The following is a 63,818-nucleotide window of genomic DNA, read 5'->3' as shown; positions in this document are numbered from 1 at the left end:
CATATTTTCCAAAAATCTTTAGAAGCTAAATGTTAATTGGATAAAACCGAAACTGGTCCGGTGTGACAGATTAGTCATGGTTTGATTTTATATATGTAATGGTTCGGCTGTGGTTTTTATTTTTTTGAAATTGTTAAAAATAATTCGATTACTAAATTCTTATAGAACTAGATTAATCTGAACTGTTGACGCATCAAATAACAACATTATTCCAAAAACCAATCCAATTCCCCGGATATGTGTGAGACACTCTCCAAACATGCATATATATATATATATATACAGGTATACATATATAATTCCCACAACAATTAATAATATGTGCAACCCACCCACCCACCCCTCCCTCATCCCCTAGCTCAAATGCTGACCCCCAATACAACAAAAGCTTCACATCTTTACATTAATTTAAACACACCCACAACTTATCTGTAACATTCTTCAAGATCCTCAACAAGATATGGCAGAATAAGATATACAATATGTAATAGGGCAGAATAAGATATACATATGTAATAGAATCTCTATGCATGCTTGCTTCTTATTTTAATTATGCAACAAATGTTGATGGGATCATTGGGACGACGACGACGACAACAACAACAAACATGGAGATTAAAAGAGTTGATAGGTTAAAGTTTGAATTGTGTTTTATGGCAGATATTGTTTAATAATTTCTACGATTTTGTATTAATAGCAATATATTCGTCGAGAAAAATACAGGTTTTTTTATTTATAAGTACGAGTTATTTGATATTTTTTGAAACTCGATATGGCATTTTGCCTCCTCAAAAGGGGCGTTTTTTAGTTATGTAGTGACTTTTAACTATAAAAGAGTAATCTTTTCGTGGTTATTAAAATAAATTAAAAAAAAAAAAAGCCGAAAAGCAAACAAGGAAAGCGCCAATATGGGGATTGAATATACACAAGAAGTTCAGTCAGTCAAAGAAATGCATTCCATTGTCTCTGTTGTTTATTGAGTCTGCGCAGAAAGAGTTTTTGTGTTTATATTTGCTTTTTAGACTGGACTTCTTAGCACCCTAACTCTTAGCCATCTAGGTCACTCCTTCTTTAGTGGGTGTGTTCTTCCAAGTTTTCTCATGGATTATTAAATCAAATAAATTACTTTCATTCATAAATATGAGATCTTTAAATAAAAATTTATTGAATTGCATTTGACAATCATAAGTTCAAAATCAAATATACGTAATGATGAGTGTCGAGATTTGAGATAAATAAAGACAACAGTCAATAAAGAGTTACCAAATTCATAAATGTTAATTTTAGAGGATCTTAAATGTTTACGTGCGCATAAAATTAAATTCATGTGCCCTTGTGATGAAGATGAGATTGATGCTTCCGAGACCATTGGGATCGCAACAAAAAAAGGAAGGAGGGTTATTAATTAAGGGTTATTTTTATTTTTTTTATTTTAGGGTTGAGATTTGAGACTATTTAAACCATTTTTTTGTATTATTATGATTTGATTGATCATTATTAAATTTTCTCATATAATTGAGAAAGGGTTTCTCAAATTATTGTGCCTTGTGATAATAATAATAATAATAGAGAGGATAGAAATGAAAGTAACATGTGAAGATGAGAGATGGGGTGATTATGGGGAATGTGTTGTATTTTATGGAGAATCACATGCACGCACGAGACCACCAAGACAATGATGGAGGTGGGGACACAGTACTACTCCACCTTTTAATTTATTATTTATTTATTTATTTTTGTAATATAATTTTTAAATTCATAATATTTTTTATTCTACTTTTTCACATAAAAAAATTATTTTTTTAATATTTTTATATTATTTAAATTGACACACTTGTGTTCGTTAATAATAATGATGCATGTGGAGCACCCTCTCATCATCATCATCATGATCACATCAACCCATCTTACCCCTTGTACTATCACATGCCCATCATCCATCATCATGAATTGATTTCAAATAATTTGGTCATTTTGCATGGATATGGCATTGACCAATTAGGTTAAATTTATCTATTTTTAGTTATATAAATATTGCTATATTGATAATATATGCATGAGACATTGTGAGAATGATTTGATCATCTAATGAGAATAAGGCTTATGGAGACTCTAATTAATGTAATGAAACAAATATTTAGGGAATAGTTGAATAAAAATTGAGATAAAACTCTCTAAAAAAAAAAGAGGGCCAAATTTATATTTTTGTCTTTCAACTTTATATGAAAAGTTTATCATTCCTAAACTTTAAATTTGATCTATTAAATACTTAATCTTTATAATTTGCATCTATTAATTACCTAAATATCTAGTTAGCATTAAATGTGTAATAAATGCATCATTAAACATGTGAAAAATGACCAAATATCTGATCGAAAAACTAATATATATATATATATATACACACGGATTGTGGGTTGTCGATTAGAGTAAAAAAGACATGAAATGGTGGGTTGGTTACGACTCGTAAGTCTTCGGTCGGAGCAAAAAGGAAGAGTCACAATCGATTGAGATGATAACGGTTGACGAGAGTTAGTTTTTTCGTTCGGGTCGATAGGAGACGGGAGACAAATCAAAGACAACGACCGAATGGGAAGGTGAAGGCGAAAATCAATTTGATAAGTTCTTCTTCTATTCTTTCTTTTTTTTGTTTTACTTCTTTCAAATTCATCTCGCATGTAAGTCATGCATTATTTTAAACCATATTAAGTAATCAATATATGTAAATTATAAATGTTAAGCATTCAATAGATCATATTTAAAGTCGAGGAAGATGATAGACTTTTCATGTAAACTTGAGACGTGTTCCCTTATATCTTATATAATTATATTTTGTAATGAATAAGGTTTAAGCAATGAATATATTTAACACACTATTATAAAAAAATTTGAAAGAGTGATAATTATTGTGTTCATTTCTTTTTCTAATATGTAAAAAATATATGAACTAAATTGATTCAAAAATACAGATATATGAATATAATTGAAATAGTAAAAAAATTGAATTATAATAAAAAAATTAAAATATAAAAAAATAAATAATAATAATAATAATAGAAAGACAAAAAATATGAATGTGTTGGGCTCCCAACCTTACTATTTGTTTGATTCTCCCCCATCTCTCATCTTCTCCTACATTAATGAGTTAATTAAATTAGCACAGATATCAGAGAAAGACCAATCCTTTTCCACACGCGTGCGCGCACACATGTGCACATTCAATCCTCCATCATCAATTCATCATCTTCTTCTTCTTCTTCTTCTTCTCGTCCTCCTTCTATTCCCACGATTTCCAAGATTGAGCTGAGCCTCCATAGTTAACACACAACACCCACCCAATAGACGTACAATCCTCAGTACTGCTGCTGCTGCTACTACTACTACTACTACTTTACTGCAAAATGGACAGCTTCTCCTGGCTTCTCTTCGCCGCAACTTCTTCGTTCTTCTTCTTCTTCTTCGCCGCCATGATTCTCTGCAAGAGCCGAACATCATCGTCATCAAGAACCAATATTACTACTTGCAGAGCTTCTGAGCTTCCTCCGGGCTCTCTCGGCTGGCCTGTTCTCGGCGAAACCATCGAGTTCGTCTCCTCAGCTTACTCCGACCGCCCCGAGATCTTCATGGACAAGCGTCGTCTCAGGTATGCAACACATACGTACAGTGAATGATCACACACACACACACACACATATTTCGCCTGTGTAAATTAACAATCACAGAGAGAGATCGATATATATATACACACACACACACACATATATGATGATGATGGTGATGATTTTTTATGCAGGTATGGAAAGGTGTTCAAGTCCCATTTGTTCGGGAGCCGGACGATAGTTTCGACGGATGCGGAGGTGAGCAGGTTCGTTCTGCAGAGCGACGGGAAAGCTTTCGTGCCGTCGTACCCGAAATCGTTGACGGAGCTGATGGGGAAGAAGTCGATTTTGCTCATCAATGGCGGCTTGCAGAGGAGAGTTCATGGCCTCATTGGGGCCTTCTTCAAGTCCCCTGATCTCAAAGCTCAGATCACCACTGACATGCAGAGCTACGTCCGTCAATCCATGGCAACTTGGAGGGAGGATCAGCCCGTCTACATCCAAGATCAAGCCAAAACTGTTAGTCTCTCTTCCCTCCTCCATAAAGAAAAGCTAAGGTCTCGTGTTGGAATTTTTCTATCCTAAATCTCTCTTCATGCATACTCAGAAGTCTGATAATAATTTGTTATTTGTTCTTTATCAAATTATACCAAAACTATGTTAATTAATCTCATGAATAGCACATATATTTATATATGGGTAAAGAGAAAGTTAGATATGATTCCATCAAACTTAAAGCTAATAAGTGAAGCAAAGAGTTATATTTACTTCTTATATATTCTTTTACTCAAAAATAAAGTCATTGAATGGACCATCTTACCTTAGAAAATGGAAGAACAATCATTAGCTTTAGCTATATATATATATATAGGTTATTAAAATGACATTCTTATAAAATAGTAGTAATTCATGCATACATATTAATTGATGTGGTAACAATAATGCAGAGCATTAGTAATATATATTTGAATGAAAATTATTGTGTGAGAAAGTGGGGGCGCATAATAATTAACATTTTTACATGGGTGAACATCAACTATGTGTTACCTTTGCAAAAATGTTCCCCTAATTCTAGGAAGATGTTAGCATTAGTGATAATTATGTCTGATAAAAGCTTTGAAGAAAATGTTACTAAGAAGGCCCCCACCTGTCTCTTCAGATTGCTTTCCAAGTACTGGTGAAGGCCTTGATAAGCGTGGATCCAGGTGATCAACTGGAGTTTCTAAAGACACAGTTCCAGGAATTCATCTCTGGCCTCATGTCTTTGCCCATTAAAGTTCCTGGCACTAGACTCCACAGATCTTTACAGGCAAGTTGAGTTTTTTCTTCTTTTTCTTTTAAAAAAATATCAAATATTAAAAATAAAAAATCTTGTATATTAGAAATAAACAAGTAGATAGAGACCTTTACTTGGATGATTGTCTTTGCGCGACTCTCGATGTTTGTGCCCTCGATTATGTTAAGAGAAGTAAATCGTAAGTTGAACTTTTGAATCTTGTGCAGAACGAGAATCGAACTCACAACCTACTGAATTGACACTAACATAGATCGAACTTGTATTTATAGTGTGAATAACTTGTTTAATGACGATTTTTACTGACTCATAAAATTTGGAGTGAAGAGACCATTTTGAATGATCCTCTCTCGGCCCTTACAAAATTTGGGAGCCTTTTGTACTCGGACGAGTCACAAAGCAGAGAGAAGAGAGAACTTTGTTGACTGAGAACGAGTCGTTTAATAATGAATCTCTCCTGACTTTCAAATTAAAGAGAAAAAGGCAGATTAGTTAAAAATTAATTAAACTAAACTTTTTGGTTGCAGGCAAAGAAGAAAATGGTGGAGTTCATACAAGAGATTATCCAAGCAAAGAGGGGAAGTGGAGTCCCAGAAGTGGCAAGAGATGTGGCAGATGTTTTGCTGAGTGACACAAGTGAGCAGCTAACAGATGATTTAGTATCAGATAACATGATAGATTTAATGATTCCTGGGGAGGACTCAGTCCCAGTTCTCATGACTCTTGCTGTCAAATACCTTTCAGATTGCCCCACTGCTCTCCACCAACTAACAGTATGCCCATTCTTTCAAATCTTTTTTCCCTTTTATTTACTGTCAATGAGAACTCCATAAACTCACAGAATGCGTCTAATATTCTCAGGAGGAGAACCTTAAACTCAAGAGGTTGAAAGACCAGTCTGGAGAGGCATTGTGTTGGAGTGATTACTTCTCTCTCTCATTCACCCAGGCAGTAAGTTGTTGGCTTCACAAGAAGTACCATAATGTTCTTGCAAGGAAACACGATTAGAATTCTAACTTTGTGAATTTGATCATTGAATTACAGGTGATCACAGAGACCCTAAGGCTGGGGAACATAATTGTGGGGGTGATGAGAAAGGCCATGAAAGATGTGGAGATAAAGGGGTATTTGATCCCAAAAGGGTGGTGTGTTTTCACTTACTTTAGATCAGTTCATCTGGATGAAAATCTCTTTGATTGGCCTCACCAGTTCAATCCATGGAGGTGGCAAGTAAGATGAGATCAGTAATTAGTTAATTAATTTCTATTCGTGGGTTTTGAGCATTAACTTGATTCAATGCATGAATTCTGTGCTCACAGGACGCAGAAATTAGTAGCTGTAGCTTCACTCCATTTGGTGGGGGACAACGGCTGTGCCCTGGCTTTGACTTGGCCAGGCTGGAAGCTTCAATCTTCATCCACCATTTTGTTACTCAATTCAGGTTTTTCACTTCATTCCACATGAAATTTAACAGTTCAGGTCATAGAAATAATTTTTTTAGCAAAGAAAATGTTATGTATAAATACGGCACTCCTCTAACCCTTATGAAGAGTCTCGAGTATTGAACGTGTCTTTTCATTATACACATATATAATACTTAATCCGATTTTAAATGACTTCATTTTTCTAAATGATTTTTAAGTTAATGAAGTTAATCATGAGCTAAAAGTGGTTAGCCTACTGATGCGCAGGTGGGCTGCTGAGGCTGATTCAATTGTCAACTTTCCCACTGTAAGAATGAAGAAAAGAATGCCAGTTTGGGTCAAAAGGAGAAGAGAGTCTTGACAAGCTTTTGCCACAAGGCGACAGTTGAAGGGGACATTGCCCACAAAACTACAGATCATAGAAGACAAATCTGCAAGAAAAGGAAGAAAGAGATAGAGAGATAGAGAGAGAGAGAGAGAGAGAGAGAGAGAGAGATTAACTTACAGAGAAAAGCTTGGTTCCATCATCACAGCCTTCCACATTGCCCCACTTTATTAGGTATTATTAATTGCACATATACACACACACAATATATATATATATATATTCTGCAGGACCCACAATTTTTTTTCCTCCAATTTTCATTAGTTCTTTTAACTCCCACCAAGTGTTTGTAGAAATGCCACAAAAGGGCCAGTAGGGCTGGGGCTTATTCTGTTAGGTAAGGTGTATAGATTATTGATGATGGGAATGAGTCCCTCGCATTATTAGTTATGAGCAGCCTTTTGATCTGCCACTTGCTAATCTAATTGCTTGTGTGGCATATTCAATTAAGCTTGCCTATTACATTCCTTCAAAATTTCTAGTGATTTAGGTGGATTAGTAGTTTCTTTTAAAAGTGTTTTTGCCACTAGGCGAGTATTTCAGCCCGTGTTACACTTAAAGTGTGTTTGATTACACACATTTTTCTTATGAAAAACAATCAAAACTCTTAACTTTTCTATAAAAAATATGTATGGTACAAATATTTAAAATTTATTTTTATGAAATTCATTTTCTAAGGGGATGGGGTGGTTTTTGTTTTTTAGACAATATTATCTAGAATTAAATTATAAGTAATGTAATCAAACATACCTTTAGATAATAAATTAGAAGTTTCGAGTTTTAAGTGCCGTAATTTGCTTGAAATTTAAGTGATCACTCATCATGTTTAAACAACATTTTAAGCATAAAGAGACTAATATAGTGGTCATTAACATAACAACACTATACATAACACGAGTAACAATAACAAAGAATATTAGAAAGTATTTTATCCACGTCAATGTGTTTTTTTTGACTCAACTGTCCATGTCAAACAACACTACATATATCGCGAGCAACGACAACAAAGATATTCAAAAGTGTTTTATCCATGTCAATGTGTTTTTTTGACTCTACTGGTCCATACCAAACAAGTTCAAATTTGTTTAACTTGTTGTGTCATAGTAAAAGTTATTAAAAGACTAAAACGAGGCTATAAAAGTCCAAAATAATTTTTTGAGAGAAAATATGTAAATTTTTTGTACGCAGGAATAAGGGTGTGCAAAAAATCAGATAAATCAATATAACCAAATCGAATCGACCGATTCGATCGGTTCAGTTTGGTTAGTCATAATAACCGGTTCGATTTCAGTTATTTATTTGGCAAAAAATCGATTATTCGGTTCGGTTCAATTTTTTTGATAAAAATAGTCAAAAACCGAACCGAACCGTGAAACCCCCCTATACGGGCGCAGCACCCCCATGTCTTTCTGTACTTGCCATTTCATTTTCTCTTTGTCACTCTCTCTCTCTCCCTTGCCATTTCATTTCATTTTCATCCCAGATCCGGCCGTTGGCCGGTTCGTTCCTTCTCTCTCCCTCTACCATCCCTCGTCGTCGCTGATGGAGAAGACGAAGACGAAGGCTCTTGCTCTTCAAGGTTTCGTACTTCGTAGATCAGAGAGAAGAGAAAACCCAGAGGCAGAAGGACCGAATTGATCCTTGGTCCTTCCGTTTGCTGCCTCGTTTGTCTCCGACTCTCCTGCACGGCGGCACCATCACCCCCTCCGATGCTGTTGTCAACGCCGATGCGATGCTTCCTCTCTACCTTTGACACAGCAACGCCGACTTCAACGCCCACGACGAGTGCATCTCTCTCTCATCCGATTTCCACCACTGTGCTTGCCCTTCGGTAAGTTTTTGACAACTTCTATTTTTCTAGAAACTTGTTTGCGTTTGTTAACTATGTAATTAATTTTTAGATTTACAAAAAATCAATCGTCCGATCAAAGTCATTTTTTGATATATGAATCACCATGGTTGGGGGAATCCAATGATCGAAATCATCGGCAGGCCAGGTGGCCGGCGACAACAGATGTTCGGTCTCTTTGGTATTCCAGGTTGGTTCGGATTTCGATTTCGGTTCGATTACCATGACTTAGGTTTCGATTAGTTTGGTTTCGGTTAGTGGGGTTACTCGGTTCGATTTGGTTATTATATGCTGGTCGGTTCAGTTCGGTTAGTAATTTTTGGGTGATTCAGTTCAGTTATAACCAATTGCACACCCCTACGCAGGGGTCCCATGCAACGCACAAACTATATAAATTCAATATTCAAAAATCCTTTCAAACATTCCAAAAAAATGATATATAATTATCCATAAAGAATTCCAATTCTAAAAGGATTACAAAATACGAGAATAAACATCACCTATAAAAATTTAAATCTTAAAAAGATTTTAAAAAGTTAAGATAGATGATATCTGTAAAAATTTTAATTGTAAATTATTTCAAATCACTCCATGTTCCTCTATAAATAGACAAACACTTATTTCAAAAAATGTACGTCTCTAATACTAATTTCAATACGATTTTCATCATTTTCAGTGTCTGATTTAAATATCGAAATATTTGCGCGAGAATCTTTCCGTAACTTCTGACTATTTTCTTCCTTACAAATTCAATCAGTTTGATAACGATATTTTTTATCAAATAAATTTATTATTATATATCAGAATCAATAACCATAGCAATAATAATATATGCAAATAAACTCAAAAGTGAATTTACTTTTTGGTGTTATTATTTGTTATAATTTTTAAAATATCTTTTAAATATTGAAACCCATTGACTGGGATTCAACGGTGTCGTCGTGCCTGCACTCTAATCATTCGCCAACTTGTATTGTATTATAGATAATGATATTTTACCTAATCTTATATCAAAGTGGTCGGATTCCTTTCATTCTTAATTAAACTTTTGTATTGCCGCCAGTTGTAATCACAATTAATAATTGATTAACGCTGCTAATTGTGATTAATCAATTAACTCCCAATTGGGTCTTCTGATCTCACCTGGGGAAGCAAAATATGCTATAATAGTGGAGAATAATAATTCGGTTTACTCGAATTAATTGAATTAAATTGATTAAATTTCTTAGTTTAGTTAAGTTCTTTTCTTGCATCGATTCGGTTAATTTTTTTTAAAATTTGATTTTTGATTTTAGGTTCGATTTTTGAATTGAAAGAATCAAACTAACTGAACCGATCAAACTTTAAAATAATATTTTTTTAATGTTTATAAAACGACAACATTTTCTTCAATTTTATTTTATTTTCTATCAGTTATTTCAGTTTTCTTCAGTTGTTTTGTGTTTCTTCAATTTAAACTATTTGATTCAATTTATATAGTTTGGCTTTGATTTTTTCAATTATCGATTTTTTGAATTATTAGATTGGTTCGATTTAATTGGTTAGTGAATTTCGGTCGATTTGATAACCGAACTGAGCGTTTGCACTCTTATTTGGCCCAATTTGGCTCCCAAGTCATTTGTGCTATGCGAGAGCAAAAGTTTGGTTTATCCAAACTAACTGTTTGTCGGTTCTGTTTGATTTTTTTTTTTTTTGTACCGATTCAGTTCGATTAATTTTTCTCAAAAGTTCGATTTCTGATTTTTTGCTTAGAAGAATCGAATTGACTAAATTTTAAAACGATGTCATTTTAATGTTTATAAAATGACGTTATTTTTTTTGATTTTGTATATTTTTTTTGATTTTGTATATTTTCTTTGAGTTACTTCAATTTTCTTTGTTTGTTTTTACGTTTATTCGGTTTAATTGGTTCAATTCGATTTATATGGTTTAGATTTGATTTTTTCGATTATCGATTAATTTGATTTTTCGAGTTAATCGATTGGTTCAGGTCGGTTTTGCTCCTTGATTCAATTTAACCGATTAGTAGATTTTGGTTACCAAACTCACTCTTTGCACACTCTTAATTTGTACTTAGCCTCTGATTGGTATTATTGTGTAAAATCACTCATTTTTAAAAATGTTTAAACACTAAAAGGAAGTATTTTCACAAATAATTGTAAATGTTAAGCAACATATATGCAAAAGACCACTTTTTTCAAATAATTAATATTTTATGAAAATTATTAATAAAATGGTTTTGTAAAATAATTTGCACACAATTTCCGACAAACATCATAAATAAGAAAATGATTTTTGAAATGAAAATTTTCATTAATTATTTTATTAATATCTTATCATTTTTGGATAATTTCTAATATTTTTAGCAATTAAGATAGTTAACAAATAATTAATGAATAATTTAAAAAGTTACTTTGCATAACCCATTTTTATTAGCATTAAGCTCAAAATAATTTCTTATTTGATACAAAAATCCATAAAAAATTTAAAGTTGATATATACAAATATTTATGAAATGCTTTTTTTATTTCTAATAATATATTTTCAATAATTATCTCATAAATTTCCCATCATACTTAAAATAATTTATTTAATTTTATAAGTAAATTCGTTAATCAACAAAATTTATGATAATTACATGAACCCCTTCACTTATATGAATCTTTCTAATTTAATTTCTTTATTTTTTTTTTATATTTCCTCTCTCGTTCTCTCACCTTAGCCTCAATTTAAATCTTTTAAAAAATAAATAAATAATGGCGGTCCATGTTATGGTTTGATTTGAACTTTAGATAATCATGGGGTTTTAATTTGAAATTGATATGCTCACAAAAATCAATAAAGAGACCATGGGTCGGATTCGTAAATAAGAATTCAAAAAAGCCAATCAAAATCGCCAAAATAAAAGATGTGAAGGCCAAAAAACTCCCTCTGAGTCAAACCAAGAGACTCTGAGTCCATTGGTTGTGGCCTAATTGAGAGACTCTCAGCTCTCGTCTAGCCACCCTATGGTGACCCAACTGATAGCCTCTCGACTCTCTTGAAGAGGAGGGCTGAGAGCCCCTATCTTATTTTATAAAAGGGGGGAGAGGGGTTGAGGCCGCCTTAATGGTGGCCACCATCAAGACTCCCGGTTTTGAATCGAGAGACTCTCGGTTCTAGGGGTGGCCAAGGTGGCACCATCGAGAGGTACTCAGTTCTACCGAGATACTCTTGGTTTAAGTTTTCTTCAAAATTTCGAGCGGAATACGCCGAGAATTGCCATCCGGAAAGTCCCAGATGGCTGCCACGTGTCCCTTAGAAAATTCGAGATGACTGCCACGCGTCCCTCCTCTATAAATAGGCGGTTTGTTTCTTCATCAAGGGGATTCATTTTGGGGGACAATGACTATTTTACTCTCAAGCATTCCAAATAATAGTTGATTCTTAAGGGCTAGTTAATTCTTTAGGCCCAGTCAATTCTGAGGGGTTAGTCGGTTCTTTAGTCCCAGTCGATTCTTGGAGGCACCCGATTCTCAAGACCCATTCAGTTATTTGAACCCACTCGGTTATTTAAACAGTACTATTCATCAAGGAGTTACTATTCACCAGCATGAACATGAACATCTATACACATATCGATAACGTCATGCATATTATTTTTGACATGCATTGGACATATTTCTTATAATGTTGTCTGACTTGGCTGTCAGACAGCTCGCATGAGGAACTCCCCCGCGTGCATCACAAGAAAAATCAATTTTAGTGACGAATTTTTAGTGACTAAATTTTAAAAACAAAAAATCCGTCACTATATTTTTAGTGATAAGGTAAAAATTCATAGCAAAAACGAGTGTCATTGAATTTTAGTGACATGGTTGGACAATCCCGTTGCAGATCTATGACAGGCAAGTTGTTCCGTCATAAATCTGCGATGGGCACACTATGTTTGTGACGGGCACACTACCTGTCATAAATCTGAGACGGGCAATCTGCAATGGATATTCTCGTCGCATATATTTTTAAATAATAAAAATAATAATAAATAAAATATTGAAATTAATTTTAAAATAAAATAATATAAAATATTAAAATTAATGTTAATATTTTAAATAAATAATATTATTTATTAAATTATTTTTTTGAAATTAAAATATGTTTTTAATTTTAAAAGTTATAAAATTAAAATTAAAAATTAAAAATATTTATTAAAATAAAAATTAAAAATTAATATTTATTAAAATATTTTTAGAATTAAAATTAATATTAAATTAAAAATAAAATAGAAAAAAAATTAAAATAACAATAAATTTTTTAAAATAAAATCTTAAAAAGTAACATTAGAAATAAAATATTAATATTATCAATGTTTACATTAAAAATAACACAAAATTAACATTAAAAAGAAAATTAATATTAATAAGTAATGAAAATTTCATTTAAAAATTTTTAAATGAAAATTTAATATTATCAATATTTACAACATTCAATTACAATTAATCGTTATTATTATTCTTATTTACATCTTCCTTATCGTTACCCTCGTCCTGATCGGTTATCGAGTCAGATCCATCCAAAACAATCAACGATCCAGTATCTATAGTAAATTGCTTTGTCAATCGTTGTACTACTATATTCATTTCTGACTGTCACGTTGTTATTTGTTCTTGCAGATGATAAAGATGCCTCCGCACTCAATTTGTCATATTTTTTTTATAAAATTAAAATATTAGTGTAAATTAAGGAAATATTTTAAAATAAAATTTTTAATTTAATATATAAAATACACTTACAGCGATGCCCCTAAATCTGTCATCAACCCACACTTCTTGTCTTTGAACATACTTTCTCGTGTGGGTTCTTTTGAAGAATTCAAACTTATTGTGCTTGTGATTCAATTCAGTTGTCTACATAAGAAATTAATACATAATATAGTCAAATTGATGAAACTAAACTTATTATATAATTTAAGTAAACTAGAAAAATACAACTTAGTATAAGTAATTATCAATCTTCTTCGAGTTAATAAGAATGGAATGGACTTACCAGTGTGGAGTGACCAATCGGTCTCGGATGTACGATTTTTTAATTTTCTGTGGCAATTTTTTTATTGCTTTCGTTTGCCCACTTTGCATTAAGTGCCTTACATAGGTCGGGGTCCATTCACATTGCCTGGTCTTCCTCACTTTTAATTCGATGCATATGGCTCCTAAAACTTTGTATACCCAACTTATTCCATGTAAACCACATGCAATCATTATTCTCGGGTTGCCAGAAATATGTCTTCTATATTAAGTAAAAAATCATATATATTTAAAAATTTAAATACAAACTTGTACTGAAAAAGAATTATAATTTGACTTACGCTAAATTCTTCAAACCACATCTTCCGTATTATTTCTGGCACCCCATTCCAATGAATCCATAGTTCAGTGTATCGTACCCTCTAAATCTTTGCTAGTTTACCTGGTGGGCCACTCTTAGGGATAAAGTTATCCAACACAAAAGAGATATATATATATATATATTAATTTGAATGTATAATAATTGCAAGTAATAAATTCAAAATAATAGATACGATACTCACTGATTATACTGTTCATCGCAAGATAAGCGTTTTCGACCATCTCCTCCGCTAGTGTCAATCGATTCCGTTGGACTGGGCTCATAGTGTTGTGTAGAAACAAACGATGAATTGGGTCTCTACAGTGTCAGCATGAATGTGTATGGGGAAGGCCTGTCTGGCATATGAAAAGTTCCCCTAAGATAGTGGCCAATCTGTGGTATAGCATCTGGTGGGCAGGAAGCGGGTGGAACACTGTAATAATCCCATGGTATCGTGCTTCTAGGATATGGAAACTGAGCCATGAGAGCAAAAGGTTGTGATGGTGGTGACTGGAGATTGAATAGCGTGGAAAGGACAACATGTGTGGAGTCGAATGTTTCGATATCTATTTTGACAATTATATATATGAAAAATAAAAATATATAAACATCAAGGTTATCACATTAAAAATACATGTACACAAGTTATTGATATCATACTTTAAAAATACAAAAATTATTAATTAACATGGATAAAAAAAAAAACTATCAGTCATCTTCTTCTATATATTCATCAATGTCTTTTTGGTCTTATCTCTATCATCGGACAATATATCTTCTTCGTCTTCTTCTTAAACAAATTCTTTATCCACATCATATTCTTTTTCCTCAACAATATTGGAGACATCAACTTCTTTTATCAACCCATTATCGTCTTGTAAAGTACCTCCGAGGTTAACATTTACATTGATTACAAGTAGTTGTAATATTAAATTAAATTTTATAAATTAAATATTCAGAATATTTTCTATGTTATTTAATTCTACATGTTTGAATTGAATTTTTCTTAAATACTTATTTAAATTTTTATTTACTTTAATACTTAAACACTTATTAAAATTTTTATTTTTTACATTTTTTATTTTATTTTGATTGAGTTATTAAGAACATTATGGTTAAAATAGTATATCTAATTTATTTTATATGTTAGTTGTAAATGTCTCATGTCGATTTTTTTTTTTTTTTAGTGTTTGATTTTAAATAAAAATCTTGAAATCTATTAATGTGCTTATTTCATTTTATAACAACAAAATATAATTTTTTATGAATAGTATTTTTATTTTTAATATTTCATTCCTTATATATTTGAATTTAAATATTTATCTAATTTATTTCTTATGTTACTTTTAAATATTTGAATTGAAATTTTATTTCTTATTTTTAGTGTTTTATTTTAAATAAAAATATTAAAATATATTAGTGTGCGTATTTCATATTATAAAAATAAAATATATTTTTTCTTGAATAGTATTTTTATTTTTAATATTTCATTTCTATATATTTGAATTTAAATATTTATCTAATTTTTTTCTTATGTTACTTTTAAATATTTGAATTGAAATTTTATCTCTTATTTTTAGTGTTTTATTTTAAATAAAAATATTAAAATATATTAGTGTGCTTATTTCATTTTATAACAATAAAATATATTTTTTCATGAATAGTATGTTTATTTTTAATATTTCATTTCTACATATTTGAATTTAAATATTTATCTAATTTTTTTCTTATGTTACAAATATTTGAATTGAAATTTTATTTCTAATTTCAGTGTTTTATTTTAAATAAAAATCTTAAAATTTATACTATTTTAATTTTTATTTTAATTTTTAAAATAATTATCTAATTTGTTTCGTATGTTAGTTTTAAATATTTTAATTGAAATTTTATTTATTATTTTTAATGTTTTATGTTAAATAGAAATTTTTTAGTTTTTTAATGTGTATATTTTATTTTATAACAACAAAATATATATTTCTTTAAATATTATGTTAATTTTTAGTATTTTATTTCTTACGTTTCTTTATTTAAAATTACAGTATTATATTTTTAATAAAAAATCTGTTTTAAATTTAAAATAAAAAATAAACATTATTTATTAATACAATCATAACAAAATAACAAAATAATTAATTTCTAAACAATTAATAAAGTTCACATTTTAATTTCTAAACAGTAACAAATAATATAAACAATTAAACTAACTAATATAAAATAACCATTAAACTAAACTAACATAAAATAATTATAACTAAACTAACGTAAAATAACCATTAAACTAAATTATCATAAAATAATTATTAAACTAAACTAACACAAAATAACTACAACTAAACTAATACAAAATAACTAATTTTAAAAATTTTAAACTATAACTAAACAATACAAAATAACTAAAAGTAAAACTAAATAACACAAAATAATTACCTCAGTGACTAAAAGAGTGGCGGTAATGGCACTAGAGATAATAACAACACTGTTGGGAGGCAACAACTACAGAAAACGAAGGAATCAGGGGAGGAAGAGAGAAATGACATGAAAATAGGGAGAATAGGGGAGAAATGACATGAGAATGAGGGGGAAAGGGGGGGGGAAAGGTAGTTTAAATAAAAAAATAGTGACAGGCTGGGAGAATTAGGAGTCAAATAAAATAAGTTTTAAGGACATGATTGGAAATGATATCAGGTGTTAGAAATTATTTTAGGATACGTGTAACCACCTATTTAGAGCTACAACGGGATATTCTGGAAAAAAGAAGCATGTCTGGTAAGCATGGACCGTATAGAAATGTAAGTTAAGAATGATTGCCAAGGATTAGGAATGATATATTTAGGATATTTCAATTGGGAGTCGTTAGCAATAGTAGTGATTCGATTTATCACGGGCAAAATTTTGAGGACGGAATTTATTAAGGGGGGAGAATGTAATACCTGGAAAATCCTTAAGGGTATAAATGGTATTTTACGAAGGGTACAAGTGGAATTTTTGAAAGAATAATGCTACAGGGTACACTAACACAATTTTAAGGGACCGAATCGACCAAATGGAGTACCCCAGACCCTAGATAGTTAAGGAAAATGAAATAGTATCGACGAGTGATTCGAGGCATGATTTTAGGTATCAAAAGAAATTGGATCGAAAACAGTTTTTAGTACAGTTGTCGATCGGACTGAGAAAATTGAATCATCGTAGGGAACATCTGAAAGTCAATGGAGCATCTTAAGGACCTAGATTTTATATATGAAACAACCCTCTAGCAAGTTCGGGTTGAAACGAACGGAATTAGGGTCAAAACGATCAATCGGGCCAAAGTGTAATTTTCTAATTTTGCCCGAGATAGGTCAAAAGAATAATTTTTTGAGAATTTTGAGGATAAAATGAAGAGTACAAAGCTTGTCAACCTTGGTGGTATAGTTGGATAGATCAGGGGTGCTTTGGAAAAGGCCAAAATGACATTTGAAGAAATAGGGGGCCAAAGTATAATAAGTGAAACTTGGCAATATGAACGCACCAAGAAATCGGCCTCCGCATTGCCGCCACACGTGGAGCTATTTTCGGTGATGGGATGGTCTGGGTAGGGCTTAGAGGAGGTCGTATACGGCATGGGGTTTCTTGTAGGCCAAGCCTTGGCCGGTGATTGGCCGAATGGTGACCGAAATTTTGCTATAAAATGGACGAGGGTTCGGCTGAAACTTAGCACACAAATTGGCCACATTTTGGTGTGATTTTGAGAGAGTGGTTAAGGGGCTTTTGATCCTTGCATCAAGGGGAGAAAATCTGAAGAATTTGGTGCCCATTGGAGCACGTTTGAAGTTGGTTCGAAGCTCGTCGAAAAACTAGAGGTGATTCGCCTCCACCGACCTGCAACTGCCCATTTAGGGCATTTTCCAGTGGTCTTTCAGCCGGTAACCGATGCCAATGTGATCGACTTGCTGAGGGCTTCAAGGGGGTACCCTTAGTTCGGTTATTGGGGAAGTCAGCAACCGAAAATGAGGAAAAAGGTGGCGCGTGAGCTACACGGGCCACACTTCATGCGCAAACACACGCATGGCGCGTGACACAGGGGCAATTATGGTATTTTGTTCTAGTATTTTCCTAAATTTATTTTAGGAATTGTTGTGTTGAACAATTTGGGGAAAAGTTTGAGAAGATAATTATTTTTGAATTATCGATGTGAAAATTGGGAGAAAAATAGAGAAAATTATGGAAAATTTGAGAAAAAGTAGATTTTGATGCTTTTTAATTAAATATGATGTTTAGGGAGTATCACGTTTTGAGGTTGAGTATAAGTTCGAGTATTTGTGATTTAGCATACAAATCGAGGTAATGCTTTAGGATCGAGGCATTTCGAATACGTTCGAGGTGAGTAGTTTACCCAAAACTTGGTGTTTGTTCTATCTAAATGTGTTGTGATTTCATGCAAAATGGTTTTGTTGCATGCAAACGGTAACCGGTGATGGTTGGTTTTATAAGGGATCGGAGGTTCGTCCCTAAATGTTTTGTATTTGTGCATTGCATTTTATAAAATGTTATTTATATGATGCATTGAGTTGTGAAATGTGGCATAGTCATGCGTTTTGTGTTGTTCGTATGGAATGTTAGCGTAAAATGTTTGGATAGTGTAGTCATAATTTTCTGAGGGTATTGAAGGAATAATAGGGGTATCTTGTGTTGTTATGCATGCCGGGATAGCCGCATTGGTTTCCGTGCAGAGCCGTTTGGTTCTTGGATGAGATTTGAGTTGGGATTGGGTAGTGGTTCTTGGATGCTTTTGAGTGGGAATGTAATTCCTGACGTAAATGTGGTGAGCCGAGTTCCTGCGTTGATGTGACCCTCTTGGGCCGAGAGTGGTAACGATTGTTCCCGAGATATTGGGGAGATGCGTTAACGTTGCCCCTCTTAAGCTAGAACCGCGTTGTGTCGGTATGGTGGTATGGCTTTTAAAGAGATTGCTCTTTCCCCGTAATAGAGTTAAGCGCTGTGGGATTCTCTTAGGTTAGGGCTTGCCGGGTTGTGTTGATTTATTTCATGTTTTGCATATATTTATGAAAATGTGTTTTTGAACTCTCATTTAGATGATTCATAATCTAATATGGACTTTGTACCTGAAATATTCAAACGTTCCAGGTAAAGGTAGTGATGCGAAAGGAAAATGGATTGTCAAGAAGTGACAACGATTTGTGGATAAGATATAGTATGTCGTGTTCATTTATGCTGTTTATTTTGATGATGTCATGTAAACGTTGGTTTGACTTTATATTATTAATAAAGTGGTTTCGGTTATGATCTATTGAGGTTTCGATCTAACTTCCGCATTTGAGGTGATTTACCTGTTTTAGTTTATTAATAATTCTAAGTTGATATACTGAGAAGGTGTAACAGAATTTTCGGGGAACGATTTTTGTGTTGAGTTTCCGTTAAAAAAATATATATATATATCTCCGGAATCTTACGTTACCTAACGCCCTGGGAAAGCGGGGTGTTATAGCGTGAAAATTTGCCTTCCTTCACAAGACTCGCAAAATCCAATGGGAAGCGCATCAATCTTTCCCCAATCTTCAACGACAAAGAAGTCTTCAGTCAATTCTGTCTAATCCCTGGCAGCTAGTGGGGACCCAACCACCTCCACCAAATTCCAAGACTTGGTTAATCAACATGAATGCCACGATTAGCCTGGCTCTTCAAAGCAGTCTCCTTATACCGTCCGAGGGGCAAATTATGAAGCATTGTGGCAATAACATATTGAAGGAATGCAGGCCTTATGAGACATGGCGGGTATTGGTCCCTTAAGGTATGACCACTCAAGAGGGGGAGTAAATTGAGTGATTAAATTTTTTCTCAATTTTAATAAATATTTTTTACTAATAATTTTATTGAAAAATATATATTTGATAAATATAATAAATTATATTTGAGATTAATAATAAATGTAAGCCACAAGATATAACAAAAATAAATACAATGAGGCACAACACAATTTATAGTGGTTCGGTGTCTTCACACACACCTAGTCCACTTTTCAAGGTCTAACCACCCTTGGGGTTCCACTAAAATAATTTCACCAAGATTTCCACACTAGCTCATCTTAAAAACTAGATACACAGTTAGATTACAACGGGTTCTAGACAACCACTACACCAAGTTTTTTTTTCTAGTTTACCTTGAAAACTACATTCATCTAGATTTTAATGGTTCTAGGAAACCTATACAATTCACAATAGTAATTTAAATATTACAAATAATTTGTCCACACTTGAACACAAATAAGCAATTAAGAACAAATTATATAAGGTAATAATATTTAAATAAATAAATAAATTTGTAACCTCAAATAGAGAAGTTCAAATTTGTTATAGAAGACTTGAAGAACTTTTCTGCTCTTGCCTTGTGGCTCTTCGGTGGATGTGCAATAATATTTCGAGAGTCTCGAATTATTTGGATGCTTTGCTTGAGAGTGTTTGAAAACTTTCGGGTGCTTTGAATATGCAATGAAAGTACTTAGATTCTCAAAAAATAAGTTTAAGGGATATTTATAAGCATTTTAGCAACTAAAGAAATGATTAATATGAAGTTTGAAATTCAAAAAATGTTTAAACTTTCTCAAACAATAAGAAAATATGTCTCACCTTTAATTCAAAATAAATTTACTTTTTGCATGAGAAATCAATATTTTAAAATTCAAATATAAGCTTTTGAGACATAAATGATTAAAACAAAAAAACCTGTCTAAAAGCAATCTCCTTTAATTCAAAATAAATTTACTTTTGGTATGAGTAAAAGAAAACATGTCTAAAAATAATTATTCTTTAATTCAAAATTTGAAAATTCAAATTTAAGCTTTTGAGACATAAATGATTAAAATAAGAAAACATGTCTAAAAATAATTTTCTTTTAATTCAAAATAAATTTACTTTTTGCATGAGTAAGAAAAAACATTTATATCATAAAAATATTTTTGTCCCCTATACGGCATAACCTGCAATGTTAAGTAAACTTATGCCAGAAACTGCGCCACTAAAGAGAACTCATCATAAGGATGAAGAGATCAATCCTTGTTGAGAAGCCACACCCAACTCCCATTCTTGTTCCTTTCCTAGCAAAAGAAATCAGCCTAAACTCCCCACCATGAGAAGCTAATGCCTCTCCGCTACAAAATCAAGAGCGGGAGCAAAATTATCAAAGAGATAAAGGGAGCCCGAGAAGGAGAAGACGCTAAAAAACTATAGCAACTATGCCTATGAAAAAAGGACAAAGACTCGACGCCAAGAAATAAATGAGCTAATAATAACACCACAATGTGTATGTGGGATAACATAAAGAGGTTAATAGATAAGTACTTGAATAGAATAAATTGGTTTCGGCCACTAAGGAATAGCTAAGAAGGAAATCCCCATTCACTGAAAACATATTGAAGATACCACTGTCACAAAAATTTAAGATATCACAAATTACCCCTTATGCTGGCAAATATGACCCTAATGATCATATCCAAGATTATAAATAATTGATGATACTTCATGGATGGGGCGACAAAGTTATGTGTCGAGCATTTTCATTGACTTTGACAGCGCATGCTTGAACCTGGTTCAATGGGTTACCTGAAACATCCATTTCATCATTCGAGCAGTTAAAAACAAAATTCATTAAAGCCTTCGTAATTAATAGTTAAAAAAATAAGGATGTGACATATCTCCTCAGTATCCAACATAAAGCTAAAGAAACCTTATGGCAATATGTGGATAGATTTCGGAATGTCACTCTTAAAATCGTAGACTTACAGATTGAAGTGGCAATTCCGCTATGATGTAAGGGGCGCAATTGACATCCTTCCAAAAGTCGTTATCGTTGGACCCTCCAAAGTCTTTGGTAGATTTATTCACCAAGGCAAGCAAATATATACTTCACATTGAGATAATGAGAATAATTGAAGGAGGTGAAATCTAATAATGGAAAAGGACAGATCGGGAAATCAAAGAAGACTTCAACATGTGACAAGAAAGCTGGTCATCTTATGGGAAAGAATCAAAACGAATATTGCAAATACCATGGGAGCTGACGAACCGAATTGTGATGTTTATCCTGGAAGAAGCAAATGACAAATAGCTTAATATTTAGCATCTGAAAAACAAAAATATAAAAATGAATGTACATTGTCAGCCAAGGACTAGGGAGCGGACATAATGCCTACCCATCATCCACTCAAGACTAGTGAGCGAGCGTGTCCCCTCTTATAAGGAAAAATGAAGTGTAAATAATGAAAATTTTAAACAATTTACTGCAAAATTTTATATACTCTACAAAATGCTAACATGTCACAAAGAGAAACGAATAAAGTCATAGAACCAGAATCACACGAAGCGTTAAAATGGCATGGGTTCCCACCTCATAACACGACTTCCCTCATCGTGAATAAAAAGCACATTGTCCTGCTTACAGCTTAACAACACGATGTACTAGATTGGCCTATTGTCCCACCTAACGGCCTAACAATGTGGTTCGCACAATCGCCCCGTTTGAACAATTGGCTTGTTGTCCTACTTGATGGCCTGATAATGTGGTTCGAACAATCACTCCATCAACATGATTGTTTCCCCCTAATGCGAAAGTAGGGTTACACTAAACCGCATAAACAAAATATGGCAATTGTGGACATAGGGTTATGCCGAACTGTGAGAACAAAATATAGACATTTTATATGATCATGAATGTAGGGTTACATCGAATTGTGAGATCAAAATATGGATATTTTCTATGATCGCGGATGTAAGGTTACAACGGGGAATTGGGGAGCCATGACATTATGACAAAGAAAACCCGTCGTCCTGTTCACATCTCGACAACAAAGTTAATGTAATTAACTCGTTATCCCTCTTATTTATAGAGGTGTGAAAGAATAGAAAAACACAAAAGAATGTATATGATCACGGGAAATTAAAAAATACGATACCAGTTGAGCTGGAGAAATTATGAAAGAAAGACGAGATGTGTACATCTAATTTAAGGGACACAATACTCTTCCGTCCAAGGCACCCGAACAAAATAGTAGGGAGCAATTGATATGCCCGCAAAAATCAATAAAGAGACTATGGGTCTATTCCATAAATAAGAATAAAAAAAATGTTGAACAAAATCACTCGAAAAAAAGAAGTTAAGGACAAAAAGGTTCCCTCTCACATCAAATCTAGAGGGTTCATTAGTTGTAGCCAACATTAGGTGACCTAACCGAGAGACTCTCGGTTGTGAACCAAAAGCCTCTCGACTCTCTTGAAGTGGATAGCTGAGAGCCCCCATCTCATTTTAATAAGAAGGCCCTTTCCCTCATTTTAATTAAATGGGGCCTTTCAACCCCTTTCTTTGTTTAAGCTTAGGGAGCCGAAAGGTGTTGTTGTGCCCGCAAACTAAATCCTATATTGCTTGCTCTTAGTTTTAGAAGACCAACCAATTGAAGACCCCCTCAAGATCGCACATCGTTTGTCACTTGAAAACCCTTCCAAGCATCTCGTATTGGAGATTCCAAATACTATTCTAAACCAGTGCCTTGTCGAATTCCAACTTCGACCCAATCTAGATTTGTCGAATCCTCACTAATAATATCCTGGACTCTTAACAGTGACAGATGTTTCTGCTCAAACCGACTTTGAGATAAGTAAATTTTATTATTATAATTTGGCAAAAAATGAAAATCGAGTTGGGGTTTATCAAAGAATGTAGAGATAAAGCATATTGTCGTTATTGACAAAAAAGTTTTCTATTATTATAAGAGAAGAAAGAGATAAAAATTAAATACAAGACATGTCTAACATTTAATTTTTTGTTAATTTTTATTATTTAATGATAGAGATATCGATCATATAAATTTTAAATCTTAAGGAATGTTATTGTAATTTTTAAAATTAAAAATTTAGTCTTATAATTATTTTAAAGTTTAGGAGTGATTAATTTTAATTTATTAAAAATATCTATTTTTTTTATTTACAGAAAAAAAAAATCTATTTTCGGAGCACATATTCGGTCAGGTCCGAGTCTGATCTTTCTAGACCTTTTGCTTGATAATTTATCGGAAGACCGGCCCGGTCTACTATGGATATTACGGCAGCGACTTCAAACGACGCCGCTTGAAGAGATTCCTCCGTGTTTATCTGATGTATATCTCTGTTGCCTCTCGCCATTGGTGTCTCCAGAGAGAGAGATAGAGAGAGAGAGATAGATCAGAGAGTCGTCGACGAACAAAGCTCAAGGCTCTTAGATCTCGATCTCTCTAAGGTTTGAAATAATCCTTAATCTATATATTCTCTCTTTGTTTTTATTCTTCCCCCTTTTCCCTTTACGCTGTTTATTTGGAAAGTTAGGGTTTCTGTTCTGTAAATTTATCGGTTCCTGGCATCTTATATCTGTAGTCTAGGGTTAAGTCTTGCGTATACTCTTTCTGTTGCCTGCATATTTTAGGATAAAATAACTGCTTCTGAATATGTTAAATAACACTCGTGGGTTCATCGAAGAAAGGAGGGTCGAAATCTGCTAGATGAAACCGTTGACCCTTTTTGGCTGCGAGTTAAAGCAAGTAGTTTTAAATTTCATCTGCAGTTTATGTACCAGCAGACGACAACTCAATTGAATCTGATGTTTTTGTTTGTCGGAGTGGTGTGAGAGGCTTTCTTTGTTAGTGTCTAATGGCTAAAATTATCATTGTGTGTAAAGATAAACCGTTCAAGTATTTTTGTAAGGGTTACTTATTGTACGTTTGGAATTGTCTTCTTGTACTTGACTTTGTTCTTTATTGGAGCCCTAAAATAATTTGAAGTTTGTATTGCCTTGCTACCATATATTAGAAATCTAGTTTTTTGTGGGTTACTGGTTTATTAGTTAAACAGTTGATGCTGATTTAGTTTTGAAAGTTTTGAGGAATTTTTTAATTATATGTCTGAATATCTTTGTATATAAAATTTGTGCAGCTTGACCGTTTCCATTTTAAGGATAAGTTACTAGCTTGTCATGGAAATTGGCGGGTTGTTCTACATTTTACATATTATTTGAATGGATACATCCATCATTGCAGGTGTTCACGGTTGATGGAATTGGTGGTTTTATTTGTAGCATTTTACAAGATAACTTTCTTGACTTTGTGTTACATTAATTTTGATAGGTATAGACTCATGCAAATGTCTGTTTCATAGTATATTTGTCAAGAGATTTTTGGATGTTTCTACTGCAGCCACTTTTATTGTTGTCTAATATGTGTGTTACTGTCCTTTTACACTTTATTTTTTGATTTAATGTTAAATCCAATATCCATAATATATTATATTCTTGTTGTGTGTGTGTGTGTGTCTCTCGGTAGGATAACTGAAGATGGCTGGTAGGAATCGCACTCATCGTGATGCATTTGATAACCGGCGTGGGTATCCCCCAGAACCTCTTGTTCGGGGTCCTGTTCCTCGACCTTTGCCACCGGGTCCTACTATGTTGGAGGAGGAACTTGAAATGCAGCATGTGGAAATCCGGAGGCTTTTTGCTGATAATCGGAGGCTGGTAGAGGACCGAATGGCTCTACAACGTGAACTTGGAGCTACTAAGGAGGAACTTCATCGCATCAATCTTGCCATTGGTGATATTCGTGCAGAACAAGAAATGCATTCAAGGGAACTTATTGAGAGAGGTTTGAAGCTGGAAGCTGATCTTCGGGCTACTGAACCTCTGAAAAATGAGTCTGTACAACTACGTGCTGAAGTGAAAAAGCTGAATACTGTTAGGCAGGATCTGGTAGCACAAGTTCAGAAGCTGACAAAAGACCTTGTGAAATTTCAAGCTGATAACCAGCAGATTCCACTTATGAGGGCCGAGATTGATGGACTTCAGCAGGAGCTTATTCATGCTAGGTTTGTGGTTGTCTTATGCTTAACATTTCCTTGATGAATCCCATATATGCTGTCAGGTCCTTAGCATAATCACAGCTATTATGTTATTAGTGATCGAGTCCTTTAGTGCTGAGGCAAAGAAATTTTCTTTCAGAACTGCTATTGATTATGAAAAGAAGGCAAATATTGAGCTGATGGAACAGAGACAAGCAATGGAGAAAAATTTGGTTTCTATGGCTCGTGAAGTTGAAAAGCTGCGTGCCGAACGTGCAAATGCTGATGGTAGACCATGGGCAGCAGGTATTCAAGCCTCCTTTATTTCTCCATTTTCAGTTTGTGACCTTTGCTTTGAAGTTCTGCATGGTGTCTTGAATCATAACATGGCAGTGTTACTTGCCTCTTGCTTACATTTCATGATTCACGTATCATGCCAATTGATATATCATTTCTTTGCTCAAATATCATGCCAACTGACATATCATTTCTGACCTGTTTTTACCCAGTGATAGGGTGGGTGGTAAGCATTTTTTCCTCCTCATTGGCCCCCTTTCTTATTCTTCTCTCTCTTGTATGGCTACATACAGCCTATTGAAGTCTAGGAGGCTGTTTGTATCAACCAAGTGTGTCACCCCCTTGTTGCCTAGCAAGAAGGCACCACAATCTATGGACGTATTCAGTTGAACTCATTAAGTGTGACCCAAAACCCTACCTATCTGGACACATTCCAGAACCTTAAGATGGGTTGGCCCAACCTAGCTTGGGTTTATATTTTATTATTTTTTATTTTGCTTGACTGGTTCTCCTTGAACCCTTGGCCATTAAAATCTTCCTTCTATTTTCAATCTGGGCTTGTGCCTCTCTGTGTATTTTTGGCCCACCAAGCACCAATTGCCCCTAATGGTTAAGCAAATTTGGTCTGTTTTAAATTACTTGGCCTACTAAATTTTGTGATTTTGTTAACCCCCTGTTAGAAATTAAATTTTGGGTCCTTGGTAAGCTCAATTTAACTCTTTAAATTCACTTATGTTTAGCTGGACCTAACCTGGGCTTATTCTTTTAAACCCTTTCGAGACCAATTCTTGGCCAATTTTTCAGCAATGTGACGGCCCTTAATCTGCCCAAAACCGAGCCCCTTTTGGGCCATTTTGTTATTTTTAGCCTCTTCATCTTTTCCTTTGCCGTTTTACCCTATAAATTTAGGCCGCCTTGTGCCTAATTTTTGGCCACTAATCAAAGCATTAAAGGCCTAAATTTGCCGCCTTGTTGTTGCACAAGTGCGTTAGAGTTTTTTGTTGGTGGCTACTTCGATTCTAGGCTTCGTCGTCTTCTTCTTCTTCTTCTAGGTAGAAGTGAAAATCATTAGCATCACTCACATACATTCTCAAAACCATCAAAATATTGTGCTATTCATCAGCTGTGCATAGAATTCTTTATAATTCTGCATCCATTTTCAGTATCTTCTCATCCCAAATAATTGTATACAAAATATATATGTATCTCCCAAAAACAAAAACTTTATGCAAGTTAATAGAACTTCAACAATCATACACTTGGTAAAAAATGCTCATGAGAACTGTTTCTTTGCCTCAACTTGTTTCTTTATTTTCTAAACTTTTTTTTATATGCTGAACTGAGTATGAAATATCTAGGGCCCATTTCTGGACTGTGTTGTTTCCAGTTTTTTATTTTTGTTTTCATTATTTCAATAATGAAAACAAAAAATGGCATTTGGTTGCTTGTTTTCATTTTCAAGTTTCAAAATTTTTTTAGAACTTTTGAGAAAAGTGAATGCCACCAATAGGGTGTTTAATGTTTTTCATTTCCTTATTATTTTCTCCATCTTATCTTTCCTGCCACTATTGTGAGCCTTAGCAACTGGACTTTGACAACTGTACCAGGTGTGGGAATAAAGAAGAAAAGAAAATGATAAAAAGGGACAAGAATTTAGAAACAAATCAAAGTATCAAACAACATACTCATCTTTTTTATTTTCATTTTTTGTTTTAAATGAAACAAAATCTGAACACAAAATTTAAAAATTAAAAATAGATAGCCTTTCCCTGTTTAGTTTTCATTATTTTGAAAACAAAAATAATATATATGATGTTTGATTGCTTGTTTTTGTAGTTCATAATTGGGTAAATTGCCCTTAGACCCAATGTAGTTTATTTTGTCCTTGGAGGTCCTTGTGGTTTCCTTTTTTTCTTGCTTGGACACCCCCTTCGCTAGTTTTTGGGACCAACGACATTAGTTTAACCGCAGTTGAATTAAATTTAACCTGACCAACCTAGTTTCTCTGAGAAAATAATAAATCAAGAAGAAATTATTTGCAACTCTCCCACTGGACCGTTGGGTTCTTGGTTGCAACTCTCTCTCTTTTCTCTCTCTATTGAGATTCAAGATGGGATTTGGTTGAAGATTGGTACTATTGTAGATATCATTGTGCTGGAACAGCAAGATGGGTGCCTCAAATCATCACCGTGGGTGCTTCATAGTTTTCATTTCGTTCTTATTTTCTTCTACTTCCCTAGCATCCTCATTGCTGGTGGCCTTAGTTGCTGGAGGAGTTTTCGTGTCAGGATATTGGCGACTTCCGGAAGCTAACTAGGAGTTGTGTAGTGAATCTTAGTGAGTTGCCTACATCTCCCAATGTCCAGACAATTAATTGTAGTTGCCTCCAGGAGAAATGTTAAGAACACTATTCCAAATTGTCCAAATGTCCAATATACCCTGTTTTGGTACTGACCAGAATGTTTTGTTTCGACACCTTTACAATTCAAAACTAGAACTGTCTGTATTGTTTTCTATACCATGTAATATCAGAGGTACCAGCTGACATGCAAGAATGTGACAGGCAGCAAGGGTAGCTCTTTTTCTCTCTCTCTCTCATTGTAACTCTCTATTGCTTCACTGGCTTGCTCTCTCGTTCAGATCTACTTCTCTTGTTGTAAGTTTCTTTTATATATATATATATATACATACACGCGCATTTTCTAGATAACCAATTCCGATTCTTTCTTATTATTACGTTGGGTATAGATTCCCTTGTTTGTTGGGAGTAAGGATCTTTGATGATTGGGAGAACAAAAAACTAAAACCAAAAGGCAAACATTGTGTGTGGACAACTTGTCTAGTGACAAAAGTAAAATCTACTGCCTTTTAGATTTTTTAGTTTCAAGAATTTTGCAACCAAAATTTCTATTTCTTGAAAGTAGATCAGTGAAAAATAGATGCTAAGATCTTTTTGTTTGCACATCTCTTTCAATATCTACAATGCAAAAAAAGGTTCTTCAATTATTTTTAATAATAATATGAATGTACTTGTAATGGAACAATTGAACTTATTATTTTGATGTATTCATTCTAACTATATATTTATTGTTGTCTTGTCCCTGGTGTGTGTATTTCCAAAAGTTAATGTGCTTGTGTACACACATTTCATACCCAGGTCCTATATCATGTCCTTGTTTCTTAGTTTATGCTTTTGGATGAAATTTTGAATTAGCAAGATAATAGAATGGCATTATAAAATTACAAATAGTGCAGTAATAAGAAATGAATTCAATTGTTAATTCTTTTACAGTTTCTTTACACAATCACTACTCTTGTCTTGGCATGGCCCAAATAAATTATCTGGAGGAGTTAATGCTGGCCACTGAAGATGGTTATCCGTGGGCTTTTTAGAAATGCTAGAAGATATGAACCTTTTGGTTGCATGACAATGTTGTTTCTCATGTCTGCCCCCTCCCTCCCCCTCCCTTAAGATGCCTAACATTTGACAATGCATAAATGTATTATTTTTATTATCTTGATTTTTTTGAGAAGGCAGTAGAACATATAAAACTGAATGTCATACATTTGCTTGTGGTTGGAGTTCTGTTTTGACATTCTGGCATTCTCTTACATCTTTGCCACTTTTGTCTTTTTGTAACTAATTCAGCAATTCTTTTTGCAATTCATCTCTGTTTCCCAATTCTCTGTTTGAAATTTGATTGTGAAGGTCACATTCTTGAATTGTGAAAGCAGCCTCTTTACTAAGGGGACGGCTGTGTACAAATATAACTCTCCCCTTGCATAGCGAAGAGCCTGTGGCATGGGGACACCCAGCTGTTATTCATGCAACTCTTCTGAGTAACTTAACTTTTTATTTGCTCATGTTTATTTTAGTGGTACCTCTAACCTATAGTCTTTGTTTTCACTAAAAGGTGGAGCATACGGAATGAAATTCGGTAGCCCTGAGGCTGGTTTCTCGGCCACTTATGGAGACGGATATGGGGTACATCTGGTATAGATGCACATAATTGATTATATGAGGTTTTGTCTTTGATTGTTGAAGACCATGAAATTAGAATAGTTTATTTGGTGTCTGAATTATTTTTCAGGGTGCTGCTGACAAAGGTCCTATGTATGGTCCTGGATCTGCTTCATGGGGAGGATTTGACAAACACCGGATGACTAGGCGCTAAGAGCTGGTTGATTTGCAGTTTGAATTGCAAGTCAAGCACACCTGCTTTTTTCTTGGCTGTCCACTAGATAATGAGCTAGAAGTATTTAATGCTTATCTTGCATGAGGACCGTTAAGTATTCTTCTACTGAACTTTGTTTTATTATATAGGGAGTTAAGGTTAATTTGACATATTGAGCTACTGGTTGTTGCTTGACATTATAAAATAGCATTAATTTGATATCTGGCATCATACCACTTCCCCTCCCCCACCCCAAAAAAAAAACCTTCTTTGATCAACTAAGCTACCTGTCATTATTTCCATTTGAAGGAGGGAAAAGAACAGCTGGTTACTGCTATTATATTTATAACTCGTTATAGAAGCTAATTTCTCTAAGACAATATGTTTCTCCATCTTTATTAGATGGTATATTGTTGTTTAGATTCTTCTTGTTCTTGGCTGTGTTGTATGGATTTTGGAAGCATTTTTAGGTGTGTGGGGTTGTTGGTGGATGAAGTGTGCTATGATCAGTCAACATGGAGATTTATTCCTTGGACTAGGACCTTTTAGCTTCTATTTGTCAGGTTGTTGCTTCTAAATATAGTTTGATAGTTGTTGAATTTTATCTTGAATTCTTTTGATAATATGGAGGACTGATGGGTAAATGTGGATTATTTATTTATGTTGGACTTTAAGGAGCTCCATGGATATGGGTCTGAGAATAATGGTCAAGAATACCATTTACCTTGATGATCAGATGGCTTAAAATGTTCCATCCTTTTTGAACTGCTGGCATTTTAAAGTGTTAGAAGTGATTATTTTATATTAAGATATGCAGTTAGCACAAGGATGGCCTCATCTGGTCTCATCAGAAGGACCAAGATTTTGTAGTACTTTCTATGGTGGACTCCTTGGATTGCTCAACTTCAGTGTTGGTAGGTGATGCTAAGTGGAGCTTGAAGTGATTGGGTTTCTGGGATTGTTTTAAGTTTTCACTGAAGAATGTCTCCATTAGTATTTTGGAGTCCTAAATCTGCAGTTGAAGTTTCCATGCAGATTCTCTAGTGGCATTCTAGACCCCCAGGGTCAAAGTTTTCCCAATCTATATAACTCACTGATGAAAAGGGGTTTTTTCAGATGCGTTGTATTGCTGACCAAACAATATATCTGTGGGGATATTCTACATGGTTCCAAATGTTGGGATTTATCTGTCACAGTAGTAAGGAGAGTAGAGACCACTGATTCTGGTGATTTGAAATTAGTACAGTGACCACTTATTGTTTGTTGTGGTGTTGGCTTTTCATTGTTGTAATAGGGATTTGTTATTGTGAAATGGAACACTTCTTATTTTGAGTTGGTAGTTGAAGAGCCGAGGTGGTTGTGATATTATATATTTTTGTGTGCAGAATTAGGGGTTTGGTTTCATCCCGAATTCCATCTTATTACAATATGCTACTATGTTCTGTAGATGGTGCTGAAGGTTGACAATGACATACATAGCTTTTCATTATAGGGGTTTGGTTGGAGCTGTGTCCAATAAAATAAAAAGTACTGCAAGACTTTGCTGAACCTAGGGAATGGTTCTAATGGTGTTTCTTGTTGAAGCTAGTCCTTACAATGTTTTCTGAAGGGTAGCTAGGAATTTGGTTGAGATATGAGGCTAGTAATGGGTGGTTAAGATCCGTGCAAGTTAACGGATGCCATTTGGATTAGTTCTTTTAATTATTGAAGTAGCTAGTGTATTCCCCATTGTGTCTGAGGGGACCAAGGGAGATCATATTGAACTTGGTTTTGTGGGATGGTGGATGAATAGGCTTGGTCTTTGTCTTCATTTATGGACTTGGTTGGGGCCATTCCTTGGTAATACAAGGATTCATTGTGAAGGTTGCATAACCCATCTTTGGGATAGGCAGTGGATGGGTTGTCAGTATGATATTTGGTATCTGCTGAGATCAAATTGTGGCTTCAAAAAACATGGTGTGCTTGGAATTAGATGGAAGAGTTCACTTCATATCTGACCTAACTTCACTGTTCAGACTATGGTTATGCAGAACCCTTCATCCCTTTTCCAGTGGCATCTTCTAATTTTGTGTTAATGTGTGGGTCTGCGGTATCCTTCAATGTTCAAGATATTCTTGAGATCTTCATGGTAGACAAGTTTGCTTCTTTATCCAATGAGCGTGGAATACCTGAGAAAGGACAGTGCGCGTGCCATGCTACCAGAACTCCATAGGCAAGTATTCCACTTCTATTCCAAGGATTTTTTTCACTCCTGAATATGAGTGTATTTTAGATTTTTTTGCAGTTGATGTAGTTGTTCCTCTGCCTTGTGTGTCTTTACATATATATACATGACATATATATGTATATATGATAATTTTATTTTCACTACAACCTCATTATCATAAAAACTCTTTTGGTTCATTTTTCAGTTTTAAAATGTTCTCTAGTGATACCCGAGAAATTGCTACAAATTTTTGGGTTTTAATGTTCTTTTTGCTAGTAAGACCTATTAGTTATGTGTTCAATTTTTACTTGAGGAAAAAATAAGGTAAATATTAAATCAATGATGCTTTTATATTTAATGATTAGCTTCATTCAAAATATAATTCAACTAACTAGAATGCAGAGTTTTGTTTTTTACCCTTAGTTTCCTTTCTGTCATTTTTTTTTCTATATATATATATATATATTATTTGCTTTTCTTTTTAGTGTGTTTAAAATAGCTTGTTCCATTTTCTGTTTGAGTTGGTAAAGATACACGAAATTACTCGACAAGGTGTGTTTCCATGATGGAAAAGTTAAGACAGGATCAGTAGTATGAGATAATTGAGACAAGACAGAATCAATAGCGTACTCAATAAACCATTGCTGCAGATACTGAGGGCACTTCTGTTATCTCATCCAATGTTCAACTGTCTTCTATTAGAGAGTTTTTACTATAGTTCAAGCAAAATTTGTAGTGAGAGATGCTAATAGGAGCCATTGAATGATGATGGGAAGACAGAAGTGCCAAGTATGCATATGTTGGCTGGCAATAGATAGCTAGAAGGTTCAATGGTCAATGGCTGTTTGATCTGGATGAGCCCAAAATTGTGTACGTAATACTTGTTACTTGACTGATGAGGGGTTTTGCTGCCAAGAATGATCTTTATTGTATATTACCAAACATTCATAGTGTTTGATCTAATGAGTATTACATTATCTATTGGCTACCTAACCCAAATATCTGCTTTTATCTAGGCTTTTGATGGTTTCGCGAATAGGATGAACATCTTCAAGACTAAAAGTGCTGAGAGAATTATTAAGGACGTGTATCATCTAGCAGAAACGTGTTAGGACTCGTGGGGATAGAGGTTTTCCAATTTCAATTGGATTACATCAATGATTTCCATTGAACTCTTACCTCTTTGCTCGTGTTGGATAAACTAACAAAGCATATCCAAGAAAAAGTGTTTGGTGTATGCTATTTACAAACGATATTATCTTGGTGGATGAGACAAGAAGGGCTAGATGATAAACTTGAATTATGTAAGAAAAGATCAAATTTGATACCTTGGATCAACTTTCTAAAAGAAGGAAGGATGTTTCTTATAGCATCAAGGTAGAATGGCTAAAGTGAGAAAAGTGCGTCCAACATTTATGCGATTGTAAAATCCCTCTCAACATAAAAGAGGAGTTTTTCGAACAACTATAAAACTATAGTCAGTGTAGCTCATAATGTTGTGCATGTAATGCCAACATGTACCAATTATGGGAGTAACTCAGATAGGAATTTTATGGTTGATGTGCAAGCATATGTCAAATGATAAACTAAGAAATGAGTGTGTATATGTATAAAATGAGTGTACGTTTGGTGAAGATAAGATGGGGGAGAAATGATTAAAATAATTTGGACATGTGAGAAGAAAATAGCCATGGTGCATGCTATTTGTAGATGACATAGTGTTGGTGGATGAAACAAAAGAGGGAGTGAACACTAAGCTTGAGTTGTGGAGAAATAATTTAGAATCTAAGGGATTTAAGTTAAATAGAAGGAAAATAGAGTATATGGAATGTAAATTTAGTAAGAATGCAAGAGTGGAGGATATTATAATAAAATTGGAAGACCAAATCTTACAAAGAAAAGACCATTTTCGATATTTGGAATCAGTGATCCAAAAAGATGGACAAATTCACGAGGATGACACGCATAGAATTAAGGCAAGTTGGCTAAAATGGAGAAATGCATCGAGGGTGTTATGTGATGGTAAAATCTCATTAAAACTGAAAGGAAAATTCTATAGAACAATTATAAGACCAGTCTAATTGTATAGCTCAGAATGTTGGGCAGTCAAATACTAGCATAAGCAAAAGACGAGCGTAGCGGAGATGAGGATGCTAAGATGGATGTGCGGCCATACAAGAAAAGATAAAATTAGAAATGAGGTTATTCGTAATAAGGTATGAGTAGTGCCAATCGAGAAGAAGATGAGAGAGAATAAACTAAGATGGTTTGGTCACGCGAGGAGGAGACCAAGAGACGCTCCTGTGAGGAGAGTTGATGAAATGGAACAATAAGTCAAAAAAAGAGGTAGAGGTAGACTCAATAAGACTTTGGGAGAGACATTAAAGTTTGATATAAAGTGTATGAGCCTAAATGAAGATATAACAAAAGACAGAAATACATGGAAGTCTAAAATTTATGTAGTCGACCCCACATAGTGGGATAAAGGCTGGATATGTTGTTGTTGTAAAAGAAAACCGCTAGACATATTTAAGGTGAACGTATGAAATGGAGGAAGTTTGTAGTAAAGGAAAAAGAAGAGGAAAGAAAACTTGGTTGGAAGCCCTTAAACGTGACATTGGATACAATGGCATTACAGAAGATATGACCATGGATAGAAATAGTTGGAGGTTTAGAATTCATGTAGTTAACCTCACTTAGTGGGATTCAAGCTTGAGATTGTTGTTGTTCGTGTTGTAGACTTATGGTATATATAACCGTGAGATTTTACAGAGGTTTACCCCCCAAATTCTCTTTTGGAAAGATGAAGGTTCTTTCTAGATTGCACCGTAAATTTAATTGTACAAATACCATCGAAATGATGAATTGTGTTTCTATTTCCAGTGTAAGTACAGTTGTCAGCCTTGAATAAAATAATTTAGTGACATCAAGACTTTTTTTTGGGTACACACTATCACTTATCTTTTGACACCAAATCTTTAAATTAGTCAAGAGAGAATTTTTGTCATTGTAACGAAACTGGCCCTAAAGTTTAAGTGGTGGTGATGTGGTGGTAAAATACAGTTGGCCTATTCCCTTCACTGCATCTGTAGGTTCTAAATTAGTTTGAAGGTTAGTATTTTTTTATAGTAGTATGAAGTCTTTCTGTGGATGTGTATGGTTGATAAAGGATACCATGCTTTACCCTTTAATACTAGAGGTCTCTATTTTGGTTACGGGCGCTTTTGTTAATAGAATAAACTGTAGTGAGACCATTCAACCAGCCACCATTGTTCGACTGTTGCTAGATTGGAGGTGTTATGACATAAGCAGGAAGAATGTTTAGGTTGACTGTATTGGCCATAATATGCTTGCTTTTATCAGCCATTAAAATTTCTTTAAGCTACTGAATAGCATGCTTGCTTTTTAGCATCCACTATAATTTTTTTTTTTTTTTTTGAGAACCTTATATTGGTACAATGACATTCAATCGGTTTCCTAATGCTTAATTTTCCAATAATTTGCAGGTCAAAATTTGGCACCTATTGCCTCTGGTATTGAACCAGGTAAGATTCATGAAGGTGAAGAGGGGATACGTGTTACATCCCTACAATCAAGAACTGGACGGGGTAATGTTCATGGGACTGCTGAAATGAATTAGTTGAAGGAGAAAACCAACTCAGAGAACAGAGCAATGCTTGAAAGTATGGCATCGATCATAGGCTCTTTGGAAGAATCAGTGAACCTCAAATATATTCTTGCTAGGACAGCTCAGTGGTAATCTGGAGTTTTAAGTTCTCTTATGGTTTTTGCTGGAGATTATGCAGCTATCAACATGTTGCTACTGCAGTAGAGTCGCTGCTCACAGAATAAGGTATGCACAGGGTTTATGCTATACTAATATGTTGCATGTTATCCCAGAACCACTTGGTGGTTTCTTTGAGGGGTTGAGGTAGTGAGCTTTTTCCCTTTTCTATTGGCTGATATGTGGAGGCAGTACCTACCTTATGTGATGTCATAAAATGACCCTGGGATGCAATGCCATTGCCTCAAAAAGAGTTAAAAACAGATCAGAAATAATTTATATGGCTGGTTGTCACGGAAAAAAATTCAGGGGTAGCTTCAATTATTGTTCAATGAAAGTTGGCTGGTGCCCCTTCCGCAGAGGTATTTTGCTAGCATATGCGATTTGATTATCTTTTTGAGCTTTGCAGGCTGTGGTTCTGTTTTCCTTAGATACTAATTAGACAGTTGACTAGGAAACCATAATCCCTTAAGTCATAAGGGTGATTACTGAATTTGTTACTTCACCTTCATATCGTTTCAAAATTGGGCAGTATTTTCTCATTGACGCGGCTCCTGGTTTTGGTAAAGACTACTATTATCACAGTTGAGAATGACTGCTTCTAGGTTCAGTGCATCCTGTTGCCTTTCTATTTCTTCTTGCTCTGCCTTATTTCACTTTCACGTTGACTATTTGAAACATCTGTGTCCAGAGGCGCTTGCTATGTTCAACATTTTAACCTTCCATAGTAAAGCAATTTATCATAGATTCAGAATGCTGGAAGCCCATGTTTAACATCAAGGTTCTGTATTGTTGCATAGGCTCAAGAGGGTTTTGTTCTCTCTTATGTCTTGCAACAAAACACCCTTCACTCCGTCACCAATAACCCATCAACGGGCAAAAGGGTCGTCTCTCTCTTAAAATTCAAATCAAAATTGAATGCAAGGTAGAACCTTCAAACCCCACCAGTTTGAAGGTTGAACCCACTAGTTGAATTGGAGGGACGAAGAGCCTAAGCTCGAAATTCAATTTGGGAGAGAGAACCTAAGTCACTAGAGTAGGAAAGAAAGAGATGAATGAAGTGAAGATCGTCGGAGATGAGGGACAAGGGAGATGGGAGATGGGAAGTTTTTTTTTTTATTAGTAGTAAAATGGTTAATATTTGTTAATGATAAAGGAAGGTTTATTAGTTTAAAAAAGGAAAATGTTATTTGAATACTTTAAAAGTGTTACTTGGTGTGACATTGTTGCGTTCGTGGATTGTACACTTGTATTGATTATTCAGACAAATAGTACAATGCACTAATAGTTTGTCAAGTTTAGTCCCAAGTCACAAGTGTCCAATTTATTTAGAAAACAAAGGGTTGATGTGTGTAAATTTTTATAATTTTTTGTTACAACGGTCATTAAATAAAATAAGGGCCACGGATGGGTATTGAGTGGGGTATGCATGTAGGATTGTAATTGATTTGAGTTGGGTCGAGCTTTGCTCAGCTCGAGCGAAGTCCAAGTTTGAGCTTGTCAAATTTTTTTAATTAAAGCTATTAAAATGTATTTTTACATAACAAAAATTATAACAAATATAAGTATAAGTTTTTAAAAGAAATACAATAATATTGCTTAATAAAAAATATTAAATTTTATTTTGCTCAAACTTAATTCGTTTATAATACGAGTTAAACAAACTCTAATTGAGTTGTGTGTCGAGTTACTCAATTTTTTTACAGCCATATATATGTGCTCCTCACTTGATCAAGTAGGTGAATTCAGGATGGTAAACAAAATTTTATATGCTTTTGTAACTTTTTAACTTTGGTTATGACAATATTTAAGTATATGTGGCAAGTATATCCATAGAAAGGATATAAAATGTTGGGAATTAATTTTGTAAGTATAATCCGTGTTATATGATTAGGCTTAGGTGAGTGGTTCATTGATTCAATTTAAAATTTAAACGAATTAAAATACTGAGTTAATAGTAATGCCTCGTACAAAGTAAGTGATTCTTTAGAGCGGGACTAAGACTAATGTTTAATATTATCTGAAATACAATAACGATACAAGCATAGAGTTATTTAGGATTGTTTCTAAATGGTTATTTTATAAAATCTTATCGTCGCTATTTGATTACTTTCTTGAGTCGAGAAAACACTCTTACTGAGAAAACTAAGATCTACAAGTTTTAGTAAAGAAGTATTGTCTTTAGATTTTAGTTGAGAGCTTCCCTCTCTTATGAGTGTTTTTCTCCTTAATTTCTTCTTCAAATCAAACGTATATAAGTGTGGAAAAAGTTAATCTAACTTTGTCCAATCGAGTAATATCAACTAGGAGTGTGGTTGGTCTTATCTTGGAAATAAGTTAGGGGATGACATTATGTTTTTACCATTGGTTGGGATTTTGCATTTGTTATTGTTAGAATATAATAATTGAAATTTATTTATTTTGGAAAAAAACAAAGTTGACAGTTGATAAAGCTAGGCAAAAGAACAAAGCTTGCTCGAAGAGGGTCACCTAAGGGGGGTCTTATAGAAGAATGGTTCTGAAAGGAGAAAGGTTTTCGGGTTTGATAAGCCATAGAAGGGCTCTGAGGGGAGCTGTGTGGAAGGGTCTTTCGAAGGGTTTCCGATTGGTCCAGGTCTTTCAATCTGTAAGACAGAAGGTAATTAAGAGACACGCAAGAATTTTTCTCTCGTGGGCCCTTCAATGCTCAAGTTAGACATGGTCGTGTTGTTGAAGGATGTACGTGCAATATAGATGAGAGTCAAATAATGTTGCGCGAAGAGTTAGAGATCAGTTTCTAAGTTTGGAAGAAGGATGTAAAAAGACGAGAGGGGTCAAGGGGTTTTTATACTCCTCAAGAAATTGGGACACGTGGCACACATGGCATGACCCTTCAGGTGAGGCCGTGTCATTGGGTTAAGTTTTGGGAGGACCTTACTAAGAAACTCTCTTGGAGAAGGTGACTCAAAAAAGGATTGGTCGTGTTGTGTGGAACAACACGGGTTTGAGTAGGGAGAGATGTGTTTTTCAAAGGGCTTTTAAGGTTAGTGGCCAAGCTTTTAGGAAAGTTAGCCCCTTAAAGGTCTTCGAAAGATCTTCGGAAGACTACTCGAATTTTTGGGTGATTGGGCTCTCATAGATCCTTCTAGGAGAAGACATTCTCTCAAGTTAGAATTAACTTTTTCATGGAGATGTTCCCGAAAAATCCTTGCGAAAAATATGTTACAATAGTATTAGAGATAGTGTTTTCTTGTCTTCAATTTTAAATGTAAAAAATTAAAAAAATAAATAACAGAAAATTTCATAAAATTCATTCCGGGAATACTTTCCAAAGAAAAAGACTCTGTTCCCAAAGTGATCCACTACCACTAGAGTGTACAGTACCAACCCATGTCCCTCACGTTCATTACAAGTCACGTGCTCTCCTCTTTGCCACCTACCCATCAACCATCAACCAAATATAAATAATATAAATTATAATAATAATAAGCACATGAAAATGTCAAAGCTTGCCTTTTATAGATTCTCCCTTTTAAGTTTTGTGTAGTTGAGTGGTAGGTAAGTTGGATATTCATGATTTATATAGATGCTCCATTTAAATTACTGAATTTAACTTTATTATTATTATTATATTAACGTCTTATTACTAACGATATTACTTTTTTGCTTAAACTCATAAATTTTGTGACGTGAGATCACTCGATAATGATAAAAAATTAAAAATTAAAATTTTAATCTCAACTCTTGATATAAATATGATTATGTCTGAAGAAATGTGTTCTAACTAGGATAGGATAACAGGGAGACGATCGCGAAACGAGTCAAAATAAGTTTTAATTTTGTAAAAATTGTCGATAAAAGTTTATTTGATGTAAACCAAGGACTCTAATCAAAGAGTTTTAACAAAGCTAGATATCAACACTATTTTTGTCTACTTAAATTTGTCAAATTCACTCCAAAGTGATTCATAATTAATTAATATATCTTATAAATTGAGTTAGTAATCGAATTATGATGGGATAAAATGTATTCAACAATTACGAAGAAATGAATTTTTGTTTTATTAATAATGCTCTATCATTAAGCTCTTTTTTTAGTTCATTTCTGGGAGGTCCCGGGCACCTGCACGCCACGTGGCGGTGGATATAGTGACCGGCTTCGGTGTTACCTGGCCGTCCTTATCCCGACGCCGTCCCCACTGCGCTTACTGTGGTCATATCCACATCTCATCGCTTCCCACCCCACCCCATCCCTTTGCCTTCAGGAGTAGTTACAGTTGTCGGCTCCACAGTCCTCTGCCGCACGATCAATTCACACCATTCCCCCGTCTACCCCGTCAATCTCAACCGTCGGATCAACATCGTTCGTCCCAGATTAACTCGATACGGTAACGGTATGCACGAACACTAGGGAAATAGCTGCAGGATAGAATAGCCTTAATGTCAGCATGAAATGTTCGGTGTGTTACGTCCTACGTTAACTCTCATGCACCGCCTTTCCTCTGTTTTATTCTTCTTCTAATTTCGAACGGGAGAGTCAGAGAAGGGGGGTTTAAAGATATTGACCGGAGAGACGCCGGACAATGACGACGTACGGCACGATTCCGACGTCATCGCCGTCGAAGCTGGAGTATATCTCGCGAGCGAAGGAGCGGCTGAAGTCGGGACTGGGCGCGAGGCGGCCATGGAAGGAGATGTACAACTCGATCGGATTTCCGGCGAGCTTCGGCGACGCAATCAGACGGATCAGGAAGAACCTCGCCTACTTCCGGACGAACTACGCAATCGTGGTGCTGCTGATCGTGTTCCTCAGCCTGCTATGGCACCCGATCTCGCTCATCGTATTCGTCGTCATGATGGCCGTCTGGCTCTTCCTCTACTTCCTCCGCGACGAGCCGCTCGTGATCTTCGGCCGCACCGTCGACGACCGCGTCATCCTCGTCGTGCTGTCCGTCCTCACGATCGTCTTCCTCCTGCTCACCAACGCGACCACGAACATACTCGTCTCGCTGGCCATCGGAGTTTGTATCGTGCTGATTCACGCCGCCTTGAGAAAGACCGATGACTTGCCCGTCGACGAAGAGTCCGGCGCTACGGCAGCTCTCTACCCGGGCGGCGCATCGCCATCGTCTTAGCTTCTCGTGCTCTGCCGCTGCTTCACCACATCTAGGTTTTCCTCAATAACTCCTCGTTCTATTTGTTGATTCTGTACTATTATTGCTCTCTCCTTTTTTCACTTTTCCTTTTCATCATCGTGCAAGTGTGCTGTGCTTCATGAACTCATCATTTGTGCCAGTGTGGTCTATAATTCTGTAGAAAAAACCTCAAAATTCGTCCTCGAAATCTCTCTCTCCATTGATTGCCAAATCTAATCTTTCTGTGTTTTTGCAACTTTCTGAATGTTGGGGGATTCGATTGACGGATTGAACAAACTTTTCTGATGCTAAAATTGGTCAACCGTCGTTCAATTCAACCTGGGTATTGTTTGGGGTATACGATCTGAAATGGGTAGGCTGGTGATGGGCACTGGGGATGTGTGAACTGTATAAAAAATCTGTATCCCTTCATACCTTACATTCATCACATCTCTGTCCACGTCTCTAGGATAATGATTTTTAATGCCTAAATATCGATTTGTGACGAGTACAATATATATATATATATATGTGATGTTATGATACTTGTTCATTTGCTAAATTACGTCAAATGCATAATTTCACCCCCTCAACTCTCACCTTTTGTGTTTTTTTTTTTATTAGGACACTTCAACTTTATTTACTCCCCCAATTACACCACTAAATTAGTTAATTTCACACCATATGAACACTTAATAAGTGTGGCTCACAACGTGATTTGCACTCCATTGATGATGTGAATTTTATTTATATTAAAATATTCAAAACTAAAAAGAAAAATAAATCCAATTATTCTCTTTCCCTTTTTTTTCTTTTGAATGAAACCTTTTTAAAACATTCAAATTCACCTACCAAAATTAAAAGAATCCGGCAAATTTCCAACCCAATTTCCAATTTAATCAAAATGCACGTTCACTGTCATGATCATCTTTGTTGTCATGATCATCTTCGTTGGAAGATGGAGTAGGAGTAGAAACAGTATTATTTGGTTGGGTTAGATTGAGAAGCTTTGGATTAGATTGAGAAGCTTCGAAATCAGAACAAAGTGTCAATCCAAATCTCATGATAATATTCAAGTTATTAAAAGTGCTTGAAGATCAGTGGCGATTCCAAAATTGACTAAGTGTTCATATGACATAAAATTGGTTAGTTTAGTAGTATAATTGAGATCAAGCAAAGTTGAGGGTGTCATAATAAAAAAAAATAATAAAAAAAAATATGTCATGTTGATTTATTCATGAGTAATTGACACTAAATAAAGTTGAGGGTGCTATAATAAAAAAATGTGAAAGTTAAGGGGTCAATTTATGCAATTTTTTGGTAAATTATATAGGGGATGGCATCCAATTCACTTATATCCAACCCTAATTGCATATATAGTTATGATTCATTGAGTCTTTTCTTTATCTAATAGTGATTTATTGAGTCTTTTCTTATCTAACAGGGATATATGAATTGCTGAATATTACTAAAAATAAAATATATTTTACTATAAACAAGAGAGTTATGAAAAGAAAATTAAATTAATAGAGGGTCTTGCAATTGCAAACAAAACCAAATCAAACCTTTAACAAACAAGTACTTGAAGATTATAGAAATATTTAGTGAAAAATACATAGATATTCTATTATGAGTTACAAAAATCAATCTTAGATCAAATTATCCCTACCAATGGATGGTTTTAAATAGATACCTATATTTACATAAATTATTTTAAATTCTAATTTACATCAATAATCTCATATAATTAAGATTTAACTTTCTATCATTTAAGTGAGAAATTTAATAGTTTTAAACGACCCTTTACAATCATAATAAATTGAAAAATTAGGGTGGGAAACTGTTTAAGATTAAAAGTTTAATTAACTTGTTGGATTAGAATCAAAATCCACTATGATTGTGAACCTTGACTTTAGTTTGTTCACGTGTGGCCTCTTATCAATCAAAGTTTAATTGGATTGCTGTCTTTTTCTTCTTTTATATTTTAAAGAAGAGGATTAGGATGAACTTGTTAAGCTTGCCAATGCCAATACTACTAAGAAAAAGTATCAATTAATTTAAAAAGTTACTTGGAGCACTTTATTTTTACACTTAATAGTGATATTTTATATTATATAATATATTAATATAAAAGTGTCACCTTAAATATCAAAATTAATTATTATGTAACATTTCTGTTGATGAATTGAAAGTGTGTATGAATGAGAAACTATTAGAAGTATTGAATTTATATATAAATATTAAAACCGAAATAATAGAATTTATGTTAAAAATCAAACCAAATCAATTGAACAAATAAAAAAAATTAAAAAAAAAACATCATTTTTGATATTCCGAACGGTTTCATTATTTTAATTTTTTTAATACAAAAATTGTCTAAAATCAAGATTATCAAACTTAAAAACTAAATTAAACTGATCTATAGATTAAATTGAACCAACAATTTCAATAAGTTGAGTTTGATTAATTCGAATGCTCATCCCTACATATGGTAACATTGGCCACTTGGAAATTTTAGTTTAGAGTTGAAGCTTTTATAAGTTGTAATATTTTTTTTAGTAAGTCTGGCTTGATATGTTTTTATTTATTCAAAGAAATTATATCCTTAAATACTGATAATAACCTATTTATGTGATTTTATTTTCATTTTCACCTTTACTGACAAAGAAACAGAAAATGCAATTTGGGTAATTTAATTTCGTTTATGTAAAAAAAAAAAAGAAAAACACAATTTTTATTTTTCCAAAAAAACTAAAAATACAAAATTACATTTTTATGTTTCACTAAACATCTTTAAAGTTTAAAATTTGAGACACTTTATCATTTTGTAGTTTTATTTTTCACCAAGAATTCTCTTTTTAACGTTATTTTCTGGCCAAAAAACATATTAAGAAAGAAAATGACTACAATATCTCATTTAATTTAAAATAATTATATATAATGATATTGTTATAAATCAACTTAAAATAAAAATACTAAATTTACCTTTAATTAAAAAAAGTGGCAATAATTAATAGTTTGAGCAAAGTGTCTTCGATACAAATATTAATATTTGTGCAAACGTATCTTATAATGTTTAGGAATTATTATGCATTGATGGTTTTAAGTTTTGTTCGTGTTCTTATCACATTTTTTTTATGTGAGTGATTAGATATTGACATCACAAATGTCAATATTCACAACAAAAGTCTTGAGTGTCTTAGGAGATTTAATATACAATCTTTTTGAAAACTTCTTTTGACATTTGTGTATTGTTATAATTGGATGAATATTTTTTATTTATTTGTTCTTTTATTGCGAGGTTTGACATATATTTTATATTTAAACAGTACTCATTATTTTTGTTTTACTGAAATTCTTGTTTACAATATATATATATATATATATATATGAAAATGTAACCAATAACCCTAATATTCCTAAACTCCATATAGCAATGATGGATAAATTGAAGACTAATGGTGAAAATAAAGTAATTTTTAAAACATAAAGACAGTGTTTGAAAATTTAATCTAAAATCATATTTATCAATAAAAAAATTCAATTCTGGGGAAAGTATTTTGGTTCTACAACTCAAAAATAAATTAAAGACCAACTTGTTTCAATAATTTAAAGATCAGAATTAAATTGCATTAGATTATAGAACAAATTATTTCCATCTATTTTTTCCTCTCAAATCATCAATAATTTACTCATCTTTTCTCTATTTAAAGGTAAAGTTTTAACATTTTTTAATTAATTTATAATAATAATAATAACATAACCAGGGTTGGGTGACCATTTCTATGGGCATGCATAGTAAATTCCATTAGAATATTTTTGTCGGTTATGTAAAAATTTAATTGACTTTGGCCTTACATGCTGACTTTTTGAGATACCGTTGGGTTGAGGCTGACCCTGAAAAGATCACTTCACTTGGCATATGGGATGCCATTGGGGCCACTTTTCTCATTCAAAAATAGTCCCATTGAAATAAACTTTTCATCAAAACATCTATTGAGCAACTAACTAATGGAAGGGGGAGGATTTGATGGATAGAAGTAAAGTTATCCAATTCATTCGTGGGCACCAATTATGCATCATCATGTGTTTTCTTATCTATCTGGATGAGATCTAGTCTGTCTAGTAGAATAGAATCTGATATGATTCGGTGGCCAAAAGAAGAAGAAGGGATATATATTATTAACAAAAGGAACAAACCAAAACAGAAGATGATACAAACGCCAACCCACAATCTTTAACTGTGCAAACAGAAAATGATCGCCTGGCCATTGCAACCTGTGATGTGACATCTTTGAAACCACCAAGTGGTTGTTGTTAGTGTGAAGAGATGTGAGATTTTCTATCTTTCCCGAATCTTTCTTTTGGTTTTTCCTATTGTCGTCTTCAAATACATATATGTCAGTTTCAGTAGTAAACATTCAGTTTTGAAAGGAAATGATCAAATATGAGTATGGTTATGTACTACTCTAAACAATTTTTTTAGAAAATAATTTGAGTGTTTTTATTATAAAATGTTAATATTCATATTAAAAACTAAATAATACTCGGAGAAAAAATGAAAAAATAAAAAAAGTATAACCTTTGTCCTCCCTAAGCATTTTTAAAGAAAGTAATCCAAGTGTATTCATAGTAAAATGTTAACCAAGGATGTGAGAAAAAAAAAAGAAGTCTCCTTTGATTTCAAATTGTTATTGAGGCATTATTGGCAGATTTGTCCGGCTTGTTTTATTTTTTTTGTTACGAGGAGCATAACTTCTAGATTGGTAGCTTGGATATTATTTGTTTCGTTTTTTATTCAATTTTTCTTTGTAAAACTTGAGGTATGTGTACACACTTTTTGGTACAAGACATAAGTGCAACAAACGAAATAAGAGTGCGTAAATAGATGGTTTAAGTATGTGAGAAATACAAAATCGATAGAAACATACTTGAGGTGAGTACACGAAATGGAGAAAATTGTTAATGGAAGGGAGAGGAAAATCAAAGAAAATTAGATAAAAAGGCTGAGGAGATATGATGGCTTCTAAGTAGAGATGTCCCATCCAATTATAGAAATGTACGGAGATCTAAGATTCTATAGTAACCAACTCGACCTAGTGATACTGAAGGCTGATTGTTCTTCTTCATTTTCTATCTCCATAAATTAGAGCCGAATATATATATATATATATATATTGATCATTGCCAGTTGGGATCAGGACTAATTGATGGACAACAAAACCCCTACATATTTTTAATTCCCCATATACTACTTATTATACACAACTAAAATCCAGATTTCATTAGACAAAAATGAAGTGAACAGGAAATTAACCAAAAAGGAAGGGAAAAGAGATACTTCGAGCCCATTAGGCAGTGCAGCTTGTAGTGGGGCAGTGCTCTTCACGAGTCATCCCCACAAGAAGGCCTCCTGGCCTTATCCCTTTCCCAGTAAGGCAGCCTCGGTGACTCGAGAGAGAGCTTACCGCTGAATCCTTCTAATGCTTCACCTAATATTGGGCCGCTATAGTGTTGGTGTTGCTGCTGCTGCTGTTCCTGCCAAATCCTCGCACTTCGACTACCCACATCGTACTTGGGGGTCGATAATTGAGTTGAGTCCATGATCATGTCCCCCTCCAATACTCGGAGTACCTGTTAGAAGAGTTTTAACAAAAATAATAAATATATGAAAATCAGCACCAGAGATAACAATGTCAGGTATTGTATCTCAATACATTTCTTCTCACAACCTCCACGCATATATATAGTTCCAGGACAGTTCTTGCAAGTGCCAGCCCATTGGTACCTACTTGGAAAGGCTAATATACTGGGAAGGAGGTCAGTGCAACTATTTTTCCTCCTCTAGTCGGGCAAATTTTACAGACATTATAGAAATGCCTAATTTGCCTTTTTCATGCCTAATTTAGAAAAGCCCGTGTCCTCTATTAGGGAAAGGGCATAAGATAACTCTTTAGAGATCAGAAGGGGAGACGGTAGAGGATACAATGTAAGTCTTGGCTCAACACAAATACACAACAATATTAACTGATCATAGAAGCCTACCCTTGAGTGTGTCCACCTGACCTAGGCATACTAAGAGAGGCATTTTTGAAGAACAGCCACAGACTACTTTTATAAAATTTGTCTTACCTGTGACATCCGAGGCCTTGAATGAGGATCTCGACGAATACACAAGGATGCAGCATGTAACATGCAATAGACCTCTTGTTCATTATAATTGCTTCCCAGCCGTGGGTCGACCAGCTCATCAATGGCACACTCTTCCAGCAGTGGGCGTGCCTGTTTCAAACCAGAGACATAATATCAAGGACAAAGGAAGAACCTACAGTCTGAAGGAGAAAATAACTTGGTTGAATTTGAATTTGTATCAATTTGTCTCAGCAAATTACATTGCTCATCAAAAACATTATTTTTACACTTGTACACTGAAATAAGTAAAAATGGTCTATCATATACCCATTCGGTGAGGCACTGCTGACCCTTTGGCCGGTTAAGGTCCACAGCTTTTCTTCCAGTAACAAGCTCCACCAAAACAACCCCAAAAGAATAAACATCAGCTTTCTCTGTGACCTGACCACTTTGAGCATATTCTGGAGCCAGATACCTTCAAGAAGCAATAGTTGGCAAATCAGCAAATTGCATAGATGATCCAAAGAAAGATAAGTGTTGTATCTCAGCACATACCCGAAAGTTCCAATTACCCTTGTGTCAACTCCTGTGTCTCCATCAGGTTGCCATCTTGCCAGGCCAAAATCTCCAACCTATTGAATAAGAAGTTGGAATAAGATCACAGCACTTCCAAACCTGTCTCTATTTTTCACATGCATTTCTAACTACTGAGGGCAGCATCTGGTTTAGTGGTCTTTTTCAAAGAAAATTTAACAAGAACAAGTACTGATATAAAAGAATAAGAAATGATCATACTAGTGGCTCAAAATCATGGGTGAGGAGGATGTTGTTAGGCCGCATGTCCCGGTGGACAATGCAACCCACTCTGCATTCTTCGTGAAGATACCGGAGTCCTCGAGCAGATCCCACGGCAATTTTTTGACGTGCAGACCATTCCAATGGATCTTGATGACGACCTAGGGAAAACAAATTTCAATATAACTTTAGCAAAGAAACCTAACATATTCAACAACAATCACAAGGTGTAATTCCCACCGGGAGGGGTTCTAGACCTTCAGGTAGATAATTAAATGGGCATAAATTCTCAAAGATAAAATTGAAGGACCAAAAAGAAGCACAGGCCTAGTTTAAAGTTCGGTCTCTCATGCAGTAGTAACAAGAACAAGAAACAACATACCAAGCCTTTATCCCACTACGTGAGGCTGACAAGTTCTTGTAATAGCACTTTAAATTTTTATCTGGGGAAGTTTATGCTTTGGTCTTAACCATAGAGATAGTTCAGTTAAAGGAAAGGCATATCAAATTTTATTCCGGCAGAGAAAGTATGACTTGGAACACAAATAGGCACGCATTAGAGGGCACATAGTCCAAATTTTTCATCATAGTCAAAACTTGTACATAAAAGTTAAATAAAAATGCTATAGATGGGAAATTTATATGTACCTAGTCTTTTTTGCTTTGAATTCATGTCTGCGTGATTTAAATAGTGACACCATTAAATATTCTACTTCAGGAAAGCATAAATTACCATATAGATGAGAATCCAGCGACCCGTTACATATGTATTCATAAACGAGCAGCCTTCTCCGGTCCTCAATACAGAATCCAATTAACATAACTACATTTCGGTGCTGAGCACAACTGAGAACTTCCACTTCTGAGCAGAATTCCTGATCCCCCTGTGAACTAGCCAATTTGTGTTGCTTGACAGCAACTGCCTGACCATCCGGCAGAACACCTCTGTGGACAGAACCAAACCCGCCTTCTGCCAAGAAATTAGCATGGGAAAATCCACCTGTAGCAAGCTCCAGCTCAGCATAGGTGAACCACCTTGGGGGTTTACCAAATATGGGTGACTTGTGTTGACATATTGAACACAAAGGAGGTGGCCCAGGAGGAGCACTCCTGGATAAAGAAATTGCTTCTCTCAAGTTTCCACTGAACTCCAGATCAGGTCTATAACTTGGCAATCCAAATCCAGCTTCTCGATCAACCTTGGATAATTTCTCCAGCATAGCATTTGTTGTGGGTGCTTGAGCCCTAGGATTGGTTCTTTGTGAGCTTTCATCTGAAAGTTGTGAGGAATGATGACGCGAACTAAGAACTTCCACCATCCATGGTTGGAACCTTAAACTTGATGAAGATGAAGATAAGTTTCCGCTGTCTGTGTCTGAACTTGATTCATCAAGATCAGGAGTTTCTTTTACACCTAACAATTCCTCTTTCTTCAGTTCCCCATTTATTTCAGAAATAAAAAAGGGTGAGGTCGTCCCAGGATCTGAGCTTGATACTGATGACGTGCCAGCTTCAGTTGCAGTAAATAGCTCAGGACTACTAGTCGGAGTCACCACAGGTCCTCGAATGGAATTCACGGGGTCATTCTTTTTTCTAGGTTTTTTCTCAGATGATTGATCCAGTTCAGATGGCAAAGGATGTGCTGTCTCAGCTTCCTTTTTGGGTGACCCAACCAAGTTTAGCCGCAGAACTTTTGGCTGGGAGCGCTTCATAGAAACAATGTTGCATTGCAGCTCTTCCATACAGCGCTTCTCTTCATGCTTGAGCTGCCTGCAATGAGTACTCAAAGGGATAACTTGTGGAACATTAATCAAAAGAAATAACATGATTGCCAAATAAATATCAGGGCACCATTGGAGATTATAACTCATAGAGAACAAAAATAGTTAATGGAGTTGAAAGTTGTATCACTTGATAATCTCAAACATAGTTAATGGCGCACATAAGAAGTAAGATCATTACTTGTCCAGTATAACCCAACTGGCTAGAGCTTTCCTGGCCTCTGCAGCTACTGCACCACACGGCGATCCAGAAACTATTTTTATCTTGACATTTATCTACAAAACAAATTACAGATATAAAATCCTATCAGACATCATGTGTGTATGGAAATACAAATAGACAACACAAATAGAAGCACTGACTTTGATAGGATCGCAAACATCATGAAGCTGAAGGATCATCTGGGAGCAGGAATCTGTAATATCAGACTTCTGCTCTGAACTTGTTCCAGAATGAGACTTACGGTGGCCACTGGCACAATCTCCAGCAAATCTTGGAAATCCCCATAATTTCCTACCTAGAGAATTGGGGAATTTAAAAAAATCAGAAGTATGCCTATCAGAAGGTTTTAGGAACCAGTGCTTTCATGATTTAATCCAGCAAATTAATCATGAAAAACTGAATCAAAATCTGTCCAGAATCATAGCACAAATGTTATAACAGATAATAATAGATAGATTTACAACACAAGGTAACATAATCAGATATAGTCTGTGTAGACTACGTAACATACAACAACAACATATTCTCTTTACTTTTTTCCTTTCGACATGATAGTCAAACATATTCAAGGACCCCCATGAAGCAAAGTTCTGAGAATCCCCAAAAAGAAAAATTAATACAGCAACTAATATTCCATTTTCTTTTTACTGAAAAGGAACTTCATAAGAGAATATGCTATAAAATCCATGGTCCCACGAGAGGGCTGAGAACCAGATTAATTCATTAAACTGCAAAAGCAGTAATGATCTTATATACCTGATGATCAGAAGAAAAACAACATATTAAGCCCTCAAAAGCTATTCTTTTGACCTGATGATCAAAAGAATAGCAATTACTTTTGATACCTTGTACTGGTAAGAGGAAGACTAGAACTGTCAAAATCAGTTCCATGCAACAAGTAGGAACAATCAACCTATAACAGGCCAATTGAGGCATCATCATCAGATAATATATATGTAGCAGGAATACAACATTGATTGTCTGGACAGGTTAAAGTAGAACAAAATAAAGGATAGGGCAACTATATTCCATTTGCTTGTTACTGGAAATCTGCTTCTAGCTCATGCTACCCAAACAGAAATGAAAGCCCACATAAAAAAAAAAAAAAAAATAGAAGGCTGTAGCCATTCAACTAGTGACAAAAAATATGAAAGGACCAAAAGAAACACACTTCATTTCCACGCCCTGTACGAGGAAGAATATAACTACCAACTTGATTCCTTGAAACAAGCAGGTCTAATCAAGATACAAATATTTCAGTTGAGGCATAATCAAAGAGGGAGCGGTAAACCCAATAGCTAATTCAAATTTAACGACAAAGGCTACCTGAACTTTGTGAAGGGACGACCACCAGCAGGGTAATGCAGTCCCCAGGCTGAACAACATGAGTCAAAGCCCAAACGAGAGCAGACTTGGGAATTTCCTTGGACGCCTTCACGGCTACCACCACCTTCTCGGTGACATCCGAATCCTCTTGCTTTCCACTCTTCAACTCACGATTCATTAGGCCACAAATTTCTTAAAACACAACCACAACCCCCCTTCTTTCTCTCTCTGAGCAAACCCAATTCTCCCCAGGTCCAGCTATATTTTGATTTCAGAACAACACAAACCCAGAACCAATAAAGGCATACATGCTACACGAAATGACAAGAAGAAAACATTATTTTAGAATTATTGTGTATATTCTGTCCCTCCATCGTAGGTATACTCTCAGCTAGTGTACACCCGACATTTTCACCTTAATCAACTGTGATGGTCAGTCCCTCTCAAAACTGACAAGACCGTTTTAACCAACAACTCGACCCAATCTTTTGAGAAATCCGAACAGCAAACACTTTGCTCTAATTTGCACAACAAAAGTAGTCCTCCCTTCTATGCAACAAAAGAAAACGTCCAAAAGCACTCCGTTGCATTTCGCCTTGCTCCCACTAATTGACCGAAGTAGATAAAAGTTTTCTGCCACGAATATTCCGAATATGTAGCAAGCATTGGCGGATCTGCAGAAATTTCGCCCGAGTTAGCCAGATGAATCCAAACGCATGAGAAAGAGATGAATCTTGCTGGTACCAATCACACTGTTCACCAGCACATTGCATACACACAGCAGGCAAACGACACACACCACATACGACCTCTTAGCCCTAGGCTTTCAAATCAGAGAAGACCGCACGGTGACTGAGCTCTGGGGCGCTTTCCAGATCCGAAATCCGAACAAAACACTTTCACTTCCTATTTCAAGTAGGATCACAACGAATGTTAAATCAGATTCCGGAACGGTCACTCCTCAAAATCACCGATAAAACAGGAGGAACACCACTCGTACGTTTCGGTCTCCATCTCAATCACACTCCAAACTTCTCAAATCAAAACAGCACCGAGAGTCTGAGATACTGAAATCAGACTCACGCCTAACCGCAAATCCTGTGAATCCGAACGCATTAAATCGTCAAACAGGAACAGCATTCGAAGACAGAGATACGAACACGGAGCATTATAATCACAAACAAAATACGCATAAATGTAAAGAGAAGAGTCGGAAGAGCGAGATTACAGCATATTTGTTGCAGGAGCTGCGGCCTTCGACATCCATCAAAATCAAAGAGCGAGCGTGTGTCCAAACGAACATGAATTACTCTGTTCATGCATACAGCAATTGAATGAGAGAGAGAAAGAAAGAGAGAGATAAAGGAAGACGCAATTTATACACTTTAAAGAGGGCTATCAATTCAACCACCTCACCGACTCACCCCATCCCATTTGATGCGCGCCTGCAGATACTAAACATCAACTCGGCGATTTAATAACCATTATTCTCTCCTTACTTCAAACCACGTTTATATACACTCTGGACGGCATATGTAAATAAATAAAATTTATAAAATTTTGAATAATCGTTGCTTAATTATAATAATTAAACAATCATAAACATATCTTATTTTTTAATAAATTATATTTATTAATAATAAATATCTCATATTTCGTTTTAAATGAAATGTTAGGATCATGACTCTTTGTATTATTTATTTATCTAATAATATAATTATTTATATATTTAAAATAATATACAATAAATATATTTTATTTTAAAAAATACATTTATTACATCTTGTCTTTAGAAGATATATATTATATTATTGGATAATGTTAAACATTATTAGAGAGCAATGATTAAAGTTCAATAAATATATTTTATTTTTAATTTATAATAAATTTAATAATTAAATATTTTATAATATAATACATTTATCATCAACTAATAAGACTGTTTGGAGTCTAAAAGAAGGTACAATAGATACATATTAGTTGAAAATAAAGCGATCAAATATATTTATCATCAACTAATATATTATGATAAATTAATTATTTTGAAATGAACTCAAAATTGGCACTACAAAAGTATATACAAACGGATCAAACAAAAGTAGTTAAACCCAAAATAAACAAATAAGACAAGTTTTTGAGTCGAAACAAAATTTAAAAACAAGAATTTGTAGGCCTTTTAAAGTAGTTTTATCGATTTAAAATTACTTTAAATGGCAAGTGTCTAATTCAAATCCAATTTAATGTCAATGAGTATATATATATATATCAAACCAAATCCATCACTCACTTTAATTTGAATTGAATGTCAAAGGTAGTCACGAATCTTTAACTTTTGTTCGTAGATTGGGTTAGAAAACATTTGAAGAGTCACTAAATGTTGACATTTAATCTCTAATATTAAGTAGGTAAATCATAATCATAATACAACATGTGAATAAATGATTGGGTTACATTATTATTATTATTATTATTATTATTATTATTATTATATTACGCGTCATTACTCGTATCCCTTATCAAATTCATCCCTAGATCATTATGAGGGAGGTAAATCGAGGGATATGTCAAAGTGGTCAGGGTTTGAGGTTGCGTCCACTAACACTTATCAATGACCACCCTCAGAAGAAATTACTTCCCCCAAAAATTGATTTAACACTAATAATTTTTAATATGACTGCATCTTTAGAACTCCTCCTTTTACCACTTAGCTGTGCATGGGGCGACTGGGTTACATTATTTCTAGCCCTATGGATGGAGGGAGGGAGGGAGGGATATTTGTTTGTCTAATAATAATTTATTGAGCGCAGGGCATGGGACCGGGGTGGAGATTTGAATGGGAAGAGGAAAAGGTGGTGCGCAGTTAAGGGGTTTGGAGCTTTGTCTTTAGTTTGAGCAGCCGGCTGGAAGATCTTGCATCTTCCTTCCTTAAGGCTTATTTGAATAATTAATTATAATATTAATTGTTCAGGTAACACTTTGGGCTTTAGAAAAGGGAACCATTGAATTGAATGATGATGAGAGCTGAGAATGGCGGCAGCGGCCGGAGGGCGTTTTAGGGTCTCATGGAGACTGAAATCGTTGTCCTTCCAGGCATTTTAGCCCCATGTGAGGGTCCTCCTTCACGGTCCCCCCCCCCCCCCCCCCCCCCCCCTCCATGTTATCATATCCTCTCTCCCATTCCTCCTTTCGTTCAAAATTTGGGTAAATTTCTACTCCTTGTCTTGGTGTGATTTATGTGTCACTCAATTTTTATATTCTCCGTTAATTAAATTTTATGTTATTTAATACGAATAAATTGAAAAAGAGAAACGCGAGTCTTATAAAAAAAGAGTAAAACCCATACACTCACTCTTTTAGCATGTATCCTAACGCAAATTACATAACATTCTTGTAAAATTATAATAGAATGTAATTTTTTTCCAACAACTTGAAATTATTTAGATTAAAAAATATTAAAAGTAATCATTATAAAATAATACATATAATTTGTCTTACACATTTCGAAATTTAGGATATTACGAGATTGTGATTCGATTTTGCTTCTATGTGAGAAAATACAATTAACTATATCTATTTGATGGGTAGATCTCTCGGGGGTCAAAAATTAATCGTAATCGAAAGGTTTCTCGAATTTTTTAAATTATAATTTTTTTTAAAGTAAATAGTAAAAATAAACTAAATCACATGAAATTTACTCTTACTCTCTATATTTGAGTATTCTATCTGACACAGGTTAAGTAAAGACCGTGACCGTATAAATAAAAGAGACAAAATTCAAATTTTGGATGGGTGCCATATGGAGCAAAATAAAATGAATGGAAGCATATGGTAGGATTACGAGGCGGATTTGATCGCCGTATCATTGCGATAATCTCACAACTTGCACGTCTTGGAGCCACCATGTGCTGGCCCAGGGTGCACCCGCACGTACTCCTTCCCGAAGCAAGCCAGCTCAGCATCACGTGCCAATCATATGCCCGCCCCGAAAGCAAACCAGATCATTCATTCATTCATTTGAAACCCGTACGCATTCCATTACCCAATTATTTCCCCAAAAAAAGAGGGTAATTATGCGATGATTCGGTGGGTAAACCTGTCTTTTCCATTCCCGTAATAATAGTAAAAAGATCGAATAAAAAGCAAGCGCTTGTCCGCTGTTACCCCAACCCCAGCCCCAGCTTGCTTTGAATTAGAAGGAGAGGCAGAGAGAGAGAGAGAGAGCTCAAATTTCAAAATCAGCAATTTCATTTCATGTGATTTAATTTTAATAATAAATAAATACATAAATCAAGCCCTCCCCTCTTTCTCGATATTCGGGATTTGAAATTGGATCATAAATGCAAGAGGTTACGGATTCAAATCACTCACTCTGCCCTACACGAAAGGGAGATCCGGGTTTGGTTCGGTGCTTCGCGCGCCCCGGGAGCTGGATGGGCCCACCCTTGCTGACCAGACAAAGTAAGTATTTTAAATTTTTATGACCAAATTATTATAAATTTATGTGAAATTGAATATTTTCAATTTGCTTGGTCCCACCGCCGTTACCAATCTCCGTCAATGAACTTCCCCCACTTGGGCCCTGGCTGGCTGTGCTTGGATGGCCCTTTCACACTCTGCGTCAGCTTATCAATTCCCGAGGCAAACCCCGTTATGTGGCCGTGAACTGGCCCGCAATTAATGAGCCGCTGCATGTGCGAGTGGCGAAGGGTCTGCTGAGACGGCGACCAGACGGCGGTGATCGACGGCTCACGTCGCCGTCAGCTGGAGGGGGCGCCACTTTCCACCGATGATGAGCTGTGGAAGTTCAGAAGCTTACCCAATCTATCATCGCCAAGCCTTGTCAGAGTAATTAATTAATTAATTAATGTTAAGGATTTAAATTTCTATTTTACTTCGGGGAAATCTAGATTTTTGTTGGGTTTTGGGGACAAAATTGCTGGATTTATCGAATCAGACAAAATTAATCTGCTGATTTAGTGGGCGTCGTTACTTCAATTTCTCATACACATACATTCACATTCATTTCTCTTTCTCCCATATCTATTTCTTTTTTATGTCACTTGATACATCATAAAAAAAAATTATTAACTAATAATAAATATATTATATTTTATGAATAATAAATCCTAATATTAAAAAATAATAATAATAACACATAATCTCTTTACTCACTATCATTTATGACTTTTAATATTATTTTTTAAATAATTTAATCAATTACTATCATAATTTAACGGGTTCATCCAAAGAAAGAGGGACAGCGACCCCTCAGTTTGATGGAGTTAAGCAGCAGCAGCAGCACCTTCACCTTCACCTTCACCTTCACCCTTCATCTTCTCCAGGCCAATCGCCATTGCTTTCTGAGAACTCATCAAGCTTCCCGAATGCAGAGATGAAATCGACATTTCAATCAACGGGCTGTGGCTCCATTCAGGCAAAACAAATTTAACAGCTCTGCTCGCCCATGGAGATTGCTTGCCCACATGGGGCTTCTTCTTGAGATCCTCAACAAACAGGCCCCAACTTTTGACACCGTTTGCATCTTTGTATTTGGATGGCAACGCAGGCTGGGGCTGTTGCTTCCCGATCATGCAAAATTTGTCCCCTCCTTAGAGAGGACACGTACGGTGATCGTCATTTCTCGTCCTTTAAACGCGAGTGTGACTAATTATTTACAAATGTTATGCAATAAATTTATTTAGTGAATGAGAATATCTCGAACAAAATCTCTAAAGTATCAGTAGAGAAAAAAATCGATGAGGGGCGCATGAAAATCTCTTATGCGGACCTTCCAATGCTTAAATCAATCTCCAAATGAATATATAACATGCAACAGACAAATTGAGTTATAATTTAAGTCAAGTTGTGAGTATACATTTGCTTGAAAAAGAATATCTTATTTATAATGAGAATGAGACTGAGATGTGGAAAGAGATCCATAATCTTCGATAAGCATCTCGAATGTCTGTTTAACCCGTTCTTCACAGTCTCATGTAAGTGGTATTTGGAAATCAGGTCTCTCATTATTCTCCTAAAAGAGTCTCTCATTATTTGAAGAGATGTTCTCAACTCTAAGAGGTGTTAGAACTATAGACATGTCAAATCTCTACATTTATATGCCCATGATTCTCCCTATGTCTAATCGATGTGGAACTTTAGTTTGCATACCTAACAATCATCCCCTCAAACAAATGACCATATCATTGTTGTATTTTTTTTTTTCGGGCCTCATATCCAATGATCATTAATTCGTCTACTCCATCGAGATTAATTACTTATCTTCGCCATGTGCCAGCAACATATTTGTGAAGTTTCAAAGTACCATCTATCTCAAGAGCTTGGTTCAAATAGAGCCTAACCACAAATCCAATCGTAAGCTTAATCAGGACCCACCACCTTTATTTGACATTCTAAGAATTTCTTCCACACATTCTACTTGCTAAGCTTAGGGCTTGGGCTTTGATACCACTGTTAGGATTATGGATGTAACATCCCGCATCGAGCGATAGAAAGAACCGGAACAACTTACCCTGATGGGCCTACACGAACTTCCCAGGGGGGTCACCCATCCCTGGATTACCCCAGGTCAAGCACGCTTAACTTGGGAGTTCTTTGCCAACATTCAGCCCAAAAGGTATCCAGCTGGTGTTGTTACCTTTCTTACACTATCCTCGATATATTCTAACTTCTCTGGGCTCTCGGGGTATTACATTCTCCCCCCCTTAAGCACATGACGTCCTCGTCATGCGACCTTACAACTGGTCCCAGACCTTCTCCCCTTGGGGGCTGCCATCCTAGAAGCCTGCCAGAAGCCGCTCCTTGTACAGGCCCTCAAGCCCCGGCGCCACTCCCCGCCCTCATCGGACCGCTTTCGCCAAGGGTCGGCTCTGATACCACCTGTAACATCCCGCATCGAGCGATAGAAAGAACCGGAACAACTTACCCTGATGGGCCTACACGAACTTCCCAGGGGGGTCACCCATCCCTGGATTACCCCAGGTCAAGCACGCTTAACTTGGGAGTTCTTTGCCAACATTCAGCCCAAAAGGTATCCAGCTGGTGTTGTTACCTTTCTTACACTATCCTCGATATATTCTAACTTCTCTGGGCTCTCGGGGTATTACAATGGACTTCTCAAATCTTTATTGGTACAAGGCCTTTCGAGTAAAATTCAAAAGCAAATTTATAAAAGATTAGACACAAAGTGGACAATATCATATTAATGTGGAGATTTGGGAGATCCATAGTCCTAACAGGTAATTCACGAGTCTCTCGAATATAAATCTTCTTATTATCGAGTGACCCATAAGGTCTTCCCCAAAAGATTTCTCAGTGATATAGAGAGAGACTCCAAGAAAGATCATTTGATCTTTCAATTTAAGATCACTTAATCCTTTTAGTCACAATTTTTCACTTAAGTCTCTCATTTAGATTTATCAATCACAATCTCTTGTTCACATTTTGACCTCTTGATCTCTCGATAGGCCTAAGAGCCTTTTTCCTTTAGCTCATTCTTGGGCATAACACTAACAATGTTTTATGGTTGTGACATAAGTTTGGTGAATAAATTAATAAAATTATTTTTTTAATAAAATTATAACAAACTTAAAAATTCAATATATTTCTTATAGTATTACTCAAATTAAAAGCACAACAATATATATATATGTATGTATGTATACATCATTACACATTTATCATAAAATTCTCTAGTAAGGTACCTAGAAAGCATTTGGGAATCACATGGAGGTGATGCGCATTAGGTGAAGTTGGAGCATTCAATTGCCATTTCAAGCACAAAACCGTGGGGCTTTGAACACACCATGTGAGGATTTTTTAGAATTGAGTGTTGTGTGTTGGCTGTACTTTGCTTTCGCTGTCGCCATTCCCCTGCATGTCCATTGCATGTTCCAATGAAATCTCATAATTACCCTCGCTTTTGGTGGACAACTTCATTAACGTACATTCAGTTAAGGATGTTATCATTAAAATTAAATGAAAATAAAAAATAAACACGAAACGAAAATTAAAAAAATAAAAATGAAAAGAAAAAAAAATTCTAAATAAAAAAAATATAGAAGATTTTTTGTAAATATAATTTTTAATATAAATTTTTTTGAATAAAAGATAAAAAAATTAATTCTCTAAAATTTCGTCTCTAATTTTTTTATAGACAGAATATATTTTTGATATTTTTTTAATATTATAAAAAAACTTTAAAATGTTTTAAAAATTATAAAAATGACCCATTCAAGTTTTGATATTTCTCGATATTTCAATACAACAAATGTTTTAAAAACGTCAAAACGATATCTTTAAAATATTTTTGTGCATTCTATCATATAATGCCATGTATCAAGTTCTATACTTACTACCATCATATATTTATTTTTAAATTTTATTTAGGAAACTAAAAAAGTACAATGATAAAAAAAATTATTTTTAATTTAAACTCATTACCTCAAATTAACATAAACTTAAGAATTACATCCAAACTCAACTTTATTTAAAATTCGTGTAAAAATAAATAATTATTAAAGTATAATCGTAAAATAACACTTCTAAGATGTCAATATTTATTTAAAATGATTTATTTTAATTACAAATGCATAACTATATTTATACTATTATATAAGTAAATATTTACTTTTGATGTTACAAATTCTTATTAATAAAATATTTTTTAAAATATTATTTATATATATTGATTAAAAATAAAAATTAATCAATCTATCTTCTTTAAAACCTACAATATCACATTATTTCAAATTTTTAAGTACGTACGTTAAAATATCAATATTACCCTTAGAAATTAAAATATATAAATTAATTATAATAACAGGATTTGAACTCATAACTCTTATATATATATACGCGCGCGTGGCCTTCTACATAAAACGACAAGAGGAACGTTGGCTTAATCCAAAACCAGCGGCTACTAATCGCTCCCGAAGATGCAGACTTATGTTGAAAGCAGCACAAATTAAAATATTAGATTATTAGTATTATTATTATTATTGTTATTAATATATAATATCATTAAGAAAAGAAGTCCCTTCTCCCTTGGGATAGGCCATTCTGTCGCTTTGCTGTGACAGCTCAAATCCCCAAGATCTCATAGATCCAATATTCTTTTAATTTAATTTAATTTAGATTAACTATTTATATATATATATATATAATATTATGTGTAAAGATAACCATTAGCTTCCGTGTAATAATTATATTTTATTTTTAAGTAATGTGCAGTTTTATAGCTAATTTTTTAGTATCTAAATTATCTAATTAGTTAATTAAATACTTTAAAGTATCATACATTTATAATCAAATAATAAGATTATTTAAAAATTAAAAATAAAATATAATAAATACACGTTATCTAAAAATATTATACGCTTATAATAGCTTAACAATCGTCTTTAAAAAGATAATGAACAGAACTCTATAATTATGTATATAAATGTTAGTTGGATATTTAAATTTAAGACTCGTGATGATTTTTTATATTAATATACTATATTATATATTATATTAAAACTGCCATTGTTGAGATTCGATAATAGATTTATAGCGGCGAGAGAATCGTCTTAAGATCTTTGAGAGACTACGAGACAAAACATAATTAGGGATGTGAGGCGTCTCTCTCAATCTCAATTGAAAAATAGATTATTATTTAAATTGTTTGTATAGAAGTTCTTTCGTACCGAGAGTCACATTTATTTATAAAGGCTGAAATTGACAAATAAGAGATTATTTGCACATTCTAAAATTATTTGTTTTTATTTTTAAAATATTAGGCTGCGTTCTCTTTACTGTTTTCAAGTCATTTTTAATTTTCGATTTTCTAAAATAATGAAAACGTGTTTTCTTTACTGTTTTTAAAAATGCATGTTAAAAAAAAAAAATTGTAAAGAAAACTCAAAATAACAAAAAGTTGTTTTGAGTGTTTTCCTTCAAAATAAATTTTAACCTCAAAACATATTTATTTATTTATTTATTCATATTTTATTATTGTAATGAAAAAAAATATTACAAAATTCATTAACTTTAAAATGTATATATTTTTTTAATAAAATATTAACATTAAATATTTCTAATTTACTAAATAATCAAATTTATTGAATAAAATATCATTAAAAAATTATTTTTAAAATTTCAAAGAATGTATTTTTTAATTTTCTATTTTAAAAAATAATTTTTTAAAATGACAAAGAGAATGTGTTTTTAATTTTCTAAAAACAGATTATAAAATAGAAAATTAAAAATGAATTCAAAATTCAAAATTCAAAATTAAAAAGTAAAGATAACGCAATCTTAATTTTAAAAATTAGTTGATATGCTTAATCTTAAACGACATTCAAAGGGTCTCCATGATTGGAGAGAGTCTTTCACTCCTTTATCATTTCCTCTTTTGTAGTTTATGTTTTTTTTTTTTCCACATTATTTCAGTAATTTGATAAATCCAGCTTCTAGAGGAAGGCGACAAGCACTACTGACTTGCCAAAGATGAAAACACTATAGAAAGCAATAATTCTGATTGTGATGGTTACCCAAAACACATGCCGAAGCTACCTAAACAAACATCAATGATAATGTCCAAATTACAAGAGAATATGTATTTCATTATTTTATTTTATTTTGTTAAAGTTAAGTGTACAATTATCCATTCATGGTTATTTTATTGGTAGCAAGGTAGGTAAAATTGAGATTTTAAATAGAATCGAAAAAGTGTTCATAAAATCGGATTGTAAAATTGTAAGATTTTAGAGATAATTAAAAACACCCTTTAATTTTTATAAATATATATTTATAATAACATCATTTTATAAAAAATAAATTAATATTATTTAATAACTTGATTATTCCTTATTATAATTTAAAAGATGATACTTCCAAAATATAACTCAAAACTAACATGTTGGTATAGACAATTTAGAGACAAAATATAACTTAAAATTCTTTAAAGGATGATTCTAATATTCTCCATTAGATTTAAATTACAATTTATACTTGAAGCATAAAATCGTAAAATTATACATTTAAAATCGGGATTTTATAGAATTTTACTCTAAATAAGATTTTACATGGGATTTGAATCGTTTAGAGATCTCCAAAACGTAAAATCGTACAAGTAAAATCAGAATTTTAACAACAATGATTGATAGGGTTATCAAGTTTTATATGTTAAGAAATGTATCATATGGTAAGAAACTTTAAAAGAAAACTGTGAAACTGTATTGGGATTAGCCAAGAAAACCATTACGATATTTAAGTTAGACGTTGAGTACTAAAGAGAAAGTAAGAAGACTTAGCATTATAGTTTAGAGTTAATGCTAATCTCGAATGAGAGATTTTTCTCTTAGAAAGTAATCATGATCACGAGTTTATCACTAGATGCTAAGAAGATAATCTTAATCAAATTAGACAATTCAATATTGAGTAAGATTGGTTAGTGTTGAGGCTCTAAGTAGAATACTGACTGTGCAAGTGACCTAGTGAAAGCAAGTTTGGTCTGATCTTGGCTTGGTTAGTTGGCTAAGATTGATCGAGGGCTAGATAAAATGCACTTGTATTAATTGAGTGACATCTTGAGTATTGTAACACCCGAGAATAATTTTGAGGATAAAAATGATGTTTGATAAAGGGCATAATTGGAATATTGGGAAAAATAAGACTATAGGGCACACTAACACAGCTTTGGACGATCGAATTAATCAGAGGGAGTACCTCGGACTCTAGATAGCCAAGGAAAATGGTATAGTACCGACGAACAATTAAAATTATGATTTTTAGTGATGCAAGAAATGAGATCGGGAACAGTTTTCGGTACAGCAAAAATACAGCTGCCAATTAGGTCGTATTACCGAATTGCTGTAAACGACATCCAAAAAGTCAACGGAGAGTGTCAAGGACTAGTATTCGATGTATAGAACAACCCTTAAGAGGTTTCAGGTTGAATCGAGTGGATTTGAGGTCAAATAAATCAGTCGGGCCTAAGTGTAATTTTCTAAAAATGCCCGAGGGAGGTCAAAACGGTAAATTTTTGAAAATTTCAAGGCAGAAATGAGAAGTTATAATATTGTGGGTCTTAGTGGTATAGTTGGATAATTAAGGGGCTTGAGAATAAGGGCCAAAATGTAAAAGGAAATTCAAAGGGGGCCAAATCGCAATTTTTGAAAATCTGCCAAAGCATGGCAGATTTGGCCGAGATTTTGGCCTTAT

At 34.2% G+C, this 63,818-nt stretch overlaps 4 protein-coding genes across 9 annotated transcripts; 3 read left to right on the top strand and 1 right to left on the bottom strand.

Moving 5' to 3' along the window:
• The first annotated feature begins 3,150 nt into the window (after window positions 1–3,150).
• LOC127794258 (3-epi-6-deoxocathasterone 23-monooxygenase CYP90D1-like) lies at window positions 3,151–7,209 on the top strand. The gene is made up of 8 exons (XM_052325210.1): window positions 3,151–3,643; window positions 3,794–4,118; window positions 4,759–4,908; window positions 5,421–5,666; window positions 5,755–5,844; window positions 5,938–6,123; window positions 6,213–6,334; window positions 6,585–7,209. Exons 1-8 carry the CDS (start codon window positions 3,402–3,404, stop codon window positions 6,676–6,678), a joined length of 1,455 nt encoding a protein of 484 aa, XP_052181170.1. The 5' UTR covers window positions 3,151–3,401; the 3' UTR covers window positions 6,679–7,209.
• Window positions 7,210–24,015: 16,806 nt separating this feature from the next.
• On the top strand, window positions 24,016–36,862 carry LOC127794259 (protein FLX-like 3). Of its 2 annotated transcripts, XR_008021587.1 has the most exons (6): window positions 24,016–24,178; window positions 25,254–25,791; window positions 25,925–26,070; window positions 29,976–30,055; window positions 30,153–30,346; window positions 35,949–36,862. XR_008021587.1 is itself a non-coding variant. In XM_052325211.1 (5 exons), the coding sequence occupies exons 2-5, from the start codon at window positions 25,265–25,267 to the stop codon at window positions 30,234–30,236; spliced, it is 837 nt and encodes a 278-aa protein (XP_052181171.1). In that variant the 5' UTR covers window positions 24,016–24,178; window positions 25,254–25,264; the 3' UTR covers window positions 30,237–30,455. The 2 variants fall into 2 exon arrangements, 1 of the variants encoding a protein (XP_052181171.1); XM_052325211.1 differs by lacking the exon at window positions 35,949–36,862 and having other exon boundaries at window positions 30,153–30,455.
• Window positions 36,863–40,665: 3,803 nt separating this feature from the next.
• LOC127794260 (PRA1 family protein F2-like) lies at window positions 40,666–41,595 on the top strand. The gene has a single exon (XM_052325212.1). It carries the CDS (start codon window positions 40,788–40,790, stop codon window positions 41,337–41,339), a length of 552 nt encoding a protein of 183 aa, XP_052181172.1. The 5' UTR covers window positions 40,666–40,787; the 3' UTR covers window positions 41,340–41,595.
• Window positions 41,596–46,552: 4,957 nt separating this feature from the next.
• On the bottom strand, window positions 46,553–53,076 carry LOC127795735 (inactive protein kinase SELMODRAFT_444075-like). Of its 5 annotated transcripts, none has more exons than XM_052327604.1 (11): window positions 53,021–53,076; window positions 52,825–52,907; window positions 51,597–52,694; window positions 50,411–50,565; window positions 50,229–50,323; window positions 49,000–50,036; window positions 48,267–48,427; window positions 48,027–48,103; window positions 47,799–47,946; window positions 47,472–47,621; window positions 46,553–46,973 (listed from the first exon to the last, which is right to left on the bottom strand). In XM_052327604.1, the coding sequence occupies exons 3-11, from the start codon at window positions 51,772–51,774 to the stop codon at window positions 46,725–46,727; spliced, it is 2,250 nt and encodes a 749-aa protein (XP_052183564.1). In that variant the 5' UTR covers window positions 51,775–52,694; window positions 52,825–52,907; window positions 53,021–53,076; the 3' UTR covers window positions 46,553–46,724. The 5 variants fall into 5 exon arrangements, with proteins under 5 accessions (XP_052183564.1, XP_052183565.1, XP_052183567.1 ...); XM_052327605.1 differs by having other exon boundaries at window positions 53,013–53,031; XM_052327607.1 differs by lacking the exon at window positions 53,021–53,076 and having other exon boundaries at window positions 51,597–52,270; window positions 52,396–52,694; window positions 52,825–52,983.
• Window positions 53,077–63,818: the final 10,742 nt, after the last annotated feature.

This window comes from Diospyros lotus, chromosome 2 (assembly GCF_014633365.1).
Source record: "Diospyros lotus cultivar Yz01 chromosome 2, ASM1463336v1, whole genome shotgun sequence".
Lineage (NCBI taxonomy): Eukaryota > Viridiplantae > Streptophyta > Magnoliopsida > Ericales > Ebenaceae > Diospyros > Diospyros lotus.
Note: the sequence above shows the minus strand (reverse complement) of the source record. Positions and strands in the feature narration are given on the sequence as shown.

What these genes read in the sequence shown, in the direction of transcription:
- LOC127794258 (XM_052325210.1), top strand. Translation starts at nt 3,402, where the DNA reads ATGGACAGCTTCTCCTGGCTTCTCTTCGCCGCAACTTCTTCGTTCTTC. An exon ending in TCCAAGATCAAGCCAAAACT is followed by an intron (nt 4,119 to 4,758) that starts GTTAGTCTCTCT and finishes CTGTCTCTTCAG; the next exon opens with ATTGCTTTCCAAGTACTGGT. An exon ending in GACTCCACAGATCTTTACAG is followed by an intron (nt 4,909 to 5,420) that starts GCAAGTTGAGTT and finishes TTTTGGTTGCAG; the next exon opens with GCAAAGAAGAAAATGGTGGA.
- LOC127794259 (XM_052325211.1), top strand. Translation starts at nt 25,265, where the DNA reads ATGGCTGGTAGGAATCGCACTCATCGTGATGCATTTGATAACCGGCGT. An exon ending in TGGTAGACCATGGGCAGCAG is followed by an intron (nt 26,071 to 29,975) that starts GTATTCAAGCCT and finishes TTTCACTAAAAG; the next exon opens with GTGGAGCATACGGAATGAAA. An exon ending in ACGGATATGGGGTACATCTG is followed by an intron (nt 30,056 to 30,152) that starts GTATAGATGCAC and finishes ATTATTTTTCAG; the next exon opens with GGTGCTGCTGACAAAGGTCC.
- LOC127794260 (XM_052325212.1), top strand. Translation starts at nt 40,788, where the DNA reads ATGACGACGTACGGCACGATTCCGACGTCATCGCCGTCGAAGCTGGAG.
- LOC127795735 (XM_052327604.1), bottom strand. Translation starts at nt 51,774, where the DNA reads ATGAATCGTGAGTTGAAGAGTGGAAAGCAAGAGGATTCGGATGTCACC. An exon ending in CGTCCCTTCACAAAGTTCAG is followed by an intron (nt 50,566 to 51,596) that starts GTAGCCTTTGTC and finishes CCAATTCTCTAG; the next exon opens with GTAGGAAATTATGGGGATTT. An exon ending in AGCAGTGCCTCACCGAATGG is followed by an intron (nt 47,622 to 47,798) that starts GTATATGATAGA and finishes GGTTTGAAACAG; the next exon opens with GCACGCCCACTGCTGGAAGA.